The sequence below is a fragment of the Chenopodium album genome, chromosome 14 (genome assembly GCF_948465745.1).
Source record: "Chenopodium album chromosome 14, dcCheAlbu1.1, whole genome shotgun sequence".
Lineage (NCBI taxonomy): Eukaryota > Viridiplantae > Streptophyta > Magnoliopsida > Caryophyllales > Amaranthaceae > Chenopodium > Chenopodium album.
Window position 1 is genome coordinate 10,063,462 of NC_137847.1, and position 72,089 is coordinate 10,135,550.

Genomic DNA, 72,089 nt, shown 5'->3' on the forward strand with positions numbered 1-72,089 from the left:
TCAACCATCAAATTAAACTTTTTGTTGAGATGATCCTTTAACAATGTATAAAAATATTATTTATCATATTTTTCTTTCACTCGTGGAGGATAAAAAAAAATATGAAATTATCTTGCCCCATCACCTACTTAGAACTTAGAAGGATGCTTAGGCAGTTAGGCTTACCCACTTAAGCACCTTTTTTTTTTTGTATAAAAAACTTTATCGAGTCTTGGCCCCCTTAGATTTTTAATCCTGGTTTCGCCCCTATATACACACACAGACACACATATAAAGCATATTATTCTTACATACCACCCGTGAAGCATATACAAAAATTATAATGTGTTTTCTGTGCAGCTGACACACCGTGTGGCCGCTTGTAAAAAGATAGATTAACTTTTATGATACTGAGAAATTAACCCCTATTATACTAATAGATTAGAGTAGGCGTAGTCCCTTATTATTATACTTATTGAGTAACTCTTAAATAACAAATAAATAACCCCTAAAGACAAAGCGAGTTACCATTATAACACTTACTAATAAGTAAGTTCTATATCACTAATTGAGTAACCCCTATATGTAGGGAATATTTCAAGCATTATCCCAAACTTGAACTCCACTGTGATTATACACTAAAGTACAGTGGCGTCCAAAGGGAAAGAAGCTAGAGCAAAAGAGTCGCCAACAAGTTTTAGGAACTTGTAAACTGTTCACAGGGTGAAGGTTACATCCCTTAACAATCCAGGAAATCGTCAACTCCAATATAGGTCTGGAACCATGACTGGTAGTTCGGGGATGAAGGTACAAATCCAACCTAAAAGAGATTGAACCTGCCCTAATAATAGGCCTCTACTTTATTCTGATCGTATTCTTGTGCGCTTTGTGACTAACATGCAATCAATAAGTTACCCTAAACCTGTTTATCTATGTTGGTTGAATATTAATGCACAAACAAATCTATTATTGGCGATCACTTGAATTATATTCATATTAACCCTAACAAGATTATTAATTATCTTATCAAGCGTGATTACAAGTACCAATTCCCTTTGAACATGCATAAAAGGTGTGATCAAGCAATAACAATAAAATATATATCAAGCAACATAATATTCATAATAAAATTATAGCAATCATGTTCATGTTAATGTTAAAGCATAATAATAGCAAGATCCTGGCATGATACTAACAAGATTAATAAAAATCAAAGCTTTAACCCTAACATGATACTAACAATAATATTAGGAAAAAATGTAGGAAGCATAGCAGGAATCATAATTGATATAAGCAAATCACCCTAAATATCATACTAAGAAAAGCATCCTAACATGATACTAGGAATCAAAATAACATCCTAAACATGATTTCTATATCATAATATCAATTAAACAATTAAAGCACTTACTTGGATGTCTCGTACCTCTTTCTAATAACAAAATACACACGTTAGTAACTTCAAGGAAAATAATAAAACAACAATTAAATTAAATAATTGAAATAGAGATTTGGGACCAAACCCTCAGAAATTAAAACCTTTCACGTCTATGGCGAAAGCAACTTCGAACTTGGCTAGGTGTGTCTTGATCTTGTGAATCCGGAATTTTATTTGTAAAAAGGCTAGTTTAGAAAAAGGGAGAGAGAAAATAAGCTTTAGCTTTAGAGAGAGAAGAGAATTAGAGAGTTGTTTATATTTAATGAGAATTGATGATTGTAGATGATTGAAAACGGAGTTTTTAGGAGACTATTTATAGAGAAAATCAGCCAAAAAGATAAAAAAACGAACCAGAGTTCTGACGTAAAAAAACGAAGTTAGCGCCAAACGCTGACATTAGCGCCAGACGCTAACGCTAGCGCCAGGCGCCAAGCTTAGCGCTAGGCGCTAATGTCTGGCGTTAGGCGCTAATCAATATTTTTACGCATTTTCTAAATTCAGATAAAATTTAATCGTACAGGAGGATAAAATCGTATTTTCCTTAAAAACACTCTTTTATTCTGATTAAAATTCCAAAAGGTCAACAAAAGTCAATTTATCAATGCTAATTGAATTAGGAATGAAAAGAACCTTCTAGAAGAATCTAGAAGACTAAAACCATTCCTAATTGCATTAGGAATGATAAATCCATATTAGGCCCTCCTCTAGATCATTGGGCCGCATATAAGGCTCAAACCGGACCTAGTTTAGTAATTTGGCCATAACTTCCTCAATATTCATCGGAATTGGGCTTATAATATATCATTGGAAAGCTCTTTTCAAACCCCATCCAAATACACTATTATTGGACCCATATCATGGACCAACCAAACTGGATTGGATGTTTTCTTAAAATAGGTTTTCAAAAACAGAGAGAAGAGAAAAGAAATTAAAACTATCCGCAACATTAGACTTTCCACACTTTCACTTCATTCGATTATCATTCAACGTGAAAGGTACTCATCACCGGGTTTGGTTTTGGGGGGACACAAATGGGTGTCTACACTATAACACTAACCGAGTAATCCTATGGTGACTGACCACACACATTTACTCCTAGAATGACTTACACAAACAAACTTTGCATGTAATAGTTTGACCTAATTTTTATATAGTTAAATATCAAAGAAAATTATAATTTTTTTAATCATGAAAACTTATCATAATATCTATTCAAAAACTTATTTCATGATAAAATATAAATTCATCACGTTAATAAAAAAAAAATGGCAATCAAATGTAATATTATAATTAGTGCAAAAAAGTCTAACTTGACAATTACAATGGGACGAATGAAGTAAAGTTAATGTCGAACTTTGTATTTAAAAATGAGAAGTATAGACGTATAGTTAATCATATAGGGTAGTACACGTACAAGCCCCTAATTATATTTTTTTAATATGCATTTATTTATGTTTATCATTCAAATTTATATAAGTTAAATAAATAAATTTATTCTTAAGCACACTCATCACTCAGAATAGATATGCAGTACAAAGTATAATAGTATATATATTACGCATGCATGAGTGTATTGTGAGTTTGACTTAAAATTAGTTGTCAAATAAATGGTTTGGTGTAGCTAAAGTTTAAAAACTTGTTATAATAATTTAGAGATTTTGGGGTTTAGGAGTTTTGTAACAAAATACTATAGCAAAAATTGAATTATATATAGTTTATTTGGTTGATTGTATTATTCACAAAGCATCATATCCATTTATATTACAAGTCTAGAGCGTATGCAATAGCCATACATGATCTAATAAGGAAAGCAAAAATATACTATACAAAATAAGATAATATACTCTCCTTGATTAAGCAATCTAAAGTCAAATAATATGGACTAAATAACTAAGGACTTGTTCTCTTACGTTGAAATTCAGTTCAGTTCAGTTCAGCTCAGTTCAGTTCAGCTTAACTCCTAATTTCCTTCTCTTATAAAATATTCATTTCAGTCCAGTTCAGTTCAGCTCAGCTCAGTTCAGTTCAGTTCAATTCAGCTCAGTTCAGTTCAGTTCAGTTCAGTTCAGCTGAGTTCAGTTAATGAGAACAAGCTCTAAATCTATGCTAAATATCCGTGATTAATATTGATTGAGAAACAATATTAAGCTTGCTAAAAAAACAAAAAACAATATTAAGCAAGTCAAGGATATCATATATCTTGCAGTCTTCTTAATAATAGCATCTTTGTCAATTATACAACAACAAAAAAATAATAATAAAAAAAAAAAAACAGAGATACGTGTCAACTTTGAAGTTAGTGTGCTATGTTTTAGTATAATATATAGATAGATTACTAGACATGTTCTCTTTCGCTTAATTTTAGTTCATTTCAATTTAATTCAATTCAGTTCAGTTCAATTCAGTTCGTAATTTCATTATCTGATAAACAGTCCAGTTCTTTATTTCCTTATCTCATAAACAATTCAATTTAGTAAATTAGAACAAGCCCTTAGTGTTAAATATATTAAAATCGTGGGTTTAAACCTACCTTGTGAAAACCAAATAGCTAGTCTAATCTTTAAGTAACTATGGATACCATATGTCTAATATTCTCCATCCATCTCTATTAGGTTTCTATATGACTATTATACACGTTTGTGAATTTTAGAAAATGCTGCGTAAGTTGCTAAAAACAATATAAATTTTAGACTAGGGTTGAATCAAAAGGTTAATATGCATATGCCATAATTTTAGCGTTTGAAAGGTAGCGAGTGGCGTTTAGCAAAATTTTTTACTTTTTAAATATTAGGGAAATTCCTAGTAATGCTCACCAGTTTTAATTTATTTTTCTCAATGGTAAACATCAAAAAATCAAATTATCTTTGGTAATCGACTATTTGTCTTATAATTTAATGGTGACATAAATGAGATTAATCTATTATTATAAGCCTAACTAGTAAATTAAATATAGTTATCTAAAGGCAAAATGACTAATTTATCCTTGAAAAATCAAATTTTCCTTTATTTTTTTAACAATTAAATTATTTTCAATTTTTTTTTTTAAAAACAATTAACCACACTTTCCCCTAGCCACCATTGCCAGCCAACCGCCAGCCACCACTCATGCCCAGTGTCGATCCCCTTTCCCCGGCGCCGGCCGCCCCTAGACCCTCCGATGCCGCACGAACCACCCTTCCCCCTCCTTACCCCCACGAAACTCTAAAGCCCCAACATCAAAAACCCCGGGAAAACTTCCCAGGAGGTCACCCATCACAAGACTACTCCCAGCCAAGCACGCTTAACTGTGGAGTATCTTATTATATGAGCTCCCTAAAAGGATGATGCACCTTGTTGATATGAGTAGTATATCTAATCCTTTTAAAACAATCATGAGGAGTATTACAGAACTGAATTGAATATTTTATGAGAGAAGAAAATTAAGAGCCGAACTGAACTAAACTTATTGGAGCCGAACAGAACTGAAAATAAGCTAAAGAGAACAGACCCTTAGAGCACTCTCTCTCATGGAAAAAAATATGTCCATGAGGAGAAATTCAAGGTAAAAACCCAAAAACATGTATCCCACTCATGGGCAAAAAAATAAATGTCCATGAGGAAAATCAGAAATGCCCAAGGCCATGATATTTTTGTAATGCTACAGTAACTTGTGTACCCACTAATTAAATATAAAAATAGCTATTTTGACCAAATTAACATATATAAAAACAAAAATAAAAATTATCAATGTTCACAATTTATTTTCATCTATAAGTAGACACCCATTTTGTTATATTTTTGTGCACTTCGAAAAATCACAATTTTCTACTTAATTTGTTATTATAAAATAATTTTACTTTTGTTGTGGGTTTATTTTAGCCCATGAGTGTGTGAGGACTTGTATAAAAAAAACTTCCATGAAAAAAGTGGAAAAGAGGAGTGAAAAAGTGGGTAGCGAGAGAATGACATTTTATTTTTTTTTACCATGAGTGAGAGTGGTCTTAGGGGTTGTTTGATTGACAAATAAAAACATGGGAAGTTGAAAATCCTAGGAATTGAAATTCTTTGAAGTTGTTTGATTGACAAATTCATGGGAAGTAGAAATTCCCATGAATTTCCACTTCCCACAAAACGGGGGAAGTTAATTACCTAGGGGGACCTAGGTAAGTGGAACTTCCCATGGGAATTTCCACTTCCCTTAGTTAACCAAACACTTTTTAGAATTTCCTAGGAAGTTCAATTTCATGGGAAATTAATTTTCCAAGGAATTTGCAATTCCTACATTCAACCAAACGAGCCCTTAGTATTCAAAACTTTAATCGGAAAAGTCACATGTCTTCATCCTATTACATTTCTCTATCTTTTTTGATCTTTATTTCAAATGTCACAATTCTTACATTATTCTTTTTATTACACAAATCTATATCTATACTTAGTATTTAAAAACTATAACCAAGGAAAACACATGTCTCTATCCTATTACACTTCAATATATTTTTCTCTAATCCAAATGTCACATGTCTTCTTACATTATTATTTAATTTTTTATTACACTACATTTCTTTAATTCTTTCATTAAACTTATATGCTTCATCTTCATCTCCCCTCTTCGATTCAACCTTTTGCTTTTATTTCTCTCTTTAATTTTAACCCCTCCAGCCTTTTCTCTCTTTAATTTTAACCCCTCCCTTATTTAATTCCCATTTCAATTACAATTTCAAAAATTAAATTTCTTTAATCATATTTTTTATCACACATTATAGCCATAGTGGCTTATTGATATTTCCTAATTCATCTTTCAATGCAAATTTTTATGAATAACCCGTGCATTGTACGGGTCAGAAGGCTAGTTTTCTTTAATACGTTCACTAAACTTATATTTCATCTTCCTTGCACACTTCATCTTCATCTCCCCTTTTTCATTCAACTTTTTAGCGTTGTCTTCTCTCTTTAATGTTAGCCCCGACCACTTTCTTTATTTAACCCTCGTTTTCAAATAAAGTTCCAAAAATTATTACACATTATAACGGTGATGACTTTTTTGATTTTAAGTAGTTATACACCCATAATAACTTATTAATACTCCCTCAATCATCTCTGATCTCTCAATGTAATATTTCATGAACAATTTTTGCATTGTACGGGTTAGAAGACTAGTTTTCATATAATAAGAAAACTAATGTAACATCTTGCAATTGCGAAAACTTTATAATCAAAAGCCGATTAGATGAACACACACAATTAATTTATTTTTATTTATCTAATATATTCTTAAATAACATACACTACGTCACAGCGTCACTACCACATTCAAGATTGGATTACTAGGTGAAGGAGTAAACTAGAAGAACACGAATCAACTTCACATCTCTAGAATAAAACCACATTGCACTTTCCATGCAATTCCTTTTCCTTTTCCTTTTCCCCGACAACTCCCATCCAAACCAAAAAGACGAAAAGAAGTGTCTTCATAAAATCATAACCCAATAAAAAAAAATAAAAAAAACAAAGAAAAATAATCATACGACGTCAGCCCACCATAGATTACATGCATCAGCAATTATCAACCGTTAGATCTTGTAAGCTGTTTCCAGAACAACACTGCCATTTCCACGTGGCCATTTCTAATTCGCTGTAATGTGGGTCGGACCTTACTCTTTGAACAGTGGATCCCACTTTCTCTCACTTTTTAGTCTTTTCCTTTTTTGCCTAATAAAAAGTTAAATTTTCAAAAATAAAAAAAATATCCCAAAAAAAGAAAAACCAAAAAACTCTCTCATTTTCTCTCTCCTCTCTCCTCCATTGCCACCGGCAAACCAACCACCTTCTCCACCTCCAAATCCAGCAACGGTCATCCAATTTACCGTTGCTAATTCAAACATTCAAATATCTCAATCAATTATTCCAGCTCAATTCAATATAATTTAGTGTGATTATCAAATTTGTTGTCGGAATCGGAATCGGAATCGGCGGAGTTTCCAATGCCGTTTCCACGGCGGAGGAAGGGTGCGTCCCCACCACCACCTCCGATAGAAGATTCCGGAACAATCGAGAAGGAGACAGAGGAGAACAAGAAGAGGAGAGAGAAAGAGGAGTTGTTTCGGAGGTCGAAGAAGAAATGGTCATGTATAGATAGTTGTTGTTGGGTTGTAGGAATGGTATGCTGTACATGGTGGTTTATGTTGTTCTTGTTCAATGCAATGCCGGCATCGTTTCCGCAATTCGTTACGGAAGCGATTACCGGGCCATTGTCTGATCCTCCTGGTGTTAAGTTACATAAAGAGGGTTTGAAGGCGAAGCATCCTGTTGTTTTTGTCCCCGGTATCGTTACCGGGGGTCTCGAGCTTTGGGAAGGTCACAATTGTGCTGATGGGTTGTTTCGAAAGCGTCTTTGGGGTGGTACTTTTGGTGAATTGTATAGAAGGTATAATTATATTCTTCTTATAACAAATGTTTTGATTGTTTTGTTTTGTCATGTTTGAATTGTACAATTGAAAGTTGGTACGAAATGATGGGTTAGATTGCATATGCCACTGCTATAGAAGCAAAATTGGTCTGTTTTCGGTGTGATTAAAAATGGTAATTGGTAATTGTTTTAGGGGAGGTTATAGGACTAATAGGAGTAGGGGTTTTGGTTTAGAAAGCGAATTTCGGAGTTTCTGACTTGAATGTCCTAGCTCATTTGGATGAGTGTATTGTTTGTGGTTTAACAAATGGGTGGCAATGAAATTTGGGTTTTTGATTGATGGAAGATGTTTATGCTAATTTTCGTTAAGTGGGATTGAATATCAAAATCTAGGCTACGGATCAACTAAGCAAAATATAACGTGAAATAAAGGAGAAAAGTAAATGACACAGGTGACGCGGAAAACCCAAGGAAGGTAAAAACCGCGGGTAGAATGAGGATCTACCAAACTTTCACTATGCAAAAAATGATATTGAATTCCAAGTTTGTGATGTAGGATGAAGACTTGGAACTCGTGCCATGTTTGCTGTTGCTGCAACCCTTATATAGACGATCTGCCAGGTTATGCCCTAGCCGTTGCAAGGAGATAAGTTCATGCCCTTGATTCTCGGATTTAGTTGCTGAAAATATTCTTCTTCTGTTTTGAATTCTATCGGACTGATTTGGCTGAGTTTGGACTAAGTCCTTGCTTATCCTTTTCCTAAAAAATAGGGGGTTGTTATTTGACTTGGTCTTCCGTCGATGCTAACAGTGCGTCGTCGAGCTTACGGCTTCGTCGAGGAGAGTCTTCGTCATTGGTCTTCATTGACTACCGTTGACTAATTCTTACATATTTTTATCCATAACAGAAGATAAACTTTTTTAGTTTCTATGGCATGTATTTGGCCTGTATATTGGCGTTTCCATAGCTTTATCTCTTTGGTAGTTAACAAGTATATGGTGCAAGCTAGGTACGGTTTGTGTATGGGAGTTTCTAATACAAGTCTTCTGAAGATTACCTAAGCTACTGACTTTAATATTGAGGATGGACTGTTTTTTTTGTTTTGTTTTGTTTTTTTTTTTTTTAAAGTCTTGAAGAATCGAAGTATTGTGAGTTCTTTAGTTTTGTTCACCTTGTCAAAGTAGAGATTCGAGACTAGAGATGTGCACACGTAGTTTGTTGAGTTTTTCTATTTGGTAGATGTTAGAATATCATTCTACGGTAGCTTACAATTCCTGCCTCCTGGTTATTAAGCAGCTTTAAGAGATTAGAAGAGATGGGTAAATATTCTTTCTTTTTATCGATCTGTCTTGCTGCAGGTTAAATAAGGAAATGTTTTGGGTAAGGAGGTTGTTCCCATGATCACTAGGCACAATGAAGTTCATAGATTTAGGCTCGGTTCAAATCATCTTATTTAACGACTGTATGTTTATTTTAGAAATAGTCAGATTAGATAAAAATTTATTTGCATATACTTGTCACTAAATATCGTTAATTCCTTAAATTGAAAATTGTTAAAATATATTTGGAAAGTACAGTTAATGACTTAATGTAGCCGACCCCACTTATGGGATTAATGCTTTGATTGATTTGGAAAGTACACAATAGTACGATTCTATTGGCATCTCATTTGATTTATTTTAATCTTAAGATTTGTGTACAATTAAGGTCAAAGTTGAGTTAAATCTGGTAATCAAATTTTAGTAATTTAGGTGAAATGAACATAGCCTTATTCTTGGTGGCTGAGCATCTGTGATTTGTGTCTACATATGTCCTCATCTGGCCATGCAACTAGTGCTTTCAGTCAAGGCGATAGATCATGTGAGAAGCCCATGCAACTATAAAAGTTCAATTAGGAAAGATGTTACTCTGTATTAAGTGAGGTTAAAGAGTTATCTGTATTCTTTAACTTTAGAAAATTACTTGAGCACGAGTTGATCTTGTTAAAATGCGCTTTTGTGCTCTTTGATAACTTACTTTTGGAAGAGGAGCTATCTACCAGTTATTAGAATTTAAAATAATCAAAAAGAGTGATTGAGTTTGATCTTTCTTTTTTTACTTCTGCCTCTCAACACCCCTCCAAAATCATGATAAGCTCAGCTCAGGTGAGAGTTAAATTGTCAATCTTATCATTTCAGTTTATAACTTATGCAGACATTTATGCCTTGAAGCATTCTAAGTAATTCTATTGTATGCTTATATTGTCTGCTTAGTTCAGCATTGTAAGGGCTAACACAAGGCTACTATTAATTGTGTTAACCCTTCAAACCACTCTCTATCTCTCCCTAACTCTTCCCTTCTCACTCTCTCCTTCCCCTCTCTTAGGCTAACCCAGTCAATTTATACCTTCTCCTCTCCTTCCTTCCAATGCTTCCAAGCCCTAAACCTCACCACCACCATCATTGTTCTCTCTCTCTCTCTCCCTCTCTGGTTTTGCGTTAATTCCATAGTATTAACCACCTTATTGTGCACAATGCGGGTTCATTGACTTTGTTACATATGAAGTGGTCATTGTTTAGGGTGCTGATATTTTATGAAGGTGAAAAGATGTTTATTCTCATTCCAATTTTCTATTTCTTCGAAGTAGTTTTCACTTAGGTCAAAGATGTTACAATACCAAAAATAATCATTTATTAGGTAGTTATTGAAAGGTGCAAATGCTCACCTTTGAGAGGCCAAGATACAGACAAGTAATGAGCAAATTTTGGAGAAGTAAAACATGATGACATCCCGACATGCCATTTTGTAGTGGTGTCAATATTGGGATATGTATGTGATCTATAGATGATTCGGTGAATGGGGATCTGTGGTTTGCTGAAGAAGGGTTTGATGTTACCTGGGATTAGATGACTGTTTGCAGTTTTCACCTTGCTATATTACTATGGGAAAGATAAGTTTAATATTTTAGATAGCATTGTAGGAGGGGAGGGGACAACAAAGGCACCAATGATAGAGGGGCTGAGGGGACTAGGATCTTGTCTCATAACTATCCTATCTTGTGTCCTTACTACTAAATTTGACATCTCATCAGCAAGATATTGATTGTTTAGTGTTACTTGTAATTGTGAAGTCTTGGATGATGTAGAACGATAAGATTTAAAGTGATAGAAAACAAGTTGTAGAAATGTTAAATGGAATGGAAAATTCCTACCAGATTGGTGGCTGTCAAGGTGGCGGTTGTTGGCTGGGGGGTGGTGTGTGGGTTCGGGACTTTTGGCGGTGTTAGCGCCTTAAATTAGTTTTCATAACACTATAAAGGTTTAAGAGTTTTTTATTTTATTTTATTTATTTATTTTTTATTTTTTTTTATAAATTAGTTATTTCAAACATCAGAGGTAAATGGTGTGAGTAATAAAGTATATGGTTGCATGGTTAAGTTCATTCAAACTTGGGTGTATATCTACCGTTAAAATCTTTGTCATCCAATTCTCTCACCCATACCTGCAAATTACATTCTTGGACTGCTGTAGTCTCATGTTCCAGCTCTTTATGACCTAGTATTACAAATTTACAAGTTAAGGTAACTGCTTTGATGTGCTCCACTTCAAGCACAAGAGCATATTGTGTTTGTGGTTATTAGTAGAATATTGCTTGTCTTGACATCTACATATAGTGACAAATGTTGACGGGGAAAAAACAAATATTGCTTACTCTTAAATTAGTGTCCAGGTTTGTTTTCATATATTTGACCAAACTGAAAATTAGGGGAAATCAAAATGGATATATAGCTATTTATGCTTGCTGTTAATTTCTTGGACACGTGTGCTGAGTGAGCTTCTTTGTTTGCCTAGCCACTTCCATGGCTTAACCATGGAGCAGCCATTAACATTCATGCACATTAAGTATTATACAGAATGCTTTCAAGCAAGGAGCGTAAAATTGTCTTATAGAATCTTAGCCCGTAAAGTCATTGCGTCCGGTTTTCTAAAACATTCAAGCTCATATTTCCAATTGTGATTGCATATGTACTAAGATTATCATTTTGTTTCAAGTTTTGATCAGAACTTAACAATTATTGCTTAACTCAATCAGTTCATACTTGTTTTCCTTCATATTTCAGTTATACCATTTTGCTTGATGTTATGAAATTAATCTATTATACTCTTTAACTCAATGATTCTTTTCATTTATTTATGTTTTTTTGTTATATTGTAATTTCTTTGGGCAGACCCCTTTGCTGGGTTGAGCACATGTCTCTGGATAATGAGACTGGACTTGATCCTGCTGGTGTAAGAGTCAGACCTGTCTCCGGTCTTGTGGCTGCCGATTATTTTGCTCCTGGCTATTTTGTGTGGGCTGTTTTGATTGCTAATCTGGCTCGAATAGGGTATGAGGAGAAAACAATGTATATGGCTGCATATGATTGGAGAATTGCATTCCAGAACACTGAGGTATATTTTTAAGCAATCATTCCTTATGACACTGCAAATAGGGACTTACGCTTTGTTGTTGTTGGTGCTGTTGTTGTTATTGTTGTTGTAGTAGTAGTAGTAGTAGTAATAGTAGTAGTGTTTGATTGTGGTGCTGCAGTGACTTCATATTTATTTAATATGGATTCTGTCATATTTCAGAGTCATGAATTTTGGGATGTAAACTTAGAGGTCTTTATTATTTTGTGTTGGGCATGTGTCATGTGTGTAATTTGATAAATTTTTTTGGAGAGCTAATATATTGTTACCTCTCGATTTAAGTATTTCATTTACAAGTATATATGGTGTTTTATCAATAGCTTTAAGGAATGTATATGTGTTTTATTAGAATGAAAGTCTGGGTTGACCCGATTTGGAATTCTTAGTCTTCAGAATGAAAGTCTAGTTTGACCTGATAGGCTGATATTTCGGAGGGAATAATAGACAATTGAAGATCTTCAATAATAAGAAAATGGAAAGAAGTTTTGGCACTAATCTTTCTAATTTTGTCAGATTTCAACAAGAATAATCAATAATGTGATAAAACGTATAGTAAGGAAGAGTCTAATTTTCATATCTGTGGATTGTAATTTTGTATGAAATTTTAATTGCATTGTTGATGGGACATGGGAGTGCCATTTAGGGAGTACCAATCAGTATTTTGAGATGTATAGAATATAGGTTTTGTATTAGATGTGCTATAATTCTGTTTGATGTATAGAAATGTATCTAGCTGTTATGTAGATCTATGGCTTAGCTTGGTATGAATCCGTATGATATTGAACCTTTTAATATTAGACTAAATTGAGATCTAGAGGCACTTGTGTATGTATTGCGGCTCGAACTAGCTCTTAACCCACATGACAAAAACTGATCATGCTTCTTGTTTAAATGTGTTTTACTTTTCTTCGATGAATATCATCAGGTAAGGGATCAAACTCTTAGCAGGATGAAAAGTAATATAGAACTTATGGTTGCAACAAATGGAGGGAACAAGGTGGTTGTCATTCCACATTCCATGGGTGCTTTGTACTTTTTACACTTTATGAAATGGGTTGAGGCACCAGCCCCAATGGGTGGTGGGGGTGGATCTGATTGGTGTGCTAAACATATCAAAGCGATAATGAATATTGGCGGACCATTTCTAGGTGTTCCCAAAGCTGTTTCTGGACTATTCTCGGCTGAAGCCAAGGATATCGCTGTAGCCAGGTCTCGTTTCTTATCTTTCTTGTTTCCTAATGTAATTAGGCTACATAAAAGGTGAATGATTTCCATATGTGCTACATATATACAAATATATATATATATATATATATATATATATATATATATATATATATATATATATTTGCATCAAGACCCTTGGCATGCATTTTAAGAAAGAAGGTAAACAGACAATTTAGCTAAGGTGAGTTAAGGAACAGTAACCTAATCCTTCCCTATTACTGAGGTTTAATTTGCCCATCTACGTCCTCCATTCCCCTCTTAAAAATGCATGCCAAGGAGACATGTGTGATCATAAAAAATGGAAACCAATATTTACTTGATCAGATTTGGTTATCACGTAAGTAGTTGATGTTACATAATCATTGACACTGTTCAAGCACAAAAGAAGTTTTTTTAATGTTGACCGCATATATTATGAAGTGTGTTTGATATTTGATAAAATAATTTTAGTACCCGTCATCTTATTTATTGGAGGATAAAATACATTTGTTGAAGTGGATAATTTGGGTATATAGATTTAAAACAAAGAGATAAAGAGTTGCACATAATAAACACTTTATGAGTGTTGCATAAGGTTGCTAGGTTTCTGGACACTGCCTTGGAGCTGGAATTGGCTTGTGATTATAAATAATTAAAGAGATTGTGATATGACGGGGAGATGGGGGGATGCATCCACATTATCTTTTATCGTATTCATGAATTTCTGTCTTGTTATTAGGGTTATGAGCTAGTCATTAGCTGGGCATACTACTGATGCTAGTGCATTATTAAGTTTGAAATTTGATAGGATTGGATATGGTGTAGGCTAAAAGGTGTCATTAATTTTTCCTACTAAATGAGTAATTGGATATTTTAACTATTTTTATTAGTATCTCCTCAATCAATTAAAAGAAAAAGGAAGAGAAATAGATTTATAGGAAAGGAATAATGCCTGATCCTATAGGTACTTTGTGAATATTGACTTATTTCCTACTTATGGTGTAGGCTAAGGGGTGTCATTAATGTTTCCTACTTAAATGAGTAATTGGATATTTTAACTATTTTTATTAGTATCTCCTCAATCAATTAAAAGAAAAAGGAAGAGAAATAGATTTGTAGGAAAGGAATAATGCCTGATCCTATAGATACTTTGTGAATATTGACTTATTTACCACTCATCTAACAGATGAGATAGAAGTCATCAGTATAAACTACCCTAAGTCAATGTGAACATATCAAATATAACATGGATTTCTGCAATCAACCAAGTTTTCTGAAATGTTGTGGACAGAGTCTTTGCACATGCAATTGGTGCTTTCATTACACCAGTAGTTTTGGATAAAATTTTATAGATTCGGCTATTCTGATTAATGGCAAAATAACTCATCATGGTATAGGTCTGTTGCACCTTCTGTTCTGGATAAGGATGTTTTCGGTCTCCAAACATTGCTGCATGTAATGAGGATGACACGTACATGGGATACAACCATGTCCATGATACCAAAAGGCGGGGACACCATCTGGGGTAATCTTGATTGGTCACCGGAAGATGGGTACAATTGTACTTTGAAGAAGCAGAGGATTAATGATACACACACTGCTGGAAAGAATGGAAATGGGTGCCTGGATTCATCAGGAAAAGGTGCGCATTTTGGAAGAATAATATCATTTGGAAAGGATGTAGCTGAGGCCCCTTCCTCAACGATTGAGAGAATGGACTTTAGGGTAAATTTTTCTGCCTTGCTTCATATTAATACCTTTCCACAGAAGATAAAAATCACTATTCAATATTATTTTCGTGTGTCAAAAAGTAGAGACTTGTACCATTTAACCTGTTTACATATTAGCTTATGTGTGATTCATGTTTGGGTATATTTTCTCCCCCTATGGTACTGTTATTATTGCTGCAGTTTTTCTAACAAGATTAGGGAGGTAAATGGGGACTTGAATATACATGGATATATTTGTATACTAAATAACACACGTTAGCATCTCTTGAGCTATGTATTTGATGTGTATTGACAATTTGACTTGGATTGACACCAAATAGAGTTGCCAAACTATCATTACAATGCAGGAAATCTGACTTTTTAGAAATTGTTAATTTTTACTCTGGTAAATGGAGCCAGTGGATGATTTTCTCATATAACCAAGCAAGTATGGGTGATGCTACAAAGTTGTATAATTGAATTTGTTAATAATATCAAGGCTTACAATTGGAGTTAAAATGTGATGATAAGGGCAGTGCTCGATGTATGGAGATTCTACTAGGAATATTGTCGGTAAGTATTATACCAATGTTGGTCATTGAAATTGTATTGGATAGTTTACCTTTTATGTTGTAGGTAAGGAGATGATATTAGCTATGCAAAATTTAATATTTCATCAAATGGACGACAGGCAAATTGTAACCTAACATGAAGTTCAAAATAGAATATGGTAAAACTTTTGCAGTTATATTTTTCATCAAATGTGTTATATTTTTTATTGTTTATCCTGGATGGCAGTCCAAACTTTTGCCTTCCACCTTATTTAACAATTATTGGCATCATCCTTCATAATTTTTTGGTTACAAAATACTTCAAAAGTTTGTTCAGTAGTTTATGAACTGAATATGATTGATGTTTGATCTGTTTGCTGGCTTGCTGCTAATCTGATGTCCTCTCTCTCTTCATATCCTTGATATCATGCTCCAATGCCCCCCAGCCCAAGGTACTGTGACATGCCAGTATTGAGTGCCTCACATTTTCTATTGTTTGTACAGGGTGCCGCTAAAGGCAACAACCTTGCTAATGCAACCTGCCAAGATGTATGGACAGAGTACCATGACATGGGCATTCCTGGCATCAAAGCCATTGCAGATTATAAAGTATACACAGCTGGATCAATATTAGATCTACTTCATTACGTGGCTCCAAAAATGATTAAACGTGGTGATGCTCACTACTCATATGGCATAGCTGATGATTTGGATGACCCAAAATACAACCATTATAAATATTGGTCAAATCCATTAGAAACCAGGTGGGTTGTTAGGTTTCAATGTTGTCAGAATTTTAAAATCAGAATGATGTTTAACCACTAACCTATATCTACTCGCTTTGGTTTCATATTCATCATGAACCAAGATTATACTTTATGATGACTTTGAACTCAAAATAGAATATTTCTCTTAGGTAAAATAATTCACTGTCTTCTTAAAAAAAAAAAGTAACTCATTCTAAAATTGATTTGGAATGAAGTTGCATAATCTTTCATCTTGTTGCTGGTTGGTTGTGGGAGGGAGGTGAGATGGTTAAAAGTTGTTGAAAATTCTCTTTTGTGATGTATGCTTCTTGATTTACAATGCATGCAGGTTGCCAAATGCCCCAGATATAGAGATTTTTTCTTTGTACGGAGTCGGAATTCCTACTGAGAGAGCCTATGTTTACAAGATGAGTGCAACTGCAGATTGTTACATTCCTTTTCAGATTGATACAATGGCCGACGGTTCAGATGAGTGCTCTTGTCTCAAGGGAGGGGTTTACAATGTTAATGGAGATGAAACAGTTCCTGTTTTAAGTGCTGGTTATATGTGTGCTAAAGGCTGGAAAGGAAAAACACGTTTTAACCCCTCTGGAATGCGGACTTTTATCAGGGAGTATGATCATGCTCCTCCAGCTAATCTACTAGAGGGTAGAGGCACCCAAAGTGGTGCACATGTTGATATAATGGGAAATTTTGCGTTGATTGAAGATGTTATTCGAGTAGCAGCAGGTGCTTCAGGAGAGGATTTAGGAGGAAATCGTGTATATTCTGATATTTTTGAATGGTCTGAAAGAATTGACTTAAAGCTATAGCCAACAAGGTTAGTACGCTGAAATTTCTGTACTAAATGTTAATCTTGGTTCCTTTTGCTATTCTTCCGGTTGACTCTTGAATAATTTCAGGGTATAAGTCCTTTTTAGAAGGATACAATTGCAGAAAGATGATAGATATCAGAGCTGCAGACTGCAGAATATCTGGTATCTAATATCTATCCCTCTTAATATGATTACATATTTCGTCCATAATATTCACATTTTCAGTTCTTATATAACTTTTCAAGCGTTCTTCAGTGTTTTTGAAGCTTAGACCTTGTAGTTGCTACCATATACACATTAATTGATTTCCTATCTTCTTTGTTACAGCAGTGGCATTCTACTAGGTTGCCTTAGGGATTTCAGTTTTTGGTTTGCTGATTCAAAACAAATATGACGCGTAGCTCACACGTGTATCAGCCATCGAACACGGAAATTAGCAACCCAGATAACAAGTGATCTTTTGCTTTGCTTGCGCTCTTCGTGTTATGTTATGGCTAGAATTTAGATATTCAATTCATTGTGTACAGAAGTTAATTTTTAAATATAAGGGGCAGCTTTTCGTCCCCTGTTATCAATAGGTTTTGGGTGTTGTGAAACCTAGGTCTATTGACAATTTTGTTGTTTTCTTTGATAAGAAAACCAAATGTAGATTTTATTTTTGGATAGCAATTTTATAATTTAGGTGGTAAGTTTGCAGAATATCAATGTTGTAAATGTTAAAATCTTGTCCTAGTGTAAACTAACTCTTTAAGTCCATTCAAACGGTTGTTACGAAGTATTGATAATCTATACTTCTATACTTAGTATTTAAAAACTCAAACCACAATAATTCATGACACATGTCCTCACAACTAATTCGTATGCCACATGTCCTCACAACTCACTCATATGCAAATATATATTACTTCCTTACCTTTTCAATATTAAAAAAATTAAATTAAAAATATTACATAATGTTAATTATTCTTTCACAATTCCACTCACTTTTTTTTAAAAAAAAAAAAAAGTTTTCACAAGCATTTACCTCAAAAGTCATGTAACAATAGCTTCGTAGTTTCAACTATTGAAAAGCATACATTTATATAAAAATAACCTATATTATAACTCGTGCATTGAACGGGCCAAAATGCTAGTTTGATATAATTAATATGGTCAAATGTTATTAGTAAATATTTGTTAACAACCGATTTAATCACCCTTAAACCAATGTCTCCTCAGTGAACCACCAGATGCAGATTGGCAAAGCCGGGAGTGTCGGTTTCGGTTGGACCGTAACCATGCTATTCAATGGCTTCTACAAGATACGTAGTACTCCCCTTGTATATACTTGTATATATGGAATGAGTAGCTTATTCTAATTTTTTATGCATAAACAGAGATTATAAAGTCAAAAGTGTTAAAGCTTAAAGGACTTGTATACGTGCCAAAAAATTCATGGATCGAATCATAATTACAATGCATTTTAAAAACTAATAAATCCAAGACATGTTTAAATAGTTAAGCATTGAAGAATATAGTCAGGTTTCATTCCCTTGTCCACAACTGTAGATCGAGATGAGAGAAGGAATTGATTTGATCTTCTGAGCAGTAAAAGAGTTGGCTTATGTTTCTCTTCTGTTTAAGCTTCCATTACCATAAACAATTAAAAACTAAATTCTACTTACTCATCCGGAATTAGTTGTCACAAAGTTTTCATGACGATTTTAATTTTAGAATAGCTGGATCATTTTTATTTACTTCCCATCACTTAGTTCAGCATATTCGCAAATCTAATCATAAATCAAAACTATATTACGGATAAGTGATAATTTTTTCCGAACATCCTAGAATTATTTATGAACATAAAGAGTATTAGAGGCCGAAACACGCCCAAAACACTAAAACAGAATCAACAAGAATCCCAAGAAATTGGACAAGAATGATGAAATTCCATATTAATTACAGCCGGCCATAATATAATCAGAAAGAAAGCAGAATTAAGCATACATATGATTAAAATAAATTAGTACCTTTTTCAAAAAAAATAAAATAAATTAGTACCTTAATTGGGTGGTAAAAGATAGTTATTGCCTTATTGGTTATCCACAAATTATATGTGAAATTAGTTATTGGTTGAGTGAATATCTACTTGCTCACATTCAAGGATGTTGGGGAGTTCTTTCAAAAAAAAAAAGAAAAAAGAAAAAGATGTTGGTGAGTATTTTTGATACACCCAACTAGCCAATTAGCTTGCGTGCTCAAGCCATAACGTTTTTTTTTTTTTGTCATATTTTCATTATCCAAACAAAAACGAAAGATCAATCAACAGGAAACCGATTCAAAGTCACCCTGTCCAATGGTATACAGATGACAGAAAGAAGTTTTTTTTTTTTTTTTTTTTTTTTTTTTTTTTTTTTTAATTTAAATATTAAGTCATCCCGTCTAATGGTCTAGTTAACTAAATGTAACAAACTATGAGTTTTGATCTAGGCAAATTTGTAAAAAAAAAAAAACCTTTTAAAATCACCATTTTGCAAAAGAAAACCTTTTAAAAGCTTTGTTGTAAAAGAAAACCCGAAGTTGAAATATTTTTGTTTAAAACAACCTAGTCCCACTAATTCACTTAATTAATCTCTAATTTCTTCTAATCAACTTCTAATTCTTATTTTAGTACATAATAATTAAATTAATTTATAGATTTAAAAAAAAAAAAAAAAAAAAAAGAACCCCCACCACCAGCCAGCCACCCCTCCCTCTCCCTTTCTCCTTCCCTCGGCAGCAGCCCTCCTCCCCCAATTGAGCCGCCGCCTTGCCCCCTACCGCCGGCAACCCACCTCCCTTTCCCCCTTACACCCTCCTTTCTTCTTCATCTTCTTCATCAATTTCCTCCAAAAATTCCCAATTTCATCTTTCTCTCTCCTAGCTCAATCAAGGTTAGCAATGGCTTCTCCCTCTCAATTTCCCTAAATTATCTCACAAAACCCTAATTTATCAATTGAAGACTTGAATTTCACCTCAAATTTCACTCTCATCCTTCCACTGCCATGTTCGCCAAGATAATTGTACTCGACCTGCAATTCGTGGTCGCATTGAGTTGATGTTTCTGGGGCGTGGGTTTTTTCATGGTGGGCTGGCGATGGGAGTAAGGCGGTTTTCTTGGTGGTGGTTGATGACGGGAGTACGCTAGCTGATGGTAGGTTGTGGCTGGGGTGGTTTTTGTGGTTGGCTTATTGGATGGGGGCAACAATTCTGGTGGCTTAATATAGGTGGTGGGGGCTGATGTCGTGGGAGGGGGAAAGGGAGTGGGTGGTTGGTGGTGGTGGGGATGGTGGTTTTGGGTTTTTTTTATTTTTTATTTTTCATTTATAAACTAATGTTATTATTAAATAGAGTTAAAGGATAATTAGAAGTAATTCGTAGTTAATTAGGTGAATTAGAGGTACCAGGTTGTGTTCAACAAAAATTAGGTGTGTTTGGGTTTTCTTTTACAACAAAGCTTTTAAAAGGTTTTCTTTTGCAAAATGACGCTTTTAAAAGGTTTTTTTTTGACAAATTTGCCTTTACAATTGTAGCCACTCGCCACTCAAAAGTCTCCTACAAAAAAAAAAAAAAAAAAAAAAAATTACAATCAACAATTTCCAAATCCTGTTTAAATTCTTTTTATGTCAAAAGAGAAGGAAACCTAGAAAAAAAATAAAAAAAAATAAAAAAAGGTTTGAATAATCGTATGTTAATCTATAGAATTAATTACATAGCTTAGGGCTTGTTTGACAGTATTTTTTGTTTTTAGTTTCCTATTTTTTTGAAAACTAAAAACCAAAAACAGGAAACAAGAAAATAGTGTTTCCACTTTTCAGTCGTAAGTTTTCAAAATTATCATGATTTTAATAAAGTCTAAATATTTTTTGGCTCATTATGTCACATATACAATATACTTTTAAAAAACAAAAAAAACCAAAAAACAGAAAACCAAACGAACCCTTAATTAATATTTTCTCTGATTTTTTAGTTGACATCTTTCTGTTACTCCATATCATGCTTGACAACACATGTTTTTAATGCTTTATAACTCTAATTATCAATATTGTAAAATTATAAAAAGTGAATATTAATAAAATATACATGAAGACGATTTAAACAAGATCCCACATGATTATATTTTATTGTATCTATCAATCACAAAAGTGAGTTAAAGTGTAGTGTGTGAATATTGTAAAAGTCAAACGGTGTCAACTAAAAAACGGAAGAAGTATAATACAAGGAGATTGCTACGAGCCTACAAGGCTACAACGCTACGAAATATATATTTGTAGAATTGTAGAATTAATAACAAAGAAGAATAAGATAATATTGTAGACAAAGAGATATTATGATTTGTTGTGTGAGAACAAAGAGATATTATTTGCCTATAAATAATAATATTGAGAAGATAATATGATATCAAGTGAGATAATAATGTTAATATTTGTTGGTTCAAATAATTAGTGGTTATTGTTTCCTAATCCTAATCCTTATGTAGTTTGTAGAATTCTACCTAAATATTATCTTGTACCTTTGATCATATATAAATACTTGATACATGTTAAATTAATCTCCATTAGATCATTAAAGCTAAGCTAAAAGTTTAGTTTTGGTTAAAAAAAAAGTAATCAATGGCAAGTGAATCAAGTCCATTGAAGGGCTTCCTACAGACATACTCTCGCAAATACTAGTACGGCTTCCCAACATAAAGTGGTTATGTCGCGCAAAACTCGTGTGTAAGTCATGGTTTACCCTCATATCATCTTCGGAATTCATCGATCTTTATAATCTCCGCCATAAGAACAATTCTCTCCTGGTATTTACCAAACACGATCGTAAGCTTTACGGAGTCCAAGTCAATGACAACCATGTTTCGAAGGCGGAGAAAATTGAACTTCCTCGATACCTAAATAATTGGGGAATCACTAAGATTGTTGCTTCATGCCATGACTTGTTACTTTGCATCTTTTCCTACTCTACTTTGATCTTGCTAAATCCATTAACCAGTCATTATCATATTATTCCTAGGACCGATAATCTTAGGAACGATTCAATTATTCGTTCACTCCTAAATCCCAATTATGATGAGGACTATTATTTCGATATTGGACTCAGATATGATCATTAAAGATGACTACAAAGTCGTGATTTTCCAGGGTGGTTCTTTGTTTCCTATTAACGATGTTTTGATATACAGCATAAGAGATGGGTCATGGGAACGTCAGTGCTATTTTACGGATCATTTTGTACGGTCAAGTAATATTATTAATAAACCCGAGGTTTGTTTGTTGTATTTTATATATCAACGCAAAAGAATTGTAACGTTTAATGTTTGCGACGGGAACTGGAATGTAATTCCGGCACCCAGCGTCGAAAGTGACATAAATCATATAGGGGTTTTGAATGGTTGCTTGAGTGTCCTAGAGGGAGGAATCAAGGTATGGGTGGTGAAAGAGTACACTGTTTTAAAATCATGGGTTGTTAGATCATGGGTTCTATTATTAAGTGTTTCGGACTTGTATCCAATTAGGGCTTCGTTAGCCTCTACTCCTTTGGCAATATCAACTGATAACAACGAAATTCTACTGCATTTCAAGGACGAGGACCAATGGATGTTCAGCTGTGTATGGTATAATTTCAAAGAGAAAACGACTAGAAAAGTTCAAATTAGTCCACGGGATAAATACATTTCACTCAAGAGTACATTTCCTATTACGGATATTAGTAAATTTAATAAAAAAAAATAAGGTACGTATTTGATTTTACTATTTAATTTGTTGAACCCTATATCAACATTATTGTTGTATTTATACCAATTCATTCATAGTTGGTTTTTGGATAAGTCATACGTGTCTGATATAACCTCTTATGTATTTATTTATGATAGTAGTATACTATATGTCGATATACTGTTATATAGAGTAACTCATCATGCAATGTAACATACCTTTATAGTTTATTGTGTGTCACAAATTATTATCTCATTGTTATAATTTTTTTTTTCGCTCTTATGCAGATTAATTGGAGACGGTGGTAACGAAGTCATGAAGATGATGAGATTATTAATTACAATCGCATACAATTATATACCTATTACGTAATTTGAAAGTTAATAATTTTTTCGAAATTTTGAAACACTAAGGGGGCGTTTGGTTCGCGGATTATAGGTATGAGGTATGGGTTTAGAATGACCAAAACCCATACCATATATTTGGTTGTCAAAAATATGATTTTTAAACCCATACCTCAAACCCATGAGGTATGGGTTTTAGAAACCTTAGGGGGGAGGTGGGTTTGGCTCATTCCATTCCCTTAGGTATCAAATACATGAAATTAAGAAGATGATATTTCATTCCAGAATTGAACCAAACACATGGTATTAAGTATCAAGTTCCAACCCGATACCACTTTAACCCTATTCCTGATTCCAAACCTATACCACTCTGCGAACCAAACGCCCCCTAAAACATATTGATATAGTTTCAAGTAATTTAAATTTTTATTTAGCATAAAATATAAATATATGTATGGTACTATGGTAGTATCAATTAAGTATTTGTTGGTGTTGCTTCAAACACATCTTTTATTTCATTGATCGATTTCAATTTTATAAGCTAAGAAAATCGATCGAGTTTATGTTATGAGAGGGTCCTTGACCATGCAATAATTCCTCATAGGTGAGGCCGTGAGGGTTAAAGTTTTAAACTAAGGTTGAATCCAGATGTTGTGTTGTGTATCAAGTTATTGGTTCAACTAACATGCATTATGTAATCTATGCTGATACCATTGAGCTAAAACAATTCTATGAATCATATGAAACCAACTCATTTTGTTGTTGATCGATTTCATACGGTGTTTCAAGTTAGGAATACCCCTCGTGAGGAGGGCAACTTAATGATTTGTTATCTTACCATTTTAAAAAAAGGTGTTTTTTAGAAACCAATAATTATCCGACGCATTAGGTATTTCCTTTGTGAGGAGGGTTTCCTAATGTTTTTTTTCCTTACCATTGTAAAAAAAAATGATAAAAAAAATAAAAATAGGCAACCTTCATACACGCAAAGCTATAAAGGCTAAAAACTCAATATTAAATCACGGAAAATTACTACTTCCTCCGTTCTTTTTTTATTGCACCATAGGAGCTTAGCACAATATTTTTGGTAGTGGAAAAAATGATGAGAGAGAAAGGTAAAAATACAAGATTGTCCATGTGATGGTATACATAAACAAAAAAATCAAGTGTGAAAAAGTAAGGGTATATTTGGTATTTATAGTGTGAACACAAATATTTCTTTTCCTAAAATAGAAAAGGTGCAATATTTGTGATATTTCCTTAAAAGGTAAGTATAATTTAATAGTCTTATTGAAATAAAAATTGGCACAACATACGAGTAGTATTAAGTCATAAACTCATAATGAATTACTTGATATCCAAGTTATCTTACCTTTATAAACATCTCTGATCTCTTTATTCAATTTTTCCCTAGTACGCTCTAATCATCTTTGGTTCGTAACCTCAAAATCAAAGCAAAGATTTATTTAAGCATAATCATAAAACCAAATTAAATAAAATGATTATGCTGAGAGTAAGGGATAGCTCAAGTGCTTAGAGCTTCCCTCCCGGTTTCTGGAGATCTGGGATCGATTCTCAACCGCGCCCAGCCGCCCTTGTGGCTCGCGAAACATTAAAATAAAAAAATAAATAAAAATGAAAATAAAAAAGGTTATGCTAACAATAATCGGAAGGATTAGAGATGGCATGCCAATGTCACAAGGTATAAGGATGCCAATGAAGGTTACAACAACATGCCATACTACAAGCAACAAGCTAGCGAGTGACACTTTATGTTTTGATTTAATTTACGGACGAATTTGGAGGATTTGAGGCAGGAGTTAGAGAAATTTCAAAGCGATCAACTTGTGGATAAAATTACTAGATTATATAGTTTTGTCAACTTTGGTAAGCATTTCTTAATTGTATTATTAACATTGTTTTCCTCTTTATTTGTTAATTTGATTATCTTGAAGGTGTTTATAGCGCAAAATCCTATGATTTTTTTTTAGCTATATGTAGACAGTATTAGGAAACAATATGTTGACACAAGAGCACAAGCTAATCTAAAGAAGTTGAATGCTAATCGCGGACAAGAGTTGGATATCACAATAGAAAACAGAAAGCAATTAGGTAAAATTCCCTTTCACCAATTACTTACTCATATTTTCAACGAATTTTGTGAAAAGCTAAACTAAATTGTTTTCATTGCTTTTACTATATTATATAAAAAGAGTTGTGATGGCTCCTCAAATTGTTTCGCCAATATGGGGTTCTCGGCATCTTGAGGTACACACTCTTAAATTACAAAGAAAGATTTTGAAGAATGAAAATGTTATGAAAGTAAGCTTAGATTAAAGGAAATGGAGAGAAATGAAGAGATGACGAATCTTTCATTTAGATAACAAATGAGGAAGGAAGGGAATTGGAGAGGAAAGAAATGGAGGGGGATTAAATTGTAGGAAATTAATCCCTCCAACAATGGAGAGATTTGGAAGGACAACTCACCATTGTTCCCTCCCCTCCTCTTCTCCTCCCTCCCCCTTCTTTTCCTTCCCCTTTCTTTATTCATGGCAGATTACACTGTCTTGTGCTCGTGACATAACGTTGAAGGAATCTCACAATCATTATTTTTCCTCTCTATATAGTACTGCAGTACAGAAGAATATACAACACAACCATTAAATAGGTTGTCCAAGCTTATGAATACACAATATAACTTCCTTTGATGATCAAATAATACCAAAGTTAATATTTGTAACTGAGATGCAGAAGAATATGCAGTACAACCATTTAGCAGTTTACAAACAGCCTAGTCACTTAAAAATAGTAAATCAGTAATCAAACTACAATCTAATTTCCAATAAGAAAATCACGATATAGCTTTCAAGGACTAGAGCGCCACATAAATTTGAAACAGGGCTCGATTTCAAGTGTATCATACATCTCCAGCAAAGTCCCCAGATTTCCTTTAATGTCTTCAGTTCCTCCCTTATTGTAAACTTGATAGTTTTCTACATTATGCCACCAGAATTTATTGCAGAAACGATTAGTGCAGCATGCATCTCTGGAAAGTGTTTCTAACCTATCATATAAGTACTGCAAATCAAAGAAAAAACAGAATAACTCTGCTGATTAGTCTTATTCCATAAAAGATGCAGCTTTAACTAGTGCATAACCTTAAACAGAAATTAACACTGAATAAAAGTACCTTAATGGTATTATAAGAGTAACCAGCTGTAGTTAAGGTAGTCGGATGGGTGCTCCAAACTAGGCCATCCACAAGAGCTGCAGAATATAGCGTGTTGGCATATTGCATCTCCAAATCTATGTGGATATTGTTCAGTTGAGAAGTTTGCATTTTTGGTCCAAAGTCATCTAGAACAAACTCAGCCTAGCAAAATCAAACAAAAATCACAATAAGGAAACAGTACATGAGCAAAGATATTAAAAGTCAGAAATTTGAAGTACCCACCATATGCAAGAATACACCGAAACACAGATTAATTTTGTGCTCCCCTAAGCCTATCTGATGCAGAAATTCACTTAAACTGATGAACCACGACGTGTTAATTTCGCTAATATCAAACCAAGTATAAGTGATAGAGCAGGTAGACGGTACTTGTTGTTGCAGAAAAGTTGGGAACTTCCCTGTCCAATGCAACTGCCTTAGGTTGGGGCAGTTGACTTTCATCCTTGCACAACCATCACCAGAAAATTTGAATTTTCTCAAACTAGGACATTCAACAGTAATGTCGTTGAGAAATGAAAACACCGATAAACTCAACTCCCTCAGATGAAGATTAGCTGCTTTGAACGAGTCTCCAAATTCTCCAATTGCTTGAATTATTGCAGTCTCAATATCTGGAAAAGCAGCTGTAAAGTCTTGAAACAGAGGAGTGGAACCAGATAAGGTGAGATTCCTGATACTTTTGCTAGCATTTGAACTGAATAAACACCTGGTATAGAAACTAGTATAATGAAAGGTTTTCAGATTATTGCAATCCCTCAGGTCAACAACTTTCAATGCATGAAGATACTTTATCTGGACTGAAGCTTCCTTTAACATATGAAAAACTGAAAGCTTAAAAGTTTCCATTAGAAAGGTACAGAATTCAAACTCTATGAATTCAACTTTGGGACAACAACATGCCTTGATCACTTCATTGTCCACTGTAACATATGAAAACATCAGACGTCGCAAGGAAGTACACAGCCTGGGCCTCACATTGCCAGCTGACAACAAACGGCAATTTTTTAAAGTAAGAGACTGCAACCATCGAGACTCTAATAGATTAGAGTACGAAAAATCAAGGTTGTCATTCACTCTTGAAGAGTCAAAGGTTTGCACTGTAATGATCAGGTTCTCAGCCTTAATTTGGCTGAGCAAGGCTATCGTATTATCAATACGAGAATCGTCAGCAACAGTTAAAGCCAAATTTATTTTGAGAGTTTTGACAGGTAAATTCTTCATTATCTGCAACTCACTTGTTGCATATGAAGGAAAAATGTCCCTCAATTCACGGTATTGCCCACGTCCAACAGACAATGAAAACTCATAATAGTCGATACCTTTTGTTTTATGATTTTGTATGCTCTCAATATCTCTCTCCAAGTCTTTGATAAGCTGGCAGTTAAGGCTGCATCTTTTATAGACAGTTTTTCTAAAATGTAGTAAACAACATCCACGGGTAATTCCGATATTCGGTCCATAGGTTATGATGCTGCAATTAAGAGAGAAAATTCAAGTCAAAAATTCAGAATTCAACGTACAATTATTGTTACAAAAAATAGGGTTTTGTCATAGGTATTCTAATTACTATGCATTTCAAAAAATATTGCATCAAAAACAGAGAAAGAACTGAGATTTGCTCTCAACAAACGATCAGGATATACTTCTAATATCAAATTGGCAAAGAAACCCAAGCAAAATCAGTGTTTAATAGACATACTTATATGAGTTTTATTTTCAATTATTGGTCAAATTTATAAACTTATCATAAAAAAGGAGCAATATTCCATGACAAAAACTCTCAAGAATTTTATTATGTTAAAAACTTGCAAGATTGATAAATGAACGTCTCTGTTATATACTAATTGAAGAAGTTGAAATAAGAAACAAGGTTAAATCTATAAGACATTTCAGTCATTAAATTATTCATCTACTGGAATAAAAATGAAAAATATCCAAGAAAACAGAGAATCAATGGTGAAATTAAACGAATTGAACAGGTTTTGATAAAAAAAAAATAATAAGTGTAGAAAAACACCAGACATTTTAATTCATCCAGAATCTTGATTGATACACATGAGAAAAACAGAGAATTTGATCCAAAAATTCATCAGAAAAAGATTCAAAAGAAAAGAAAAGGAAGATTACCCGTTAACGAAGAACGTTAGTGACTCAGTAGTAGGCTTGAGAGATGTAATAAAAAAAATGGAGGGAAGGGGGTCTAAAACAGCAGGGTTTTGTACGTATATCTCAATCTCATTTAGTAATTAGTAGTAAGAAAATTGGTTAAAGTTTTAGTGTAATTTAAAATTGTGCCAAATCAGAGCATATAAAGGGTAAAATAGGAATTATATTTGATTTACCTTAATTTCATCCCAAAATACCCTTAATTGAACTTCTTAATGCGAACGACGAAGGATCACCGAAAACACCTTCAAAAAGGTGAACATCACTCCAATTACTTTGATTATGATACGATTTTGTTAAATTGTTGTCGCTTTTAATTTTTTGAAATAGTTAATAATCAATATAATTATTTTTTTTTCTTTTTTTTGTAGAAAATCGAATCAATCTCCGTCTACTGAAGAAGATGAAGATATGTAAGTGATTTATTGTTCAAATTCATAAAAAAAAATGAGTAATTGAAACCCTAATTTTTAAAATTGAAAATTAATTTAAAACAAAAATATTTTGAACAGGACATTAAGCCGGATGTTTAGACTCAAGACACCAAAAAAGAAGAAATTAGAAGATATAAAAGCAAGTCCAATTGTTGATAAAAATATATTGGAAGAATTAAACAAACAAGTTTCACAAAGTCCATCAAACAGGTATATTTTGATTCATATGTTTCCTGTTTAATGTTTATATATGTTGTTTGTATGAACAAAAAATTCTGAAAAAAGCATTGAACATCTATTTTAATCAACTGAAAAACCCACAATTGTGTATTTATGTTTCTATATTTACTTGCATGTTCATTAATTTTAATATGTATGGATTTATTTTTGAACAACCTTTAAAAATATTTTGAACAACAACGAATAACCACTAAAAATCTTTTATTTAAGTTTAAATTGGTATATATATTGATTAACATTTAAATATTTTATTAACTGATGAACACCGTTCAAAACATTTTGAACAATAAACAAAAATCACTGAACAACACACAAATTTATATAAATTATTATATACTTGTTTCCAAATTTAATAATTGTGCTTATGTTTTGAATATGTCTTTTGATCAACCCTTATATTATTTTGAACAACACACAAAAATTACTGAACATTATGTCCTAAATACCCTTTAAAAACTTCTGAACATTTTTTATATATTTCAGTTTATATTAGAATATATTATGGTTAATATTACATTATTACATTATCTTATGAACGCCCTTTTAAAAAGTTTGAACAATAAACAACAACCACTGAACAACACACAATTCTATATTAATCTTAATATATTGTGATTAAGTTTGGATTATTTTTTGAACAACCCATCTAAAACTTTTGAGTATCAAAATATAATAAGTGAACATATTCCAATTCAGTTTGCTTTCCATTCATATTTTAGCATGTAAACATATAATTTCAATTTGCTTTATATTCTTAAATTAGTTAGATATATTTATTCTGTTCTTATTATTTTTTTTATTAACAGTCCAACTGCTGGAGAGTCCCCACTTCCATCTGAACACCACCCTGAAAGTTCTGAACTCCCACCTAGAAATTCTGATCAACCTCCACAAATTTCTGATCAACCTCCACAAACTTCTGATCAACCTCCACAAATTTCTGATCAACCTCCAAAAACTTCTGATCAAACAGGGAACACTGAACCATCTTCACAATCTTCTGATCAACCTATACAAACTTCTGAACCACTAAAGCCAAAAAAAACAGAAAAAAAAACATGAAAAAGAGAAGCCACATGAAACTTCTAAACAACATCCTGCAACTTTTGTACCCCCATTAGAAACTTCTGAACCAGAAAACCCAAATGGAACAGAAAAAAACACTGAGAATCAGAACCCACAAGATAGTTCTGAACTCCCACCAGCAAATTCTGAACATCCTAAAGGAACTTCTGATAATCCTCCACAATCTTCTGATCAACCTTCACAAAATTCTGATAAACCTATAGAAACTTTGTACTCCCTCCAGAAAATTCTAAACAACCCGAGGAAAAATCTGATACTCCTCCACAAAGTATTGTACCACCTTCAACAACTTCTGATAATGATGAAGGCGATGGTGACAATACTAACCAACCCAAGGAAACATCTAAGAGGTAACTACTTTATATACTATTTATTCATTTTTTTTGTAGTGTAAAGTTCTTTAATTTACATAAATTTTAACATTTTTTAACTATAACTATTTATACGATAAAATCAGTTCTTTCACAAGGAAAAAACACATAGCTACAAAAAAAGGAAAGAACACAAAAAATACATCAACAAGAGTGTTGCGCAGCCAAAACACACCAGAAAAAGAGAAACAACAGCGTGATGAAGAACATGAAATTCCAGAAGAAGAATTAAACAAAGTTCAGAAATCTGGAAAGGGTGTTAAAAAAAACAGAAGGGAGTTCAGATCAAGGAAAAAACTGGTGAACAGGAAGGTGGACAATCTTCTAAAAAGGTTGTTAAGAAATCACCTAAGGGGGTTCAGAAAAAGGATAAAGAAGTTCAGAAGAAGGAAAAAGAAGTTCAGAAAAAGGAGAAAGGTAAAAAGGTTGAGAAAGTTGAGAAAAAAAGAAAGAGAATAATTGAAGAAGATGATGAACTTATTGATCAAGATCAAGATGTTGTAAGTTTGACTGATGATGATGATGAAGTTATGATATATGAAGAAGAGAAGCTATGTGTTCGAGTGGGACATGTTAAGTTTATGAAGTTTGTAGCAAACTTAACCCCACAACAAAAACAAGCAGTGGATGAAATGGGTTTTGGGGCAATTCTTTCTGTGAATTTGCCACAAAATGATGCCGTATTTTGTGCTTGGCTGTTGAGGCATTTTGAAGAAAACAGTAGCACTCTATACTTACCATTCAACAAATCAGTAGAGATAAATGAACATGATGTGCAGATTGTATATGGATTGCCTAGAGGTGAAAAGGTTATTTCTGAAAAAGAACCAAAGAAGACAGAGGAAGAAGATGAAGATATGGAGATCGTGACACCTTTAATGAGGTGGAGGGAGGTGGAGGGAAAATTGGGGTTGTAAAACTGGTAGCCCTAGAACCCAATGGATATTTGAGAAGTATGAAACTGATGAAGAAAAGAAAAACAAGAAAGATCAGCAAGCATTGCATAAAAGGAAATATGTTGCAACAGAAATTGAATCAAGAGAGAAGAACACAGGAGAAGCAACTAAGATGTTCAAAATAGATTTCCTTGTGCTAGCTGTGAATTCAATGATGAAAACAAGCCAAAACCTTCACCGCCACTACAAATTCCTACACACAATTCAAGATTGTGTTGAGATTAAGGAATTGAATTGGTGCAAGTATGTCCTACAAAGTCTGATTTCCACAGTACCTGAGTGGAAGAAAAACACAAAGGGCTTTTTTAAGGGACCACTACCTTTCTTGTTGGTATGATTTTCAGTTTTGTTATTATTATTATTTATTTGTTCATTTTTTACTGCATTATGTTCAAATGGTATCCCTAATAGTTCAAAATTAAAATTGCATATGTTCAAAATGTTTTTGCCTTATGTTAATATGAATTATGCCTAGCTTTTGTTCATATGTTCAACAGTTTTGGTGTAACTGTTCAAAATTTTAAAGCCTGATGTTCTTGTGTTTATTTAAAGAATTTTTGTTATGTTTGTTGAACATTTTAAAAAATTATATTCATATACCTTATAACTTATAATTAGATGTTCAAAAGTTTTCCGAATTTTGTTCAAAATTTTAATGCATAGGTTTCTTTAATTTTGTTAAAAATTCATAATAGAATAATGTCTTGGTCTGCCTTTTTAATGGGACAGTTGTTGCATTGTGATCGAGTGCAAAAAAGAGGTATTGAGCAACCGAGAACATACCCAATCATTTCGGCTTGGAATAGAGATATGATTCAAGAGAGAATGAAATTGGAGGCAAAGTCACAATTTGGATTAGGTAGTGTGTTACAAAGAATAGAAATACCTGCACAACATCAAGCAAAAGTTCAACAACAAGACAATGAAGCTATGCCAATCAATGAAAATCAGCCATCCAAGGTTCAGTTACTTTTATGTTCAAAGTTTATTTTTATATGTTCAGAATTTTATGTAAAATGTGCAAATATTTTTTTCTAATGTTCAAATAATAAATAATAATTTATTATTTCATTCTAAAATCAGTAAATTATTCAATCTATAAATTTTCATTGTTCATAAAATTTTACTGCATATTCAGAATACTGTAAGCTTATGTTTATTATTTGATGTTGAAATCAGGAGGAATTTATGGATGAATTGATGGAAATTGTCAAGACTTTGGGAAGTTGTGTGTTAAAAATGACTGACAAATTGAAGTTAGGAAAAGACTTGTTCCCAAACAACATGATTATCAAAAGTGTTGAAAATCTTATTGGAAAAAAAAGGAATGATGCTTCCAGTTTAAGTGAAGATGAAGCATTCTTTGGAACAGAGTCTTTCTTAAAGGCTATTGATCAGATTGAAAGAGAGTACTTGTAGAAGAAGGAAGCTGAGAAAAAAGAAGTAGAAAGAAGAGAATCTGAAAAAAGAATAGAAAAAGAGAAAGGAAAAGCAAGGATATAAGAGAAACTAGGGAGGGATTTCAACTTTCAAAGAGCTTGGTCGTTGGAAATCGAGGATCCTCTAACACCACAAGATGCTCAAATTGGAGCAAGTGCAGGTCCTATGGAAAGTGGTGAAAGTGGAGATCAAAGGGGAGAAGGTCCTATTGCTGAGAAACGTACCCTTGATCTAACACTTACCATAGGTAGAGGAGAGAAAGGTCATGGAAAAGAAGTTGCAGAAGGTGGAGGAACATCAAAGGCAGTGGAGGTGCCTTTACAAAGTGAAGAACCTGTTGGAGCTGGAATATCATCTGAACTACCTTTTGAAGACATGTTTGATACCAGTGAGTTTTCAAACATATTTGGAACCAGTGATGCAACACTTGATGATATTTTGGGCAAGCCAATTTCAAAGGACTTTCAGTATCACGAAGGGTAATGTCATTCTATCCGAACATCACTTATATATGTAATTTTTTGGGCAATAGGGTAGAAAGGAAAAAGAAGATGATATGTAAATATTTTGGAAGTAATGTGTAACTTTTTGGAAGAAAAATGGTAATCTGTAATTTTTTGGACAACTAGGTTAGAAGCTGAAAAAGTTAGCATAAATATGTTGAATGAAATCAGAAAAACTACAAATATTTATGTATTTACTAAGTATTGAATGATATAATTACTATATTAATTTTTTGTGTTCAAATATTTTTATTTAAGTACTCAAATGTTTTAACTGTATGTTCAAATGTACAGATCTAAAGAGGAAGCAGGAAAACAAAACAAAGTTTGTGAAAAATCAAAGGGGTAACTGTATAATAATATATATATGATAAAGTTCATTAGAAATAAAATTAAAGTTCAGTTACATAAATATATAGTTCAAAAAACTAACAATACTTTTATATTGTTATATTAGAAAAACAACTGTACAGGAAGTTAATGCGAACAAAAGACCAAGAAGAGAAGTGATAAAATTGCCAGCTTGTCTAAAGTCCCCATTCATGATGAAATACAAAGATTTGTTCAAAAATGTTAGTGCAATGCATGCAACCTTGTCTGATTATGCATTCAGTGATGGGCCTAATGAGTAAGTTTGCTAATTTAAATCTCTTGTTCATAAATTCAATATAATTGTTCAGATAATTATTTACATAGTTCAAATAATAAAATAAATCTTAATTTAATTTTGTTAATTTTTTTCTTTGTATTGACAGTAAATTGATGTACCATGATGGAGATAACAGTGTCAACAGGGAAGAAATGAAGACACTTGGAACAGATGAAGAGATCGATACAACAATTATTGATGCTTGGGCTCATATCTTGAACTTCAAGAGCAAAAGAAATAGCATATACTTCTCCACAATGCCATACGTAAGAAAATAAATTTTAAACAGTTTCAAATAAAAATAAATAATTTTATATAACTTGTTCAATATATTTTTTTAATGTTCATTATGTTTATAAAAAATGTTCATTATTTTGAATTGTTAATTGCAGTTGATTGTATGCACAGACAAAGGTGCAAGTGCAAATACTACCAAAGAAATAAGACATGAGAAGTTTGCTCAAAGATTGCGCTATGAAATGAATAATAGTGGAATTCAAAACATAAAAAAATTTAGGGAATTCATGTTTCCAGTGGCCTGCATATGAGCACTTCTACTTGATGTGTATCAACATGTACAAAGGTACAATTGATTTGATTGATAACAGAAAGCTTCCAATGAATGTGAAAGCATCTACAAAGTATGAAGATAATCCACAAAAGATGGTAAGTTTCTAAATTATTAAGTTGTGTTCAGTAAATTGTGTTCAGATGTTCAGTAAATTGTGCTCAGGTGTTCAAATAATTTATCATTTTGTTTATCAGCTGGAGGCTTTTACATATTTCATGCGAACAAAAGATTATGCGATAAGTGATGTTGCAAGAGTCTTAAGTTTCAAAACTGACTTGATCAAGATGAAATGGAGAAGCAATTTGGATCATAAGAATTGTGGTGTTTATGTGATGAAACGTATGGAAACATACACAGCAGAACCTTTGCTAGAATGGAAATGTGATTTAAAAGCAAATGATGTGAGTTTCAACAATAGTGTTCATATTTTTTCTTTTTTTGTTCAAAACATTTAACACTTTGTTCATAATTATATGTTTTTTTTACATGTTCAGGTTGATCAAATCAGAAAGCTTAGGGTGCAGTATTGTTCAGAAATAATTTTAAGCCCCACCAATAGAGAAGGGTACAGAGTGAAAATGGCAGCAAGAAGAAGACTTGAGGAGAATTAATATTTAAATTTAATGACATTTCAAGAAACTGTGATTTTATTTGGTGTGTTTAAATTTTTAGTTTGAAAGACAAATGTTGTTTGAATTTTCAATTTGAATTAAGATTGACTTAAATATGTAATATTTGTAGTATAGTTGTTGATATTAAAATTATGTTCAAATATTGAAGTGTAGTTGTTCATTTTATAAAATATGTTTGTCAATATTTTTTGTATAATAAAAAATAAAAAAAATAATAACAAACAATTTAAAAGTAATGATAAAAATATTCGTATGTATTGAAATTTAATAAGAATTTGAATATTCTTACAAATTGAAAACCTATGAAAATATATTCATATATAATAATGAACTAAGAATTACTTGTCTTGTCAAACATTGATAACATTTCATCATAATTTGAAACATTAGAAGATCCAACACCACGAGACCCTTCATTCCTTGCATTGCGACCAGCATCAAAATACTAGAAACACAAAAATTAAACGAAAAAATGATAAAAATAAAAATAAAAAACAAAAATACAAAAACAAAAACAAAAATATTCAGAATAGAGAAACAAAATGTCCATACTTACTTGAAACCATTTACTGGTCTCATATCGAAAACCTCTGTTATAATTCACTTCAGATGATTTCCTTTTTTTACCTTGAGAGCCACTTAAAACCTAACAAAAGTTAAAAGTTCACATTATAATATTAGAAGTTCAAAAAAAATCTAAAACAGTTCAGTTAAAAAGTTACATTTCTTGTAGAGGACTGAGAACCAGTTGATGGAAAGTAAGTTGAAGACTGATGACCAATAACCTACAGAAAATTCAGATTAATTCAGAATATAAAATTTAAAGTTCAAAATAAAAAATTAAAAAGTTCAATATTATCAATACATTTGATAGAGGTGGCTGAGAAGCTCTTAAGAAAGATTTTGTATTTTTAGCTTGAGATCCACATACCTACAGAGTAAAGATATTTATATTAGTAAATTATTTTTTAAAAATATAAAAAATATTAAGAGTAAAGAAGTTAAATTTACAGAGGAAGCTTGGGCATTAGTTCTTGGAAATGTATTTGAAGCTTTTGATGGGGATGGCTGAGAAGAATTAGGTACTGGAATATTATCTGATGATTGACCTTCAAAAACCTACAAAATTATCAAAAGATCAGAAATAACAAAACAAAAGTTCAAAATATATTAAAGTAAAATAAGTAAAAACATACATTTCTTGAAGAAGACTGAGAAACAGTCGCTGGAAAGTTAGTTGAAGCTTGATGAGCAAAAACCTACAGAAAATTCAAGATAGTTCAGAATATAAACAAAAAAGTTCAACAAAAACAAAACATAGTTCAGTAAAAAAAAATTACATTTGATAAAGGTGGCTTAGATGTTGAAAAAGAATTTGAAGCTTTTGATGAGGATGGCTGAGAAGAATTAGTTGAAGCTTGATGACCAAAAACCTACAAAAAAAATACAAGTTAGTTCAGAATTTAAAAACACAAATTCAAGAAAAACTTGAAAAAGTTCAATAAAAAAATTACATTTGAAAGTTGGATGAGAAGCACTTGAGAAATTTCCAGAAGAAGACTGAACATTAGTTGTTGAAAATGTATTTGAAGCTTTAGATGAGCATGGCTGAGAAGAATTAGGTCTTGGAAAATTGTTGGATGAATGACCTTCAAAAACCTACAAAATTAACAAGTTCAAAAGTTAATATCAAAAGTTCAATAGTAAAAGAATTAAGTTCAAAAAAAAAAAAAAAAAATTGGAAAAATAATTACATTAGATGAAGATTGCTGAGTAAATTTAGTTGAAGGGTTACTATTTTTGAATCCTTTTCCATTTGAAGATTGGAAACCAGTTCTAACACCATCACCAAAAACCTAAAAATAAAAATTAAATTAAACATATATATTAGAAAAGTATAAAAAAAAACAATTGAAATGTTCAACAAATACTTACATTTGCCGATGACGAATGAGAAGCATTGGTTGAAGATTTACTATTTTTACTTTGAACATTCTTTCTCTTTGGAAGAACAGAGAGATTTGAACCTTGTGTTGTTGGATGTGAATAAATCAAAGGATCTCCATCATCATCTAAAACCTGCAAATAAAATAAAATTATAAGTTGTTCAATAAAAAATAACAGAAGTTCAGATAAAAAGAAAAGGGGTTCAAAAGTACCTCAACAACCAATTTTTGGACAGTAGCTCTGGCTTCATCTTTATATTTATCTACTTTCTTTTTCCAACACTTAGCTTTATTAAACGCTTTCTCAACAGTACTTTTTGGCCTGTAGTTTCTTTCACCCTTTTTCCTAGCTATTTTTGGATTATTTATGAACCCTTCTTCATCAACTTCTTCATTAGCTTCTTCACCAACTTCAACATCTTCAATATCAATTGGACCCAGCACACTTTCGACCTTTTCACGTAACATTTGAAAAGTATACTCAACTTCAGTTCTTGCTAAAAGATCTTCTTGACATGATGTCACTAACTGAACATACTTCCTAACCATTTGAACTCTCCAAACAGCAGAAGGAACAACTTTAACATCTTGACATATATCTTCATCAGAAACATGACTACACATAGCCTTCTTAGTCCACCTCTTCACTATGTACTGTTCTGGTATCTTTTGAACACAATGAATATTATATATACGAAGAGAGTGTCCACATAACAACCCCATTTCACTCCAATACTTACATGTGCAATTGATATTGAAAGTAAAATTTTCATAAGTAACTTCATGCCTAATAATGTCCTTATTTGGCCTCCAAACATAATAACAAATAGTCTCATCATCTTCATGCTTCCGCTCTTGACAACACGCAATTCCTTTAGCAAAGATCCTCAAAAACAACATACACAGAAATAGTATAAATCTCCCTAGCATGTATGAGCAAACGAACATTAGCTACTGCAAGATGACGGTTACCCCTCAAAAAACGGAAATCTTGCTTACTTTCTTTACTCCTCCACTCTGATATAACATCAAGAAAAGTACTGTAAAAGTCACTCAAACCATCTGTTTTATTCAATCTATTGGAAACAGAATGATTTGTTGTTTCACTCCTTTGGGATGACAAAACTCCACCCGAAAAATAATCTTTTGAATAAGCAGGACACCATTTCTCTTTGATATCATACAAGTGATTTAACCAATCATTTTCTGAACACTTGTATTTTGTCATCATTCTATTAAAAATAAAAAACAACAAATCAATAAACAAAATGATAATATATTTGTTCAAATTACACCAACAAAAGTTCAAAACATAAATAATACCATTCATATGCACTTGTTAAACATGAAAAGTAAAAATGTTGAAAATAAATAATAAATAGTTCATATTTAAAGAAGGTTCAAAACTTAATACATTTAATTCAAATATATATAATTAATGTTCAAAAAGAACAAATCAGGTTAAATTAAATAAAATTAACTCCGCAAATATGTAAATGCAATAGTTCAGATATCAAACAAAAAAGTTTAAAACATAAAATAAAAGGTTCAAATAATATTAAAGAAAGCTTACCTTGGCCAATAATGTTCAAATTCAGCAAGACTTCACAGTACTTAAGCAAATAATCGAATACTTCTGGAAACCCTTTTAATATTCTGAGTCCACCTATATTGGTCTTTGAATTCTCACCAAGGTGCCAAGTGCACAAACGGTGCCGGGTGCTTGGAAATATTTGTCGAATTGCTGCAGCAATTGAAGGGGCTTGATCAGTCATTAAGGTTATGGGATCTCGACATCCTCCCATAGATCTCATAAAAGCCTCAAACAACCATACAAAACTGCTGGTCTTTTCATCAAGAACAAAACCCATTCCAAACATGACATTATTACAATGATGATTCATACCAACAAAAGGGGCACAACTCATGCCATATTTGTTAGTTCTATAGGTAGTATCGAACACCATCAAATCACCAAAAGCTTCATAATCCCTTCGCATTCTTCCATCCCTCTAAAATACACTACAAAGGGCATGATTTCCATCAACCTCAAACTCATAATAAAAGTCACTCTCCTTGGCTTGTCTTGCAGCAAAAGACTTGATCAAAGCATTACAATCACCACCTTCTAATCTGCCGGCTTTTTCAGTAGCTAAAGCGTTGTAAACATCAGTAACAGTGTAGCATAGATTAGGAGATCCACCAACTTCTTTCCTTAAAGAACGAAGAGAATCCGTAACCCTAACCCCACTAGCCTTCATAGTACTTATGAACTTCAAATGCTCACCTTGAATTTTCCTTTGAGACCTAAGGAGATGTCTTTTCTCAACAGGTATCATAGCATGATTGTGATCCATATTGTGTTTAACAGCAGTCCAAACACCTTTCTCATCAATAACAAAATCAATGTAAGCTTCACAACATGTACGGTAATCCAACTTAGAATACTTCTTAGGCACCTTGGAAGAAGTATCCTTCAAACCAGCATTTGAACATACATAATTTCTGCCTCTCCAAACACTTGAAGTACCAACATATCGAACTTTCCCTTTCCTAATACTAAATCCATGCCGAAATTCATAATCATTATACATTTCATATGCCTCCGCATCACTGTTCACTTGTTTCCACTGCAATTCAGACTTTTCACTTTCCTTATAAACAACTTCATACTTATAAACTGCAATAAACAAACAAAATGCATAACAAAAATTAATATAGTTCAATAATAAAAGAACAAAGTTCAAAAAAAAGGATAAGATGTTCATAATTACTTGTACAATTCTATATTAAAATATATATAAGATCAAAGGTTCAATAAAATGAAATAAAGATTCAAAAAATAACATGACAGTGTTCATAATATATTTAAAATACTAATAATACGAATAATACGAATTATAAACAAATAATATTCATTAAATTCATCAAAAAATGATAAAATTCATCACAAAATAATAAAATACAATATAAACAAATTCCAGAAGCTAATAGTAAATTGATCAATAATTTAATTAGTTCTTCAATTAATAAATTGAATAATACAACTAATTAAACCTAAATATTATACAATGTTCAAAATCTATTATAATTCATAAATCAGAAATCAAATTCAAAACACTTTGAACAAAACATACGTATATCTATCAAATTCTGGACATAAATTGTTCAGCAAGAAATCAAAAGAGGCGAAATTTCAAAATCAAGCATTAATAAACAGATTAATCAACAAATGATAAAAATCAACACAAATTATTATAATACTACTGCAGAATCATATTAATAAAAATCTAATCAAAAATTACAGAAGATTAAAAATAATAGATCAATAATGTGATTAGTTCATCAATAAATTAATAGAAAATACAACTAATTAAAACTAAAAATTATTCAATGTTCAGAATCATATTCATGAAAATAACAAACCTAATAACTATAAAATAAAAAATCACAATCTCATCTCAAATATAAGCAACTAAATAAAACCTAATTATACAATGAATTAAAAACAAACGATAATTATTATAACTTCAAATAATTAGCAATAATTAAAAGTTGCTCAAAAATCACATTGGAAAAACCTAATTAACGAAAATTAATCAAATTCAGAAATCTTACCTCCACTATCAAGAACTTCAGGCACAGAAATCAAATCCATGGAAAAAACAAGATTGAAGAACAACAAGGATGAACAAAGCAATCAACAATGGTGAGAAGAGCACTGAATTAAGCGAAAAGAGAAAATAACTGAGAGAGAATATTGATGAGAGAAAACTAGAGGAGAGAGAAAATCGACGAGAGAAAAATTTCAAATGATAATTCAAAAGGAAAAATGGAGAAATAAGGAAAGGATTGAAAAAGGAAAGAACGCGGGAAATTCGTTGCCAAAATAAGGAAAGAAACAGCAAGGAAAGAAGCAGCTACGTGTCAGTGTCCTATTGGTGGTGCACGTAGTTCTGTGTGCACGTAGAAGGAGCTACGTGTCAGCGTCCTATTAGTGGAGCACGTAGTTCTGTGTGCACAAGGGTGCATGTTATAATTTGCGCAAAAAATTATCTAAAACCCCGAACTAGTTTGGACTCATTTATAAAAGAAAGCTCCGGATAAAATGACTTAATTCCGCCCTATTAGTTTGTGTAATGTGGCTTATAAGTTGATTACCAAAGTGCTTGCCAATCGGTTGAAGTTTATTTTGTCTGATATTACATTTGTGAATCAAAGTGCCTTTACTCCTGGAAGATTAATAACAGACAATATTCTGGTTGCTTTTGAGGTGTTTCATCATATGAAGAATTCGACAAGTACTAGTGATTCCTTAGCCTTGAAACTTGACATGGCCAAAGATTATGATAGAGTTGAATGGAAGTTTTTGAGAGCCGTTATGAGTAAAATGGGGTTTGCAGATTTCTGGATTGATAGAGTCATGCATTGTGTGTCGTCGGTTACTTTTTCAGTTCTTATAAATGGGGCACCTTCAGGGGAGTTTACTCCGGATAGGGGTTTACGACAAGGTGATCCTCTATCCCCGTATTTGTTTATTTTATGTGCTGAGGCGTTGTCGGGTTTGTTGTGTTGGATGGCCGGTTTCATGGGATCAGAATTGCTTCGACGGCTCCCTCGATCTCACATTTACTATTTGCAGATGATAGCATTATATTTTCTACAGCTGATCCGGTGGATCGGAGATTTCTGTAATTCGAGAGATCCTCCAATGTTATGAAGAGGCGTCAAGGCAAATGGTGAATCTGGACAAAACGATTGTTTCTTTTAGTAAGGGGGTCTCGGAAGCAAGGAGGGGTGAATTAGCTGGTCTTTTGGAGGTTAACATGGTAGATATTCATGATAAATATCTAGGCCTTCCGACGGTTGTGGGGAGGTCTAAAAAGGTGATTACGAAGGGTGTTAGGGAGAAGTTATGTAAAAGGTTACAAGGGTGGAAGGGGGGAATGTTATCTAAAGCGGGTCGGGAGGTGTTGATTAAGGTTGTTGCCCAATCTATCCCTACCTACGCGATGAGTGTGTTTAAGTTCCCTTCTTCTTTTTGTGATGAGTTGAGGTCGTTGGTGGCAAACTTTTGGTGGGGGCAAAAAAAGGGTGAGCGGAAGATTCATTGGATAGCTTGGAGGAAGTTGTGTGAACCGAAATCGATGGGGGGCTTGGGGTTCCGAGATTTTAAATATTTCAACGCGGCTTTACTTGGAAAATAAGCTTGGAGAATTATAAGTTATCCGGGCAGCTTGATAGCAAGACTCTTGAAGGCTCGATATTTTGAGAATGGGGATTATTTGAGCTCGGAGCTTGGAAATAATCCTAGCTATACTTGGCGTGGAATATGGGGTGTTAAATGGGTGGTGCAACGTGGCATGAGATGGAGGATTGGGGATGGCCTTAAGGTGCCGGTTTGGGGCTGTCCTTGGATCCCGAATACACAAACTAGGAGGATCATTTCTCCTTGTGCTACGAATAGGGAGGGGATGAGGGTGTGTGATCTGATACACCTCCCTACGGCCTCTTGGAATATCCCACTCATAAAGGAGATTTTCCCTCCTTTTGAGTGTGATAGAATATTGAGCATTCCCATTAGCACTAGGCTCCCTGAAGATGTAATATGATGGGACCTTGAGAAGAGTGGCGAGTATTCGGTTCGCTCGGCATATAGAGCTATTTTTGGTGATAGTGGGCTCGACTCGGAGGCATCTTCGTCATGCGCTTCTTCATTCTGGAATAAGGTATGGAGTGTGAATACCCTCCCAAGAATTAAAATATTCTTTTGGAGGGCGTGCAAAGGAGTGCTTCCTACTTCTTTGGGGTTGAGTAAGAGGATTCCTAGCAAGGATGCCTTATGTGGTGTTTGTAGAGTAGAGAATGAATCTGAATTACATTGCATCCGTGATTGTGTTATTGCGAGATTAGTTTGGGACAAATGTGAGTTGGGGGAGGATGTTAGAGGTGGGTGTATTGAGTTTAGGGAGTGGGCAATGGCATGTTTTGATAAACTGCCTAGCGAGGAGCATGCTCTATTTGTCTCGATGTGCTGGGCTATTTGGAATGCTAGAAATTGTTGCGTATTCGAAGGAGAGGCTTATGATCCTGTGAAGACGATGGAATATGTCACTAAAGTTATGCGTGAGCTGAATAATGAGAAGGAAGGGGCTGTGAGGAAAGGCAAGGTGGGTAGGAAAAGGTGGAAACCACCAGACGAGGGCTTGGTGAAGGTGAATGTAGATGGTGGCACACAGGAGGGGTGTGGTGCGTCTGCTGGGGCAGTGATCAGAAATGAAAGGGGGGAGGTGCTGCTAGCACTCTACCAGCAGCTTGGCAGGTGGAGTATGGGTGGGATGCAAAAATTGTTGAAGCTAAGGCTTTATTTTTGGGGCTGAAAACTGTAGTAGACTATGGCTATCGAAGGGTGGTAATGGAAAGCGATTGCCTTGAGCTTGTGAACGCTCTCTCATCACACGAAGTTGGCAGGAACAACCTTCATATTATCTTTGATGATATTTATCATGTTAGTAGTTTTTTAGATTCCGTTTCGTGGTGTTTTGTTCGTAGGGAAGGGAATAAGGTAGCACTACTACAAAAAAGGCCAAAGAGACCAGTTGAAAAAGGCCAAAGAGACTGCTTTCGAGGCGGTCTCTAGCTCAGTGGTCTCTTTGGCTAAGAGACCGCTTGTAAAGAGGCGGTCTTAAGTTGCTATACCAGAGACCGCTTTTCTGACAAACACGGTCTCTTTGGGTGGTTGATATTTTGAAATTGTAGAAGCATAAGAGACCGTTTTTGTCAGAAAAGCGGTCTCTTGTATACCAAACTAAGACCACTTTTTTTACTTAGGCGATCTCTCTTTTTGAAATAACTAAGACCACTTTCTTAGTTAGGCAGTCTCTCTTTTTTTTAAAAAGAATATACAGCGTTTGTGTAAAGACCATGCATGTATGATAACCGGTCTCAAATGGGTAATTTTTTTTTTTTAATTTTTTTTTCTTTCGAATAATCAAATTTTTAAATCCTAGCTACCTGCATGCTGCATTAAATCTTTGCGCCAAATGATTCCTGTTTTTTTTGTTTTTTTTAATTTTTTTTTCTTTCGAATATACCTTCTCTTCATGCATAATGATGGGGGTAAATTGTAGGTCACCAACATAACGGGCCAAGTACTATACGTACTACTCATGGAACTAAATGGATTGAAACCATCTGTAGACAATGCAAGGCGTAAATTACGTTTTTCATGCGCAAATTCGGGGTATTTTGCATCAATAAACCTCCACTGCGGAGAGTCAGCCGGGTGTCTAAGCATTCCATCGTCTACACGACCATCAAAATGCCAGGTTAACTTCTTTGCATCTTCTGCTTTTGAAAATAACCTCTTAAACCTTGGTACTATTGGAAAATACCATAATGTTTTGGCAGGTACTCCCCGATCCCCTTTCTTATACCGTGAGGCTTTACAAATTGGACAACTCTCTAACGATTCATATTGATTACGATACAATACACAATCATTAGGGCAAGCATGAATTTTCTCATAAGGTAAACCCATAGAGCTTAGTGTCTTTTTCGCCTCATATGTACCAATAGGAAGGACATTGTCTTTGGGAAGCATGTCTTTCACCAATTCCAATAACACATTAAAACTTGTGTCTGTCCAACCATGACCAGCCTTCAGGTTGTATAATTTGAGTATGGCTGATAACCTTGTGTACTTGGTGCAACCTTCATACAATGATTTTTCAGAGTCGTTTAACAAGCTCTCCAACACGGAAGGGTTGTTATCAAATTGATCCTCAACTGCATGCAACATGTCCTCCAACCGATCACCCTCATTATTATTATGAACTTCGGGCACATCATCCCTTTTCTCACCACTACCACTATCTTGTATGTCCCTAAACTCTCCATGCCAGATCCAACGGGTATATGTTTTATCAAATGCCCATTTACTCAATTGATTGAGAATTTCATCGGGTCTCTTATGCAAAAACTTATGGCACATAAAACAAGGACAACGTAGCTTGGAGCGGCCTCCACTGTTTTCTACTGCAAATTTAATAAATTCCTTAACCCCTGGTTCATATTCAGGGTCACCCGGCTTCGATGTTGATATCCAATTTCGATCCATTTCTAACCACCAAGAACAAGACCTCAAATCTTAAAATTGTCACATATGTAAAGCTCATATAAAGGCAATTTGGAATATAACCACAAGATTTATAACATCTAAAAACAATATATATAAATAAAACAATAATTGCATGAGTATAGTAATATTGTATAAAAGTCGAAAAACAAGATTGAGAGTAATTAACTTAAAAATATCACATAAGTAAAGCTTATATAAAAGAAATTTGGAATATAACCACAAGATTTACAAAATCTATAAAAAATATATATATGTATAAATTGCAAGAGTATATTAATATTGTGTAAAAAAACAAATATCATATTCATTAAACAATAGCAATAAGCTCTTCCTATTCATTTTTTAAGCACAAACAATATAATATACAAAGTAAAGAGTAGAAACATGGACCACTAGTCATTTACTATTTTTTTTAATGTGAGCAGCATGAACATCAAATTTGAAGAGCTTCCACATTCATGTTCTGTCATTTTTTATAGCACATATTTTTTCACATGCAATTATTTTAGGAATCCTTACATGTGGGGTAAGCTTATATATACTATATTTTATACACCTTTTACAAAGGTACAAAACAGAACTTTTGCGGGAAAATCAAATTCCTAAGAACTACTATATATAACTGCTCGTATCTCAAACAAAGCTCTCCAAGCCAAATCAACTAACCAGTATAACAAGACGATTAAGATACAAATTTTATGCAAATAGATACAATAGAAAAACTGAAAAGAATTTGAATCATTATGCATTTTTATAACAGTATTCTTCTTATAATATAGCAAAACAACCAAGGCAATGCAACCTCAATAAAACAGAAGATTATGAACAAAAATCATTCATTTTTATGAATTATATGTACCACATACATAGTTACAACAGCAATTGAATGGAAAATCGAAACTGAAAGAAAAAAAAATTAATACCTCGCGCGGCCTTAGCTTCTCCAAAGTTAGGGTTTTAATCCTACAATTGCAGAATTCTCCAACAATTGAATGAAAAATCGAACTTCAGTGGTGGAATTGCGGTTGCTACCGTGCGCCGGAAGATGGAGTGCGAATGGTGGTGTAACAATGGAGTGCGAACAGTGGTGTAAAGATGGAATGCAATTATGCAATTATTAGTTGAGTGCAGTCAAGCAACGGAATTTCAGTGCAGTCGCGTCGGCAGCCTTTAGGTGGAGGTGGACGGAGGTACGTTGGCAGCCTTAGCGCGGTGTCAAGCTAAGCCAAGGGAAGGAGAGTTTGATCGACACTAGATCAGAGTAAGCTAAGGGGGAAAAGCAAAAATTTCGAGCAGAGAGAAAGCTTAGTGAAATTAAATTATTTTAGGGATTTTGGCGGTTTAGAATTAGGAAAAGCAGAGACCGGTTATTACTTTCCACTGGTCTCTGCCAATTTTTAATTTGAAAAAAAAAAACACCTAGAGACCGGTTTTGTAAAACAATTGGTCTCAAACTATTTTAATTAAAATATTAGAATATTCTAAAATACCCCAAGAGACCGGTTATCTTTAAAAACTGGTCTTTTGAATTTCTTTTGAGACCGGTTTTTAATGGTAAATGGTCTCTTGGAACAAAGAGACCGCTTATGTAGTAAACAGGTCTATTATTTATGATCTCTTTGGCCAATTTTGTAGTAGTGTAGCCCATGCGTTGGCTCATTGCTTACCATGGGGTACGAGTAGTAGTAGTGTTTGGTTATCTAATTTCCCTAGCTGTATTGCTTCTTTAGTCCAACAGGACCTTCCCATGAATGAAAGCTAGCGCCTTTGAGGCTTTGTTTCAAAAAAAATTAATTGGTAGTCTAATTTTTGGTGTATTACAATGATGTTACAGAGCAAAATCTACTCTCTTTTAGGACATAGCAAAATGTAGCTCATTTCTAAATCCATCAATTACTATTTATCTTATGAAGTTAATTAACTTCAAAGTTGATAATTTCTATAAAAAAAAATTAAACAAAAAAAAAACCTTCAAAAGTTGATTAACAAACACAATTCGAAGATTGTTTGTGCAATAGAAGGAAATTGTGTGGTGCACTATCATGTTTAGGGGTGTTCACAAATTGGTACGGAGCGAAAAAATGGACTGGACCAAATTAATCGGCCTGGTCTCTGGGTCGAGAAATTTATTATCCTGATCTTCGGTCCGGTCCAAAACTTTTAAAAACCAATCTTAGACTGAACCAGTTTTTTTTGCTTAAAATTATACATAAAACCTTTAATAATGATTAATTAACAAGCTTGAAAAACTTTAGTCATATGAGCTTTTTTGTAATAAACATACAAAAAAAAGACGTTAAAATATTGGTTTTTTTTTCCGAAGTTTACATAAATTATATAAATTTAAAAAAAAAATTTAAAAAAATCTAAAATCGGTTTGAACCAGTTCCGTCCAGTTTTGGATCAATTTTTCGGTCCAGTCCAGATTCGTTCCTAACTTAATCGGTCCAGTCTTCAGTTCTTGATATTCAATATTTTGGTCTTTGATCCAGTCGTGGACCGATGAACAACCCATGCATGTTCATGTTCGCCTCCCCTAAAACGTTCACATTGTGTTTCACACTAAATGGGGAGGAAGTACTAATGCAGGTTTGTTATGTATTTGCAAATGCACAACAAATACGGAGTATTAAAATATTAAAAAACACATATGGATGAGAGAAAGGAGGAGAGGGATGGGTAAGTGAGACCACTTTTAAATGTACCACTAGAAGCTTATATAGTACCACTGACTATATAGTAAAACATTATTTCTACACGCAGTGACTACTACTAAATGAATATATAGTATCATTACCTACATAAATAGTAACACTGAATATTCAATGGAACTATTTGATCATTCGGTGATACCAGGGCCGTTGCAATGGTTTTGGGGGCCCTGATCTAAAGAAAATTATACAAATTTTTACTTTTTTAAATCTATTATTGGCTTATTCTAATTTTTGTCTCGCTGATTTGCCTATAGAAAATTTCAACTTTCACAAAAAAAAAAAAAAATGCTTCAGTGATTAAAATAATACAATTACGTAATAATTTCAAACTAATACAACTCGATTTACCTTTATTTCAGTAATATATATATATATATATATATATATATATATATATATATATATATATATATATATATAACTTATTCAGTTAGAAATAATAATTAAATAAACTAATTGAATGCCAAAACCAAAAAAAAAAAAAAAAATAAATAAATAAATAAATAAATAAATCCCTTGACTCAAAGGAAGGATGGGCAAAGCAAAAAGCCCTCAAGTAGATGTAGGGGTGAGAAACAAGAAGGATTTACAACTTTTATAAAATTAAAAAAAAAAATAATAAAAATTAGACACACCTAAAATTGGGGGCCCTGTGCAAGAGGTCACCTTGCACTCCCTCTTCTACGGCTATGGGTGATACTATTGATCACTTAATGATACTACTCTAAATTTAGAATGTAGACTTACGTGTAATGACCTCCATACCCCTTGTTAATTGTTATGCATTTATTCATACCTCACTAACCTTCCTTTAGAAGGCACTCCTTAATGGGATTGATAGTCTAATGGTCACTTTTGTTGAGAACATTGTGTTATGATTCTAGTGATCCTTATTTAGGTCATTAATCTGCTTGGGCCTCCTTTATCAACATTGGTTTGTTGTATAAAAGATATGACCCTTCTTCCAACCATCCAAATAATAATATCTTTATTGATTTTGGGTTTGATTATTAGTTGATTACCCACAAAAAAATAAAAAATAGAAAAAAAATTAATAAAATAAAGGTGCAAATCAATTACATGTCGTTTGAAAAAAGTACTAATATTTTTTTAATGCATAACAAATATAAAAATATTAAAAAGTACATGGAATAGAGAGAAAGGAATATAGAGATAGGTAAGTGGGACCACTTTTAGATGTGCCACTAAGCTTATATAATACCATTGTCTATTTAATGATACTATATATACACATAGTTAGTACCACTGAATGCATATATAGTACCAATGCATGCATACTTTGTACCATTGAATGTCCAATGGTACTCTTTGATCATCCAATGGTAGTAAAAACCACCCAATAGTACTACTCTAAATTCAGAATATGCATTTACATGTAATTACACTCTTGCCTCTTGTCTGCATTTCTATACCCATAACAAAACTCCATTAGGACAAGCTCGTTTGTGATTGATATGAGTAATATTACCGGTGAATTGGTCAAAACACTCTTTTTTGTTCAAAGTTAATCTAAGGTTTATAAGTATAAATAGTCATTTTAGATTATGATGTTACAGACATCACGTGTAAGATTTGTTGTGTTTATCAATAATGTAGCAATTGGAAATTTAACTCATCTAATGGTGAGATGGTTGAGGTGAATTCTGCTGAAATCAGTGGCGCTACCGCTTTGGAAGTTTCTGGTAAAAGTATTGAACATTTAATAGTTTGTGGAATTGTTGATGAAATTTGATTTAGTTATTGATTTTCTGGAAAATTCGATTTAGCTATTGATTTTCTGAAAAATGTGATTGGTTTGAGCAATGATTGGAGATTAATTATGTTATGATTAATCGATAACCATGATTAATTCTGGATATTTGTCCAAAATGATTTAAACTACATTGTTGCTAGTGATGATGAACTTTTGGCCATTTTGTTGTGGATGCCCCTAGTTTTAAGGGGCTTGATTTCCTTGAAATCAAATTTGTTTGTCATTGGACTGGTAAGTATCTTTCTTGTTGCTTTTTTTTCTTTTTCATTTTCATAAAATCAATTGACTTTTGACAATGATATTTTTGTATTCTTCTCTTGTGATTCATTCTTTGTTATTATGCATTATTATTGATGCTGCTGCGATGTGCCTATGTGGTGTGATTATTTCTAAATACGAGGGCTGGTAATTCCTCCAATAGACCAATATTATTCATATTATATCTAGTTGGTTTTTTTGTAAAAAGCTTGTACAGATAACAGACTACAGAGGAGCAATCAAATAAAATTTGTGGGTATATTGTTCAAGGACACATATATTTTGTACTTCCTACAATTTGTGAGGATTCAAAGCTAAACTAAATCACTTTCTCTACAGTGGAGAGAAGAAGCACATCTTTGTAGGGTTGACCATTATAACTGCTGTTTTCGCCGTTCCTTGGTACTACATGACTCGAGGTTCATACTTTCTCTCTCCTATTTCATCTTCTGTTTATGATTTATTTGTGCAATTCTTTGTATTGGGTTTTTATCAGTTGGGTTTTTCTTGCATTTATTTTGTTGGGTTTGAATTTGTTTCATGGAAAATTTTGAATTGTTAATGGAATTCCTGTAGGATTGTTTTTATTTTGATAGTTTTATAGATGTTTGTTTTTAACTATATTTCTGTAGGTTTGTTATGATCATTGTTATGATTATGATTATTTGAGTTGTTAATGGAATTCCTTTCAAAGAGATGTGTCGTGTTTCCTTTTGATTCAGTAAAGTAGACTAGTTGAGGTAGAGGACTTGTAAGGTTGTCAAACGTTGGAGTAATTGAATATGAGTGATTTTTATCAATTATAGAATTATAATATAATGGCTAATCTGCTAATTAATTGATATAATTTGCATCTTCTCTGAGTGCTTTTCTGTTCCTTCTCTGAGTGCTTTACAATGTTCTTTTTGCATATATAATCATGCATTTTTCATCCTCAACAATTTGTTTCTTTTCTATTTTGCTCTTTCAATTATGCCATATTGTGTTGATCAACTGGGATTTCATATACTCTCACATGTCAATATTTCGAATTTTTCAGTCCAATAGAAATAATGAAGCTGTTGGTGCTTATGTAGAAGCGGAAAACTGTTATAAGAAGATATCTCTGTTAGATAATAGATTTATATATTATCTTGTTAATATTCTGTAAATGATATATTTTGTGTAATTAGGTTTTCTCATGATTAGGTTGTACTCACCTATATATATATTGATTAATGAGAATACTTCAACTAAGGAGAATTACACTATTCTACATGGTATCAGATTCTTTTTAGGGTTTTACTTTTCTCTCTTTTCTCTCAAACCCTACACACGATCCTAGGCTCATAGCCGTTCACCTTCACAACACTGTCAGCCACCTCTTTCGCCCTCCATGGTCGGCAATGACACTCCTCCCCACCTCCTCCTCCTCCACCCTCAAACACCTTCCATCCGGCTTATGCCGCAACAAACATCAAAAATCTTATGTCTGTTACCCTTGATCAACATGAAGCGCACTACACTACTTGGGCCGAATTATTTCAGATTCAGGCGTGTGCTTACAACCTTCTTGATCACATCGATGATACGGTTTCCCGTCCGTCGGACATTGATGATGCAACTTGGAAGAGGTTAGATGCTATCGTCAAGAATTGGATTTATGCTTCCATATCCAAAGACCTTGTACACACCATCATGAAATCGGGTGCTACGGCACTTGAATTATGGAACCGTCTCAAGGAAATTTTTCATGACAATAAGCATACTAGGGCGGTATATTTAGAGGAGCAGTTTAGCCACACCAAGCTTGAGCAATTTGAGAATATGTCGGATTATTGTATGCACCTCAAACTTCTTGCCGATCAATTGAGCAACGTCGATAAGCCGGTCTCTGATCGAAAGATGGTTCCACTACTAGAAAAAGGGTCATTTCCGACGGAAAATTTTTGTCGGAACCACCCCAAAATCCGTCGGAAAACCTGTTTCCGACGGAATTCCGTCGTAACCGGTTGTCAGAAAAGCTGTTGTAGGAAATTTGTCTTCTTCCGACGGAAATTCCGTTGGAAACACTTTTCCGACAGAATTTCCGACGAAATTTTCCGTCGAAAGAGGTTTTTCAACACCAGGAAAATCCGTCGAAAATTTCCGACAGAATTTATAACTCGGTCGGAAATTTCCGACGGAAATTCTGTCGGAAACTGGTTTTAAGAAATTAAAAAAAAAGCCGCGCCACCAGTACGGCACGGCGTATCAACCACACCAACCACCAAATAACTCCCCACCACCAACCCCTAACCTGTCCCGTTACACGACCCACACCATCAAAACCCCTACCCACACAAATTAGCTAAGAAAACCACCTCACCACCCACCTAAAACCACCACTGCCGCCACCACCACCAAAACAAACTGTCACAACCCAAAAATTAAAAAAAAAAAAAAAATTAAAATCCCAACACGTACAACACCCAGAAACCCCGAAAAAATCCCAACCCACCTCACCCTAAAACCGACCCACGTACCCTCCTAACCGACCCAGATCTGACCAAAAACCAAACCACCATGGCACCAAGCCACCACAACCACACCGAACACCCAACAACCGTAAAAAAATAAAAAAAAATAAAAAAAAACTACCAGCACCCCAATCAACCAAAAATAATTAAAAAAGTACAAACCTTGAATTTCACCAACAAAACCACGAAAATGGCTCGAATTTGGGTTTTAAAGGTCAAATTCGATCGTGAAAACTCTAGATCTAGAGTTTTCATAGTCGAATTTGACATGAAAAACCTTACTTTTGTTCAAAAAATTAATTAGGGCTTCACGAATTAGTGTAAATTTTGGGTTGTTGTTGCCAAAAATTAAATAGGGAGAAGAAAAGGGGGCAAAAACCAAAAAATTAATTAGAACAAAGGAAAAAGAAAGGGGAAAGGGAGAAGAAAAAGGGGCGAAGAAGAGGAGGAAGGAGGAAGAACAGGAAGGAAGAAGAAGGGGCGGAGGAAGAAGGAGGAAGAAAAAAGGCGGAGGAAGGAGGAAGAAAAAGGGGCGAAGAAGGAGAGAGAAGGAGAACAGGGAATGAGGGAGGAGAGAGAAATGAAGGGGTAAGGGTGAAGGGGCGGTTTAAATTAGGGTTTCAGTTTTTTGTTTTTGTTTTTTTTTTTAAAAAAAAAAATCAAAGTTCCGTCGGAAACATAAATTATTCCGTCGGAAACTTTAATTTCCGACCGAAAAATCCGTCGGAAGTTTCCTACGGAATAAAATCCGTCGGAAAACACTTAATTTCCGACGGATTTTAATTTCCGTCGTAAATTTCCGACAGATTTTCGACGGAAATTCCAGATCCGTCGGAAATTTCCTACGGAAATAAAATCCGTCGGAAATTAAGTGTTTTCCGACGGATTTTCTTGTCCGTCGGAACCATTCCGTCGGAATTGACCCTTTTTCTAGTAGTGTTCTTCAATTGATTGCGGGTCTTCCCGAAGGGCGTTATGACACCGTCGCTGCCTTAATCTCCCAAACCGAGCCAACCCCTACCTTTAATAAGGCTCGCTCTATGTTCATCTTGGAGGAGACGAGGAAAAACAAGCAAGAAGAATCCGGGCAGCATGCTCTTATTGCGCAAAATTCTCCGGCAGCCACCTCCACCACTTTCGGCACCACTCAGCCACCAGTGGGAGACCAGCAACACGCCACCAGCAAGGGTGGTCGCGGCCGAGGCCGTGGCAGCGGTAAACCTGGAAGGCTGGAAAGGGCAAGGCACGGGGGAAAAACAACAACAACAATCAACAACAGCAACACCATTCTGCTGGGCCTCAACAATGGGCGGCCCAACCTCAACCTCCCAGTTGGCAGCAGGCCCCTCAGTGGGGAGCCCATGGGAATTGGCAGCAGCAGCCCGGGCAGTGGGCTTCACCACCCTGCCCGTTTCCCACAGCCCAACAGCAGCAATACCGTAGCCCAGCTCCGTCAGTTTTGGGCCGTCCACCACAGCAGGCTTACTATGCAAGCCCAAGTCAGCAAGGCTACGGTCCACTCATGTCTCCAAAGGACTTGGGTCAAGCTTATAGTTCCATGAGTCTCCAATCGCCGGACAACGGATGGTACATGGACACGGGGGCATCTTCTCATATGACTCGTGATTCGGGTAATATTTCTAAACTGTTTACTTTTTGAGCTTTCCTCAATATATTGTTGTTGGTGATGGCAAACGTATTCCAATTCATGGTTATGGCAATTCTACCACCCCCTCACCCAATCCACCTTTTCAACTCAAGAATGTCCTACATGTTCCTAACATTATTCAAAATTTAATTTTTGTTAGAAAATTTGCTTGTGATAATTCTGTGTCTGTTGAGTTTGACCCACTCGGATTTTTAGTGAAGGACCTTCTTTCGGGGACAACTCTAGCGAGGTGCAATAGTGTGGGGGACCTCTACCCGTTTTCCACTTCTTCCGCTACTTATGGCAATAGTCATCTATCTCTAGCTGCAATCTCAACCCCGCCTAGCCGCCCTTGTGGCTCGCGAAACATTAAAATAAAAAATAAAATAAAATAAATAATTATAATAAAAATGAAAATAAAAAAGGTTATGCTAACAATAATTGGAAGGATTAGTGATGGCATGCCAATGTCACAAGGTATAAGGATGCCAATGAAGGTTACAACAACATGCCATACTACAAGCAACAAGCTAGCGAGTGCCACTTTATGTTTTGATTTAATTTACGGACGAATTTGGAGGATTTGAGGCAGGAGTTAGAGAAATTTCAAAGCGATCAACTTGTGGATAAAATTACTAGATTATATAGTTTTGTCAACTTTGGTAAGCATTTCTTAATAACATCTTCAATAGTATTTTCTTGTGTCAAAAAGTAGAGACTTGCACCATTTAACTTGTTTACATATTAGTTTATGTGTGTTTCATGTTTGGGTACATTTTTTCCCCCTATGGTACTGTTATTATTGCTGCAGTTTTTCTAACAAGATTAGGGAGGTAAATGGGGACTCAAATTTACATGGATATCTTTGTATACAAATAATACACGCTAGCATCTCTTGAGCTTTGTATTTGATGTGCTTTGACAATTTGACATGGATTGACACCAAATAGAGTTGCCAAACTATCATTACAAGACAGGAAATCTGAATTTAATTTTTACTCTGTGGCAAATGGAGCCAGTGGATGATTTTCTCATATAACCCAGCAAGTATGGGTGATGTTACAAAGCTGTATAGTTGAATTTGTTAATAATATTAAGGCTTACAATTGGAGTTAAAATGTGATGATAGGGGCAGTGCTCGATGTGAGTATGGAGATTCTACTAGGAATATTGTCGGTAAGTATTGTACCAATGCTGGTCATTGAAATTAGATTTGATAGTAATACTTTTTATGTTTTGGGTAAGGAGGTGATATTAGCTGTATGCAAAATTTAATTTTTCATCGAATGGACGGCATGCAAATTTGTAACCTAACATGAAGTTCAAGTAGAATATAATAAAACATAAAATTCTCAACTTCAAAGTTTTCATGTTACCTGCTTGAAGGAGTCACTGTGGCACTTTTTTTTAAGCTATTTTTTTGGATGGGCGAGTGTTTTGGAGTTTATAACCAAATGTGTTACTTTTTATCATTATATCCTTGATGGCAGTCCAAATTTTTGCCTTCCACTCCGAATATGATTGATGTTTGATCTGTTTGCTGGTGCTAATGAGGATGCCCCGGTTTCTCATGATGAGAAACAAATTTTGTTTATCACGTGGCATTTTCGTAAATAAAACAACTTTATTCAACTTTTTTAACTGTGGAGCCCACAATACTGAAAAAGTTGTTGATTTATTTACGAAAATGCCACCATGAGAAACAAATTTCGTTTCTCACCATGAGAAACAGGGAATTTCCCGGTGCTAATCTAATGTCCTCTCTCTCTTCATATCCTTGACGTCATGCTCCAATGCCCCCCAGCCCAAGGTACTGTGACATGCCAGTATTTTGGTGAGTGCCTCACATTTTCTGCTGTTTTTTCGTATAGGGTGCCACTAAAGGCAACAACCTTGCTAATGCAACCTGCCAATATGTATGGACAGAGTACCATGACATGGGCATTCCTGGCATCAAAGCCATTGCAGATTATAAAGTATACACAGCTGGATCAATATTAGATCTACTTCATTACGTGGCTCCAAAAATGATGAAACGTGGTGATGCTCACTACTCATATGGCATAGCTGATGATCTGGATGACCCAAAATACAACCATTATAAATATTGGTCAAATCCATTAGAAACCAGGTGAGTTGTTAGGTTTCAATGTTGTCAGAATTTAAAAATCAGAATGATGTTTAACCGCTCGATTAATCTATATCTGCTCGCTTTGCTGTCATATTAATCATGAACCAGGATTATCTTTATGATGAATTTGAACTCAAAATAGAATATTTCTTAGTTAAAATAATTCACTGCCTTCTTGAAAATGCAAAAGGTTCTCATTTTAATTTAATTGATTTGGATGAATTTGTAAAACTTTCATCTTGTTTCTGGTTGGTTGTGGGAGGGAGGTGGGATGGTTAGAAGTTGTTGAAAATTCTCTCTTTTTTGATTTATGCTTCCTGATTTACAATGCAGGTTGCCAAATGCCCCAGATATTGAGATTTTTTCTTTGTACGGAGTCGGAATTCCTACTGAGAGAGCCTATGTTTACAAGATGAGGGCAACCGCAGATTGTTACATTCCTTTTCAGATTGATACCATGGCCGATGGGTCAGATGAGTGCTCTTGTCTCAAGGGAGGGGTTTACAATGTTAATGGAGATGAAACAGTTTCTGTTTTAAGTGCTGGTTATATGTGTGCTAAAGGTTGGAAAGGAAAAACACGTTTTAACCCCTCTGGAATGCGGACTTTTATCAGGGAGTATGATCATGCTCCTCCAGCTAATCTGTTTCTACAGGAATCCGATAACACGAATCCAAGATCCGAAGCTCGAGTATATAACCCGTTCTGCTCCTATCGGCCAAGTAAGAACCTACACAAAGAGAAGAGATTAGCTAGCCCCGGGGTGAATCCGGGGATAACCGCTCCAAAGATTAAGTCAGCAAGTGTTTATGGAAGAAAGATTATTTAGAGAGAGAAAGTAATGAGAGAGAGAGTAGTGAGAGAAAGAGTGTAATAAATGCTACTTTCTTTATGAAGTAAAATCAGATTATTTATAGGTTTACTAAGTGACAGATGGCAGTTTAACAAGTAATACAATTTCTGCCACGTGTCAAACGCGAGCACGACACGTAGCAGCTACTTACATGCCGATATGTATACTTTATACAGAAATGCCGATATTAACAAAAGCTATTGATGGATCGAGTTCAAATAGTATGTCGGTCTGTCATACCATATCGGCCTATAATAATTTCCGTTATGTAGATATTTCCCCATACAACTAGCCCCCCGATATTCTTCAATGGCTTTCCGTCTTCAGATTCCATATAGTATGATCCTTACAATACCATGTCTCTTATTCGATATGGACCTTCCCAGGTAGCTGTTAACTTTCCATCTTCATTCCCCTTTCCTGTTGCCGATGCTCTTCTTAACACTAAATCTCCGACAGCTAGTGGTCGGTGATAAACTCTCTTATTATAGGCCCTTGACATTCTGTTTTTGTATGCGGCCGATTTAACTGCCGCTTTTTCCCTTACTTCTGGTAAAAAATCCAACTGTTGTCGCAGCAATAGATCATTTTGCTCTTCGCAGTAGTGCTGTATTCTGAATGTCGGCAGACCGACCTCGGCGGGTATAACAGCTTCTGTTCCAAAAACCAAATGGAAAGGGGATTCTCCTGTTGCTTCTTTAACTGTTGTTCTGTTCGCCCATAAGATCTCTGGAATTAAATCTGCCCATAACCCTTTAGCATCTTCGACCTTTTTCTTTATTGCCATTACTATCTGCTTATTAGCTGCTTCTGCCTGGCCGTTTGATTGCGGATGGCAAACTGCTGCATATGCAAATTTGACTTTGTAAATTGTCAGCAAAGTTTTTACAGGCTTACAATCAAACTGTGATCCATGGTCAAAAACCATTGCTCTCGGAAGGCCAATTCTTGTAAAGATATTTTTCCAAATGAACTTTCTGACTTCTGCTGCCGATATTGTAGTTACTGGTTCTGCTTTGATCCATTTTGTGAAGTAATCTACACCCACCAGTAGGAATTTTAGATTTCCAGTTGCCGACGGAAAAGGGCCAACTATATCCATCCCCCATTGTGCAAACGGTACTGGATTCAATATCGGCGTTAAATCATTTGGTGGCTGGTTCAGAATAGGTGCGAACTTTTGACATTTTTCACACTTTTTAACATAAGAAGAAGCATCTTCATTCATTGTTGGCCAATAATATCCTCTTCTCATTATTTCTCTTGAAAGAGCTCGTGCCCCTAGGTGATTTCCGCAAGTTCCTTCATGAATCTCTTCTATTAACCTTGTAGATTCTTCTGCCGTTATACACCTTTGTAATGGGAACGAGAACCCTCTTTTATAAAGTTGGCCCTGGTACAGTATGAACCATACGCTATCTTTTTTGATTTTTCGAGCTTCTACTTTCTCTATCGGCAAAGCCCCTGTCAGCAAGTATGTTAAGATTTTGTCATACCATTGCTCCCCTAGCTGAATGTAATGAATGGCCTTTTCCGACTCGTCTATGCTTCTCTTCTTCAGAACCTCTACCATAACAGTTCTCTCCAAGTCATTAAAACTTGAACTGGCTAACCTTGCTAGAGCATCAGCCTGCGAATTTTGTGCTCTCGGCACTAATTGAACTTCGAAATACTGCAGTTGGGCTGTAAGCTCATTTATTTTTTCCAAATATTTTATCATCGCCAGTTCTCTTGCTTCATATTCCCCACGAAACTGTCTGGAAACCAATTGTGAGTCAGTTTTGAGAACTAACCTTTTTGCATCTGCCGCTATAGAAAGCTGAATGCCCGCAATTGCTGCCTCGTATTCAGCTTTATTATTTGTTGCTTTGAATTTGAACTTCAAGGCATATTCAAAAACTTCTCCATTCGGGGCTGTTATCACAATACCGGCTCCAGATCCCATTAAGGTTGCTGAACCATCTACTAATACCTGCCATGTCCCCAATTCTTCCTCCTCGTCATTGTAGGAGGTTTCTACAACAAAATCTGATAGAGCCTGTGCTTTTATTGACACCCTGGGTTTGTAATACAGCTCATACTCCGATAACTCAACAGCCCACTTCAATAACCTTCCTAATGTATCCATTTTTTGCAATGATTTTTCCAATGGATGATTCGTAAGGACTTCTATCGGATGTGCATCAAAATAAGGTCGTAATTTTCTAGCAGCAATTACGACAGCAAAGGCCATTTTTTCTATCACTGGATATCGTCGCTCAGCAACATTAAGGACGTGGCTGAAAAAGTATATCGGCATTTGTTGTTTGGCCCTCTCAACTATCAGGACTGAGGCCACTGTTTTCGGTGACGCTGATATATATAACTGTAAGTATTCTCCCGGCTCAGGTCGTGCTACTGTTGGGAGAGACTTCAAATGGTTTCTTACCATCTCTAAAGCATCAGCTTGATCTTTTCCCCATTCAAATGATTTGTTTTCCCGCAGAACCACAACAAACGGGAGCGCTTTATCTGCCGATTTGCTAATGAAGCGCGTTAAGGTTGCCATTCTTCCTGTTAATCTCTGAATGTCTCGAATTGACTTAGGTTGTTTCATTTCAAGAAGAGCATTAACCTTATCAGGATTTGCATCAATGCCCCGTTCACTAACCATAAATCCTAAAAACTTTCCAGATCGAACTCCGAAAACACATTTTTCTGGATTGAGCTTCATCTGATATTGCCGCAAAGTTGCAAAAGTTTCTTTCAAATCCTCTATGTGATCTTTTTTCATCTTGCTTTTTACTATTGTATCATCTACATATACTTCAACATTACGGGCCTTCTGATTTGCAAAAATTTTATCAACCAGCTTTTGATATGTCGCACCAGCGTTCTTCAGCCCAAACGGCATTGCCTTGTAACAGTATACCCCGACATCTGTTATGAAAGCCGTTTTAGGCCTATCAGCTTCATGAAGACTAACCTGATGATACCCGGAGAATGCATCTAAGAAGCTTAACATTTCATGGCCAGAAGTCGAATCTACCAACCTGTCTATCCGAGGCAACGGATAACAGCCCTTTGGGCAAGCTTTATTCAGATCTGTAAAGTCCACGCACATCCTCCATTTCCCAGTCGGCTTTCTAACCATTACAACATTTGCCAACCATTCTGGATAAGTACATGGTTCTATAAATCCTGCCGTTAACAGCTTGTTGACTTTTGCTTGAATGGCTTCAATTTTCTCTGTTGAGAAGTTGCGCTTCTTCTGCCTTACCGGTGTAAACCTTCGATCCACATTAAGCTTATGCTCCATCACCTCTGGGTGTATGCCCGGCATATCGCTTGCCGAAAAGGCAAACACATCCGCATTTTCTCTCAATAGGCTGATCAGATTACACCTCATTTCAACGTCCATATCGGCCCCAACCTTAACTGTCTGATTTGGGTTCCCTGGTCGCAGCTCCACCTGCACTGTCTTACCTCCTGGTGACGGCCTCGGCGCAGTTTCTGGCCTAGAATCAAAATTCTCCATTGACAAATCTCGCACTGTTGGCTCTCTTGCTCGTTTCGGGTTGTTTGGTACTTCTCCTTTCTGCCCCGGATTTTTTAGCGCCGTGACATAGCATGACTTTGCCATCACCTGTCCTCCGTGTACCTTTTCCACAACCCCTCTATTCGACACATAAGCAATAGTTAGATGGTAAGTTGATACTACTGCCTGTATGTCATGAATTATCGGCCTTCTCACAATTCCATTATACGCCGATGGTACATCCACTACCAAAAATTCAGCCATCGCATCTCTTGCTGTTATACTATCTCCAAGCCTAATAGGGAGAACTATACTCCCTTCTGGCCTTACCGTCGAACCGTTAAACCCAATCACCGGATATGATACCGGCGTTAAATATTGTCGGCCTATCATCAATTCATTAAAGGCTTGCATAAACAGAACGTTTGCTGAACTTCCTCCATCAACTAGAACTCTTTTCACATCGGCTCCATTGATCTTTGTTATTAATACAAGGGGATCATCATGAGGAAAAACTATTCCTTTTGCATCTTCTTTAGTAAAGGTTACATTCGGAATTTCAGACGGTTGTGGGCGATCAGCAACATCTAATGCATTAACAATGTGCCGATATTCCGATAGGTGCTTCCGTGCTCCACTTATGGTTCCTCCGTGAACTGGTCCACCGGTTATTACATCAAATCTTTTTCCAGTGGACGACGGTGGTTGCCCGCCTTCACCTTGTCGATTCACCTGACCTTGTCTTTCTGGCCGGTAATCTACCTGCTGGCGTTCTGGCTGCCGATACTATTGTTGCTGACTTTCCCCAGAGTGTAACCGATATTGAGTAAGATGCCCCCTTCTTATTAATTCTTCGATATTATCCTTCAACTGCACACAGTCCTCAGTGTAATGCCCCACATCTCAGTGGAACATACAATACTTCTTGGTATCCCTTCCTTTCGCTTTCATCGGCATGGGCCTCACCCATCCTTCTCGGTTTTGATTTATAGAGTATATTGCAGCCCTTGGTGCATTTAAAGGTGTATACGAATTATATCGCATTGGTGCTTTGGTTCCTCTGACCTCTTGGCGGCTTCCTCCTCTTGCTGCAGCTGGATTCCTCGACCCTTACAACTCTCGAAGATCCCCCTTCAGACATAGGGTGAATTCTATCAGTAGAACTTACTCGGCTGCTCGTTTTCATCAATTCCTCACTCTTAATATAATCATGAGCTTTGTTAAAAGCTGCAGCTAATGTTGGCTGATTTTTTCGGGTTAAGTAACTTTTAAATTTTGAATCATTCAGACCGTTCATTAGTGCCATGACTGCTATCTCCTGGTGCAATCTTGGAATTGTATTGGCTTCATTATTAAACCTCCTTATATAATCCCTTAAAGATTCATCTGCCTTTTGAGTAACAGCCATTAACTCTCCAGAAGTTCTCTGCCGAACACTATTGCTGACATACTGCCCTACGAACATTTCGGCTAACTGCTGGAAACTATGAATTGCTCCATTTTCAAGATTATTGAACCAATCGGCTGCTGCTCCAACCAGAGTAGTGGGAAATACTTTACACCAAACGGCATCAGAATTGGTGTATAAAATCATGTGACCCTCATATGAGGTCATGTATCTACCTAGATCTCCCCTTCCATCATACCGACATGTCGGCATTTTGATTTTCTCCATTGGTTGATCAAGGATGCTTTGTGCAAATGGTGATGCCCTCAACTGAACTACTCTTCGCACCGCTCCTTGCTGATAAGTTCCCGTACTTTCATCTTGACCTGAGGATCGAACCTCTGATTCTCTAGGGGTTTGCTGGGATCTTATCGGTGACCCTTCATGCCGGTGTCTTTGCGAACTTCCGGTCTGGTTAAATTGATTGCCATGAGCTGTAAAAGGTATCCCTCCTCCATCTTGGGTTGCCCCTATTTCTTTTCTTTTCTTGCTCATAGCGGTCATTACTCTTGCAGCTGTTTCCAACTCTTCTGATGTAAACCCTGCCATAGGGTCTATATCTGCCCTAGTCTGCCCTTCAGGGGTTAACGGCACATGGAATTCATTACCCTCCAAAGTATGAGTTTCATCCTCAATCTGAATTTCTGGATCAGGCATTTTTTCTTTTCTTCTTCTTCCTTTTTTTTTATTGTTACTTTTTTATCGGAAAGTATGAGGCTCTTTCAGGCGATAGAAGCTATTAAGTAGCTCCCCTCCTTCTAGCGCCAACTGTTTCTGCAGGAATCCGATAACCCGAATCCAAGATCCGAAGCTCGAGTATATAACCCGTTCTACTCCTATCGGCCAAGTAAGAACCTACACAAAGAGAAGAGATTAGCTAGCCCCGGGGTGAATCCGGGGATAACCGCTCCAAAGATTAAGTCAGCAAGTGTTTATGGAAGAAAGATTATTTAGAGAGAGAAAGTAATGAGAGAGAGAGTAGTGAGAGAAAGAGTGTAATAAATGCTACTTTCTTTATGAAGTAAAATCAGATTATTTATAGGTTTACTAAGTGACAGATGGCAGTTTAACAAGTAATACAATTTCTGCCACGTGTCAAACGCGAGCACGACACGTAGCAGCTACTTACATGCCGATATGTATACTTTATACAGAAATGCCGATATTAACAAAAGCTATTGATGGATCGAGTTCAAATAGTATATCGGTCTGTCATACCCTATCGGCCTATAATGATTTCCGTTATGTAGATATTTCCCCATACATAATCTACTAGAGGGTAGAGGCACCCAAAGTGGTGCACATGTTGATATAATGGGAAATTTTGCGTTGATTGAAGATGTTATTCGAGTAGCAGCAGGTGCTTCAGGAGAGGATTTAGGAGGAAATCGTGTATATTCTGATATTTTTGAATGGTCTGAAAGAATTGACTTAAAGCTATAGCCAACAAGGTTAGTACGCTGGAATTTCTGTACTAAATGTTAATCTTGGTTCCTTTTGCTATTCTTCCAGTTGACTCTTGAATAATTTCAGGGTATAAGTCCTTTTTAGAAGGATACAATTGCAGAAGGATGATAGATATCAGAGCTGCAGACTGCAGAAGATATGGTATCTAATATCTATCCCTCTTAATATGATTACATATTTCGTCCATAATAATTCACATTTTCGGTTCTTATATAACTTTTCATGTGTTCTCTTCAGTGTTTTTGAAGCTTAGACCTTGTAGTTGCTACCATATACACATTAATTGATTTCAAATCTTCTTTGTTACAGCAGTGGCATTCTACTAGGTTGCCTTAGGGATTTCAGTTTTTGGTTTGCTGATTCAAAACAAACATGACACGTAGCTCACACGTGTATCAGCCATCGAACACGGAAATTAGCAACCCAGATAACAAGTGATCTTTTGCTTTGCTTGCGCTCTTCGTGTTATGTTGTGGCTAGAATTTAGATATTCAATTCATTGTGTACAGAAGTTAATTTTAAATATAAGAGGCAGCTTTTCGTCCCCTGTTATCAATAGGTTTTGGGTGTTGTGAAACCTGGGTCTATTGACAATTTTGTTGTTTTCTTTAATAAGAAAACCAAATGTAGATTTTATTTTTGGATAGTAATTTTTTAAATTTAGGTGGTAAGTTTGCATAATATCAATGTTGTAAATGTTAAAACTTGTCCAAGTGTAAACGCTTAAATCCTATAGATTCAAATTTGATATACTACGTAATCAATATGGTCAAATGTTACTAGTTCGTATTTGTTAACAACCAAATTATTCACCCTTAAACCAATGTCTCCTCAGTGAACCACCCTGTAACCAGATTGGCAAAACCCGGAGTGTCGGTTTTGGTTGGTCCTTAACCATGGTATTCAATGGCTTCTACAAGATACGAAGTACTCCGGGTAGGACTTGTATAAATGGAATGAGTAGCTTATTCAAATTTCCTTCATCGAATAGAGGAATCGTAATGCATAAGCGATAAGCCATATTTACTTGAGTGTAATACCCACTGATGATCCATTCATTGGGCTGAATTTTGTTCTTTTGCATTTCATGTATAATTGCTTCAGCTTTACTAGTCTCTCTATTCGGTGCATAAGCCCTCGCTAATGTGTTGAAGGTGACAACATCAGGTTGCAGACCCGTACTGTATTGCATGCTTCATTAATGCTTACTTTGCACCATGCTCAAATTGGAATATTGTAAGTTATGTAGTGGCGGATCCAGGAATCATAACAAGGGGTAGCACGGGAAAATTAAGAAAACATTATAACGTTGTTGTAACGTAACATTATATAATCAGCCAATCAAACTACGTTAAATTTTGGAAGAGGAAAGTGGAAATTCATTTGGGTTAAAAGGAAAAAAAAAAGAGCTAAGGGGTATCGAATTGAAAATTTTATCGTACACCCAGCTGTACCATTAGCATGGTACACCCGGTCAAAATACAAGAGTTATAAAAATGCATAAAGAACATTGTGTACAAATTTAAAGTACACGAGCAAAAACAAAAAGCAAAACGATTTTTTTCTTGATTTAAGGGACTGATGTGGTATTCCTTGATTTATGGAATTGATTTATTATTTGCATTCCATATTACTTTTGATAAACAAAATTTCTTTTCTTTTTTTTCTGTTAAGAGAGAAAAATTGAGTTTATAGAGAGATAATTATGGTAAATTTTTAAATTTCGAATGATTTAATGTTATTACGGAGTTGATTTTATCATTTCGATGAATTATTTAATTGAAAGATGTAATTGACAAATTCTTTGTTGACAATTCTTCATATTCTGATGAATATTCTTTTATCTTTTTATAATTGTAATGATTTTTTTTTTTCATTATAATTATTTATCTTTTTATAATTGTAATGATTTTTTTTATTATAATTATATATTATGTTATTGTTGTGCATGGTACACCTGTGTGTACGAACCACCAATTAGTCTCGAAGATACTAAACATAAATACGAATTATAATCTTAATATAATATAAATGACGCTTTTTGAGGAAAAAAAAAACTTTTTTTATGGGGTAGCACGTGTCCTCAGGCATTGGGTCTGCCACTGATTACAACACACCAAGTTGTGCAGCACTTCCTTATCCAACACCGTAACATATGAAAACTTCAATTGTTCCAGGGAAGTACACAACCTGATCACATTGCTAGCAGCTGATGATAAACGACAATTTTGTATAGTTAGGGAGTGCAACCCATCGTGAAGCCAATAGCACAGAGTAGGGAAAATCGTAAAGTTTGTCATTCAGCCTAGATGAGTCAAATGTTTGTACAATAATAAACAAATTCTCAACCTTGGCTGAGTAACTCCATCATTTAATCAACACAATATTAAAGGGTGTATCAGTTCAATTCAGCTAGAAACTTTAAGAAAAACAACAACATGAAAATAGAGTATGTTCTGTATCTGCTTTAGTGAAAACATCAATAACCTTTATTTCGGGACAGATCTATATTCAAGGTGATGGGATCAATTGATCTCAATTATTTTGTAAAAGAAATGTAATTACAAATATTTGAAAGATGATAAAATAAAAAGTTATTTAACGTACATAGAATTATTTAACGTATACAGTTATATGTAATTTGTTAATTTATAAATAATTATAATATAATTAATTTAATTGGCTTAATTTGAACCCACTTATATAAAATAGTAGATTCGCTATTACTTTCCTGGTACGAAATTGACTCATCCGGCATGAATTTTTATTTTACTAGTTTTGTGTCTCGTGCGATGCCCGGATAATTTATTCAATTTTAAGATTAAATTATATTTATATATATGCCAAATTTTAAATCATATCATTAATATAAAACTGTTATGAAAGGTATATATCCTTTTGTTTAGTATATTTGATGTTGGATACCATTTATTCATCTCTTAAAAAATCTTTTTTTTTTTATGGTTTTTTTTTTTTTTTTTTGTAATCTCATTTTTTTTTATTTTTACTCTAATATAGTAAATTTTTAGTCTTAAAAAAATCTTGATAAATTTATCGAAATTCGCTAATGTATAATCATACGTGTAGAAATCTAAATGTGTCTCCCCAAAAACCAAAAATCGAAGCCAATGTTGAGTACTTTTCACGTAATTCATTATTGAGTATGATGAAATGTTGAAGAGTCTCGTGAATTTCCCCTTTTCTAAAATGTTTTATATTAAATCATTTATTGCATATTTCGAAAATCGCATTTCGTGTCCTATTTATGAAAAACATCCAATCCAGTTTAGTATGGTCCATAATCTGGGTCCAATAATCGTGTAGTTGGATGGGGTTCGAAAAGAGCTTTACAACGATATATTATAATCTCAATTCCGAGTTATAACGAAAAAGTTATGGCCAAAATACTAAATTGGGTCTAAATCAAGCTTCATATGCGGACTCAATGATCATGTGGAGGATTCGTTAATTTTAAATATATTTCTAAAGTCTTTAGAATTTATCTTTATTTTCTAGAATTATCTAGAACGATAATTTAAAGGCATTACGATTAATTATTATTATTATTTATTTTTAAAAGATAATAGTCAAGAATTCTACGTACTTTGGATAAAAACATGTCTTTTAAGAGGATTTAAATCTTGTTTAATAAAGATAAGTAAGGACTTCGGCTAACCCAATTTGATTGGAAGTCGAATTCCTTACGAAATCTTATCGTACGGAATCTATCGCCGCGATAGATCCATCACGTCACGATAGGCTTATCGCGGTGCGATAAAGCTATCGCGTCGCAACAAACTTATCGTGTTGCGATAAAACCTCTTTTACTTCGAGTCAGATACCGACTTATTTTTTGATTTTTTTTTTTGGTCGTTTTTTTCTCGATAAATATGGGCGATTTTCCTCATTTTCAATCATCCACAATCATCATTAATCTTTTCTTTCTCTTTCTAAATTAAAGCTTATTCTTCCTCTCTCTCTTGATTTTCTAAGCCTTTTATAAACCTTTTCATAAACACATACACCATACGTCCTTCACGAGTCACGAATCCACTAAATCAAGCTTGAGGTTGCCTTAGACCTCGACGTGAAAAGTTGATAGTTTTGAGGGTTTGGCCTCAAATCTATATTTCAATAAACATTAATTTAATCGTTTGATTTAATAATGTGTGTATTCTTTTAATAAGTAATTCAATTGCTCTTATTCTTTAAGAATCATGCTTAGGTTCAGTTTAGCTCTAATAAGTTCAGTTCAGTTTAGCTCCTAATTTCCTTCTCTTATAAAATATTCCGTTCAGTTTATTTTAGTTCAGTTCACTTTAGTCAATGAGAACGGGCCCTAAAACAACAACAAAAAATAAATAAATAATAAAAAAAAAAAAAAACAAGGGTAGCACGTGACCCTCTGGTTCGTTAGTAGATCCGCTAGTGATTATATGATTATGAAAAACAAAAAACTAAAAAACAGAAGACTTGTTCAAATAATTAATCCCCTCTCCCAAGAGTTACAAGACTTACAAAGTTACAATGTTACAACTATGAGTTGGAACTTTTTAAAAGTTATAAACCAAACCAATTAGTCACAAGGTCTACGTGTAGGATAGGACAAGGCTTCAATATTTGTTAGATCCGCCTCTACTCAAGGAAAAAAAATACTCATAACATTAATTATACCGTGTACAAAGAACAATTAATTAAATATTGAGTATTCACTTGCAAATTAAAACTTGATTTAGTGAAAAAGTTTGTATCTTACAAGCAAAAGTTGTATCTAAGACACACTTTAGGGTGGGGATATTGTTACTCTTCCCCCCACTCTCAAGGAGCCTTGCCTCTTATCCCGAGTTGGGTGGACTTATGAGATGTTCCAATTCGATCTTTTATCTTAGTAACTAAAATAAATACGTAGTAGGAAAAAAAATTATTGAGTACCAGCTACTCTTGTCATAGAGTATAGAGTACAAGCAAAATTTATTGATTGAGTTGTCGAATTGTAGATGCTAGAATTTCCATGGCTACTAATGTTTGGGTCTCTCTGTATCCAATCATTCATTATGTGTTGCAAATTATTGGATTCACACTTTTGACAGTCGATAGCTGATGCAACTACACTCACGTCATCTATTTATAAATGTTAGATTTCCTTAACAAGTGTTTACATTGCTTACCATATTATGCAAGCTATTGTGCTTATTAGAATCGGACAATGATCCGAATGAATTTTTGGGAGGTTTCAAGCGGTTTTGCCCCCATCCCGATGGTTGTTAAACCATTCCGCTTTCAAGTGGATTGGCTAAATCATCAGAGTTTCCATGATTTTGTTCATCTAACGTGGAATTGCAATAAACCTTTAATTCCTTTCTTAAAGGAATTTGCGGATAAGCCAAATTTGTGGAACAAGGAGAAATTCTACAACATTTTCAGGAAAAAATCCGAATTGTGGGCTCGCATAGAGGGGATCCAGTCGGAATTGTCAAAGGGGAGACAACGGCATCTTGTTAAATTGGAAGCCAAGTTGCGTAGAGAGATGGAGGATGTTTTAAATGATGAAGAGTTATTGTGGTTTCAAAAATCGAGAATGGATGCTATTTGTGATGGAGATAGAAATACTAGATATTTCTATATTTCAACCGTGATTAGAAGAAGGAGAAACAGGATTGAAACCATTCAAAATTCCCAAGGAGAGTGGGTGTCTGAAGCGGTTGAAGTGAAATCCATTGTGCAACAATACTGGCAAGGCCTTTTTAGTGCTGAAGACCGAGTTGAAGCTGAAGCAAGGTTACTGTGGGATTATTTTCCGGTTATTTCTCAAGAAGATTTTGAAAAACTTGTGAGACCGGTGAGTAACTGTGAAGTTTTTGCTGCTGTGCGTGATATGAAGCCATATAAGGCCCCGGGGCCCGATGGTTTCCAGCCATTGTTCTACCAAAGGTTTTGGGAGCTTGTCCAACCGAGTGTTGTTCAATTAGTGAGAGATGTGCTTGTTGGTAAGACGTTTCCTGAGGGGCTAAATGATGCCTTTTTAGTCCTAATCCCGAAGGTAGAGGTGCCAGAGAAGGCTAATCATTTTCGACCTATTGGATTATGCAATATTGTTTATAAGATCGTGACGAAGGTCATTGTCAATCGGCTTAAACCGATCTTACCTAGTTTGATCTCTCTAACCCAGTGCTCCTTTGTGCCTAAGAGGCAAATCACAGATAATGTGATTATTGTTCAAGAAATGCTTCATACGATGCGGAATAAACAAGGAAGTAGTGGCACAATGGCAGTGAAGATTGACTTCGAAAAGGCGTATGACAGATTGAGGTGGGATTTTATTAAAGACTCACTTCATGAGTTGCGGCTTCCTCAACCTTTGGTAGAGATTGTTATGACCTGCATAAATTCAGCTAAACTTCAGATTCTTTGGAATGGTGAACCCTTAGATGCTTTTAACCCATCTATTGGGATTCGCCAAGGGGATCCTTTGTCTCCCTACTTGTATGTGATATGCATGGAGCGATTGGCTCACTTAATCGATAGAGAGGTGTCTTTGGGGAGTTGGAAACCCGTGCATGCAAGTAGGAATGGTCCTTCCATTTCCCACTTGGCTTTCGCGGATGATCTTATACTACTTTGTGAAGCCAATGTCGAGCAAGCAGAAGTAATGCAAGCCTGTCTTGACAAATTTTGTTGGGCTTCAGGGAGCAAGGTGAGCATAGAAAAATCCCGAGTGTATTTTTCGAATAATACCAATCTGAACATTCGAGATGCAGTTTGTAATCGGTTGGGGATGGAAGCAACAGAGGATTTTGGGAAATACTTAGGAGTTCCCACAATTAATGGGAGAACCTCTAGAAAGGAGTATCAATATTTATTAGAGAAAATTAATAGCAAACTCGTTAGTTGGAAGACGAAAACTCTATCCATGGCTGGTCGTGCGACTCTAATTCAGTCAACATTGAACTCTATCCCTTGCTATACAATGCAATCAACGAAGCTCCCTAGAACTACTTGTGATGATATAGACCGCAGAACCCGTAGCTTCTTGTGGGGTGGTACAGATGGTAAGAAAAGAGTGCATATGGTGGCGTGGGACAGGTTAATTAAACCCAAGAGTGAAGGAGGACTGGGTATCAAGTCTATGAGAAGTACTAATTCTGTTTTTCTTGCTAAATTGGGCTGGAGGTTACTTGCGGAGCCGAATTCTTTATGGTCAAGAGTACTCCGTGCTAAGTATTGTGACAATCGGTGTGACATTGATATGTTTAAGGAGAAGGCTAATGCATCGAATGTGTGGAGAGGTATAATGAGTATTGTGGATATTGTTCGAAAAGGCATCAACATGGCCGTGGGTAATGGTGAGAGGACTTTTTTCTGGCATCATCGTTGGGCAACAAAGGAGCCCCTTCTTTCATATGCGACGAGGGAGCCTCCTCTTGAGGTTCAAGACATGACAGTTGGGGAGATGTGGGATGATGTTGTAGGATGGAAAATGGAAGTCTTCGCTGACTATCTACCTGCCAACATCCTAGGAGAAATTGCTGGTCACGAGGTAATTCAAGATGAAGAGGCAGTAGATAAAGTCTATTGGAATGGAACTCCTGCTGGGGGATTCTCTTTACAATCTGCAATAGACATAATTAAAGATAAGGAGGCTGCCAGCATTGATGAAGTGAGAGGATGGAAATTAATTTGGAAAATTCCAGTTCCTCAACGAATGAGATTTTTTATTTGGCTTGTTGTCCAAGAACGGCTGATGAAAAATTCCAATAGGTTCTTACGAATCTTAACGGATGATCCTCTTTGTCTTGTTTGTGGTGAAATTGAAGAAAACGTGGAACATATAATCCGTTGGTGCCCTGCTGCTAAATTAGTGTGGAAAAAGCTTAAGGTATATAATCAGGTTATGGTTAATACCTTGTCATTGAAAGATTGGATCATTGATAATATTGATGAAGGCAATAAGGAAGTAGGCAGTGAATGGCCTAGGTTCTTTGTAGTGACTTGCTGGTGGTTATGGAGATGGCGAAATGAAAGATGTTTCAATGCTCATCCCAAC

General features: G+C 34.7%; 4 protein-coding genes, 1 long non-coding RNA gene and 1 pseudogene across 6 annotated transcripts; 3 read left to right on the forward strand and 3 right to left on the reverse strand.

Moving 5' to 3' along the window:
- The first annotated feature begins 7,257 nt into the window (after window positions 1-7,257).
- On the forward strand, window positions 7,258-18,038 carry LOC145580036 (phospholipid:diacylglycerol acyltransferase 1-like). Of its 2 annotated transcripts, none has more exons than XM_081637353.1 (8): window positions 7,258-7,820; window positions 12,011-12,233; window positions 13,177-13,460; window positions 14,855-15,182; window positions 16,222-16,481; window positions 16,813-17,304; window positions 17,387-17,461; window positions 17,630-18,038. In XM_081637353.1, exons 1-6 carry the CDS (start codon window positions 7,378-7,380, stop codon window positions 17,294-17,296), a joined length of 2,022 nt encoding a protein of 673 aa, XP_081493479.1. In that variant the 5' UTR covers window positions 7,258-7,377; the 3' UTR covers window positions 17,297-17,304; window positions 17,387-17,461; window positions 17,630-18,038. The 2 variants fall into 2 exon arrangements, with proteins under 2 accessions (XP_081493479.1, XP_081493478.1); XM_081637352.1 differs by having other exon boundaries at window positions 17,627-18,036.
- Window positions 18,039-26,015: 7,977 nt separating this feature from the next.
- Window positions 26,016-27,499, reverse strand: LOC145578872 (uncharacterized). The gene is made up of 3 exons (XM_081636168.1): window positions 26,827-27,499; window positions 26,563-26,745; window positions 26,016-26,450 (listed from the first exon to the last, which is right to left on the reverse strand). The coding sequence occupies exons 1-3, from the start codon at window positions 27,448-27,450 to the stop codon at window positions 26,238-26,240; spliced, it is 1,020 nt and encodes a 339-aa protein (XP_081492294.1). The 5' UTR covers window positions 27,451-27,499; the 3' UTR covers window positions 26,016-26,237.
- A 12,111-nt stretch (window positions 27,500-39,610) lies between these two features.
- LOC145577758 (protein FAR1-RELATED SEQUENCE 5-like) lies at window positions 39,611-40,192 on the reverse strand. Its single transcript, XM_081635210.1, has one exon. It carries the CDS (start codon window positions 40,190-40,192, stop codon window positions 39,611-39,613), a length of 582 nt encoding a protein of 193 aa, XP_081491336.1.
- A 3,980-nt stretch (window positions 40,193-44,172) lies between these two features.
- LOC145577759 (uncharacterized) lies at window positions 44,173-45,717 on the reverse strand. The gene is made up of 2 exons (XM_081635212.1): window positions 44,693-45,717; window positions 44,173-44,266 (listed from the first exon to the last, which is right to left on the reverse strand). Exons 1-2 carry the CDS (start codon window positions 45,715-45,717, stop codon window positions 44,173-44,175), a joined length of 1,119 nt encoding a protein of 372 aa, XP_081491338.1.
- A 10,035-nt stretch (window positions 45,718-55,752) lies between these two features.
- LOC145577760 (phospholipid:diacylglycerol acyltransferase 1 pseudogene) lies at window positions 55,753-57,590 on the forward strand (annotated as a pseudogene).
- A 6,263-nt stretch (window positions 57,591-63,853) lies between these two features.
- Window positions 63,854-64,684, forward strand: LOC145578873 (uncharacterized). Its single transcript, XR_014098937.1, has 2 exons — window positions 63,854-64,029; window positions 64,112-64,684. It is a non-coding gene; the product is annotated as an uncharacterized LOC145578873 (long non-coding RNA).
- Window positions 64,685-72,089: the final 7,405 nt, after the last annotated feature.

What these genes read in the sequence shown, in the direction of transcription:
- LOC145577758 (XM_081635210.1), bottom strand. Translation starts at nt 40,192, where the DNA reads ATGTATAATGATTATGAATTTCGGCATGGATTTAGTATTAGGAAAGGG.
- LOC145580036 (XM_081637353.1), top strand. Translation starts at nt 7,378, where the DNA reads ATGCCGTTTCCACGGCGGAGGAAGGGTGCGTCCCCACCACCACCTCCG. An exon ending in TTGCATTCCAGAACACTGAG is followed by an intron (nt 12,234 to 13,176) that starts GTATATTTTTAA and finishes GAATATCATCAG; the next exon opens with GTAAGGGATCAAACTCTTAG. An exon ending in TCAAATCCATTAGAAACCAG is followed by an intron (nt 16,482 to 16,812) that starts GTGGGTTGTTAG and finishes CAATGCATGCAG; the next exon opens with GTTGCCAAATGCCCCAGATA.
- LOC145578872 (XM_081636168.1), bottom strand. Translation starts at nt 27,450, where the DNA reads ATGGAAACTTTTAAGCTTTCAGTTTTTCATATGTTAAAGGAAGCTTCA. An exon ending in TCGGTGTATTCTTGCATATG is followed by an intron (nt 26,746 to 26,826) that starts GTGGGTACTTCA and finishes TGATTTTGCTAG; the next exon opens with GCTGAGTTTGTTCTAGATGA. An exon ending in ACTCTTATAATACCATTAAG is followed by an intron (nt 26,451 to 26,562) that starts GTACTTTTATTC and finishes TTTGATTTGCAG; the next exon opens with TACTTATATGATAGGTTAGA.
- LOC145577759 (XM_081635212.1), bottom strand. Translation starts at nt 45,717, where the DNA reads ATGGATCGAAATTGGATATCAACATCGAAGCCGGGTGACCCTGAATAT. An exon ending in TCATTATGCATGAAGAGAAG is followed by an intron (nt 44,267 to 44,692) that starts GTATATTCGAAA and finishes CCTCTTTACAAG; the next exon opens with CGGTCTCTTAGCCAAAGAGA.